At 36.6% G+C, this 72089-nt stretch overlaps 1 long non-coding RNA gene across 1 annotated transcript; it reads left to right on the top strand.

Moving 5' to 3' along the window:
- The first annotated feature begins 43316 nt into the window (after positions 1-43316).
- LOC139179989 (uncharacterized) lies at positions 43317-71813 on the top strand. The gene is made up of 2 exons (XR_011564300.1): positions 43317-43807; positions 70807-71813. It is a non-coding gene; the product is annotated as an uncharacterized lncRNA (long non-coding RNA).
- Positions 71814-72089: the final 276 nt, after the last annotated feature.

The following is a 72089-nucleotide window of genomic DNA, read 5'->3' as shown; positions in this document are numbered from 1 at the left end:
GGACAAAGGCTATGACAGGCAATTAATGACCCTGAAAGAAGACTGGGCTTAAAGTCGGCTAATCTAGTTCCACTTTCTAATTCTGTTGGCACTAGTTTAATATAACTTTGAAATTAACTTCTTTGGGTCTCCGTTTATTCATCCTTAGAATGGTGATTGTAATCAACTTCTCTCCCTACCCTTACAGAATACCTGTGAATTTAAAATTAGAAAATGCATGAAATCATTTAGAATAATACATTCTTGGGAAGCCCAAGAATACTGGAGTGGGTAGCCTATCCCCTTCCCAGCGAATCTTCCTGACCCAGGAATCAAATCCAGGTCTCCTGCATTGCACCCGGATTCTTTACAACTGAGTTATCAGGGAAGCCGACGAAGTAAAATAGCCTTTATTAAATCCATAAAGACAACTGGGTGTTTCAGTTGATATTGCTGTATTCTGGATTTAGTAAATTGTATAGATTGCCAGGAGAAATATCAATAACCTCAGATATGCAGATGACACCACCCTTATGGCAGAAAGTGAAGAGGAACTCAAAAGCCTCTTGATGAAAGTGAAAGTGGAGAGTGAAAAAGTTGGCTTAAAGCTCAACATTCAGAAAATGAAGATCATGGCATCCAGTCCCATCACTTTATGGGAAATAGATGGGGAAACAGTGGAAACAGTGTCAGACTTTATTTTGGGGGGCTCCAAAATCACTGCAGATGGTGACTGCAGCCATGACATTAAAAGATGCTTACTCCTTGGAAGGAAAGTTATGACAAACCTAGATTGCATATTCAAAAGCAGAGACATTACTTTGCCAACAAAGGTTCATCTAGTCAAGGCTATGGTTTTTCCTGTGGTCATGTATGGATGTGAGAGTTGGACTCTGAAGAAGGCTGAGCGCCGAAGAATTGATGCTTTTGAACTGTGGTGTTGGAGAAGACTCTTGAGAGTCCCTTGGACTGCAAGGAGATCCAACCAGTCCATTCTGAAGGAGATCAGCCCTGGGATTTCTTTGGAAGATATGATGCTGAAGCTGAAACTCCAGTACTTTAGCCACCTCATGCAAAGAGTTGACTCATTGGAAAAGACTCTGATGCTGGGAGGGATTGGGAGCAGGAGGAGAAGGGGACGACAGAGGATGAGATGGCTGGATGGCATCAAGTGAACTCTGGGAGTTGGTGATGGACAGGGAGGCCTGGCGTGCTGCGATTCATGGTGTCGCAAAGAGTCGGACGTGACTGAGCGACTGATCTGATCTGATCTGATAGATTCTGATCTCAGAATTAACATCGAATATTAATTTGTTTATAAACTCTAGTTAGTAGATTATTATGAAATTCACTGCTGAATTTCTATCACAACACCAAAATATGGACAATGGCTATGACAGGCAATTAATGACCCTGAAAGAAGACTGGGCTTAAAGTCGGCTAATCTAGTTCCACTTTCTAATTCTGTTGGCACAAGTTTAATATAACTTTGAAATTAATATATATATTTAATATAACTTTGGGTCTCCATTTATTCATCCTTAGAATGGGATTGTAATCAACCTCTCTCCCTACCCTTACAGAATACCTGTGAATTTAAAATTAGAAAATGCATGAAATCATTTAGAATAATACGTTCTTGGGAAGCCCAAGAATACTAGAGTGGGTAGCCTATCCCTTCTCCAGCAGAGCTTCCTCACCCAGAAATCGAACTGGGGTCTCCTGAATTGCAGTCAGATTCTTTTTCAACTGAGCTATCAAGGAAGTCAGAATAATACATAATAGATAACAAAAATTAATTTTGAATCATGAATATTCCTCTTTATTTTAGCATATATTAAACAGTAGAAGTGTGTATTCTTGTTATGCCACAACTGAAGACTGATCATTGCCAAAACCCTCATTTATATTTCTGAGTTCTAGACCTATATATTCAACTACATACATCTTTACCTCACTGCCTTCTAGGCATTTCAAACTTAATATATCTGAACTGAATTATCTTGTATTATTCTACTTCTGCTGGCCCTTAATGACATCCCCAAATCTGATCCTCCATTTGCAATCTGTCCCTTTATAAATGGTACCGTCTATTCTATTCATTTACTTGACCCAAATAACCATTCCTGATTCATCCCTTTTAATTACCTCCTACATCTGTATTTTATTTCTAATTTTTAAATTTACCTTAATAATTTCAATGCTTTTTATATTAACTATCTTGCCTCTAATATATACACTTTACATTTTCTAAACATTGCGGCCAGAGTGAAAGTGAAAGTCGATTAGTCCCGTCCCACTCTTTGCAACCCCATGGACTGTAGTCCTTGGACTTCTCCAGGCCAGAATATTGGAGTGGATAGCCTTTCCTTTCTCCAGGCGACCTTCCCAACCCACGGATGGAACCCAGGTCTTTCGCATTGCAGGCGGATCCTTTACCAGATGAGCCACAAGAGAAGTCCAAGAATACTGGAGTGGGTAACCTTTCCCTTCTCCAGCGGATCTTCCCTGCCGAGGAATGGAACCAGGGTCTCCTGCATTGCAGGCACATTCTTTACCAATTGAGCTATCAAGGAAGCTGCAGTCAGAGAAACCTTTCTTAACATTACATATGATCATATATCTCCCTGATCAGCATCTTTATGATTCCTCATTGTCTTCAGAATAGAATATAAAAGGCTACTAAGTTGCTTCAGTCATGTCCGACTCTGTGCAACCCCATAGACAGAAGCCCACCAAGCTCCCCTGTCCCTGGGATTCTCCAGGCAAGAATACTGGAGTGGGTTGCCATTTCCTTCTCCAATGCATGAAAGTGAAAAGTGAAAGTGAAGTCACTCGGTTGTATCCGACCCTCAGCGACCCCATGGACTTAAGCCTTCCAGGCTCCTCCATCCATGGGATTTTTCCAGGCAAGAGTACTGGAGTGGGGTGCCATTGCCTTCTCCATATAAAAAGCTAGGCACAATATAAAAGAATCATTAATGATATTGAGACTTTCCCATCATCACAGCTTTATTATATTCTAGTCACACAAATATTGTAAGTGCCTAGAATTATTTTAACTCTCTAAGTCTGTTGTACATGTTTTGCTCTAAATGTAAGTCTTTATTTTTCCCATCTTTATTAATACTTAGCTCAGGTATCCTCTTTGGAAAACCTATGATTGATTAATCTCTCCACTTCCCCTTTTCCTTTACTAACTCTTGATTAGTATCGTTTCTATATGTTCCCAAAGCACTTCTGTTATTTATCTTAACTCATAAGCCTCTGTATTGCAACTGTTGATCTCTAGCATTAATCTATGAGGTCTTTGCATAGAGCCATATCTTATTTATATTTGCATGTATTGTTGAATAAATAAATACATGAATAAATGTATGAAAGGGCAATGCCATAAAAATCCAAATTTCTGTTAGATCTATAAACTAACTCAAAGGGTGAACAATCAGAGTACGTTGCTAATTTCAACACAAAAATATGTTATAATCACATTTTTTGAGTCAATTGATTTGTATTTTTACATGGAAACAGAGAAGTTTTTGACTATTTGCAGACAATTAAGAAAAATGTACATAAATGGAGGAATCAATCCCACAAATAATCCAACCCTGATCTGACTTTGAACACATTCCACTTGTGTGTTAGTAGGCAGCATAAATTTAGCATGAACACCAAAATTCTAGACCTCCTCCCAAAATAAATATGCCCACATTGTAATCTCGCTCAACTTAGAAAATGGCACCATGATTCATTTCATTGCTCAAGTAAAAAGACTGGTAGTTTTATGGGTACTGTTTCATAGCCATGTGTGTGCTTGGTCACTTAGTTGTGTCTCACTCTTTGCGACCCCATGGACTGTAGCTCTCAGGCTCCTCTGTCCAGGGGATTCCCTAGGTAAGAATACAGGAGTAGGTTGCCATTCACTTCTCCAGAGGACCTTCCCAAACCAGATACTGAATTTGGGGCTCCTGTGTCACAGGCAGATTCTTTATGATCTGAGCCACCAGAGAAGCCCTTCAATCCCCGTATGCAATACCAATAAACAATTATGAATCATAAAAGATATGATTTATCATGCTGTGGCAGGAGACAGACACAACCATAAAATAACAATACAAACTTCAAGTTTCTGGGTGTAGGTAGTATCAGTTCAGTTCAGTCGCTCAGTCATTCAGTCGTGTCCAACTCTTTGTGACCCCATGAATCACAGCATGCCAGGCCTCCCTGCCCATCACGAACTCCCAGAGTTTACCCAAACTCATGTCCATCAAGTCGGTGATGCCATCAGCAATCTCATCCTCTGTTGTCCCCTTCTCCTCCTGCCCCCAATCCCTCCCAGCATCAAGGTATTTTCCAATGAGTCAATTCTTTGCATGGGGTGGCCAAAGTTTTGGAGTTTCAGCCTCAGCATCAATCCTTCCAATGAACACCCAGGACTGATCTCCTTTAGAATGGACTGGTTGGATCTCCTTGCAGTCCAAGGGACTCTCAAGAGTCTTCTCCAACACCACAGTTCAAAAGCATCAATTCTTTGGCACTCAGCAACTCTCACATCCATACATGATCACTGGAAAACCATAGCCTTGACTAGACGGAACTTTGTAGGCAAAGTAATGTCTCTGCTTTTGAATATGCTATCTAGGTTGGTCATAACTTTCCTTCTAAGGAGTAAGCGTCTTTTAATTTCATGGCTTCAATCACCATCTGCAGTGATTTTGGAGCCCCCCAAAATAAAGTCTGACACAGTTTCCACTGTTTCCCCATCTATTTCCCATGAAGTGATGGGACCAGATGCCCTGATCTTTGTTTTCTGAATGTTGAGCTTTAAGCCAACTTTTTCACTCTCCTCATTCACTTTCATCAAGAGGCCTTTTAGTTCTTCTTCACTTTCTGCCATAAGGGTGGTGTCATCTGCATATCTGAGGTTATTGATATTTCTCCTGGCAATCTTGATTCCAGCTTGTGCTTCTTCCAGCCCAGCGTTTCTCCTGATGTACTCTGCATGTAAGTTAAATAAGCAGGGTGACAATATACAGCCTTGATGTACTCCTTTTCCTATTTGGAACCAGTCTGTTGTTCCATGTCCAGTTCTAATTGTTGCTTCCTGACCTGCGTATAGGTTTCTCAGGAGGCAGGTTAGGTGGTCTGGTATTCCCATTTCTTTCAGAATTTTCCACAGTTTATTGTGATACACACAGTCAAAGGTTTTGGCATAGTCAATAAAGCAGAAATAGATGCTTTATTGAAATTGTCCAACTCTTTGTGACCCCACGGACACCATGCCCCTCTGTCCATGAGATTTACTAGGCAACAGTTCTAGAGTGGGTTGCAATTTCCTTCTCCAGTGAATCTTCCTGACCCATGGATAGAACCCAGGTCTCCCACATTGTAGACAGATGCTTTACTGTCTGAGCCACCAATGGGACCTGTAGGTAGTATAATAAGGACTAAACCAGAGAAAGGTGCCAATTGCTTCTGAAGTGCAAAGGAAATCAAAGAATTGACATGATTATATCCATATGTAAATTGTTTTAGAAGGAATACATGCTACAGAATGTAAAATTAGTGAGGAACTAATCATAATTGTCTAAGCATGAGAGTAAAATAATCAAACTAAGAACGGAGGTCCTTTTCCTCTCTTGACTTGAGTCATAGGTTGACTTGAGTCAAACTGAGACGTTTGTCAATGCTAAGAAGACACATAATAATGAAACAGAATATCTGTGTCCTTGAAGGTATGGGTCAGGAAGATGAAATATGAAACTTGGCAACTCAAGTATTCTGATAACTAGAGCAAACTAGAATAAACTGAATGCTGTGAGTCTAAGTCTTTTGCGGGAACCTAAGAATCACCACTGAATTCTCAGCTCTCCATGTCTAAGCACTTAAAGACGCTTGTAGAAGGTGACATACCAAAAAGAAAAAAAAAAAAGGATAAGAATGGTTACTAGTGATGACTTAAGCCCCCAAATTTTAATAGTATTAGTTTAACTAAATTTATAGCTTCAATAAGTAGGAAAAAGAGAGGTTATAGATAAATATACATATATGGGATTCTTGAATTTGCAGTGGATATACTGAAGATTTAAGAGGATAGATATTCAAGCCATTGCTAATATTTGTGGTGGGCTGTGCCATTTGAGGATGGATTTCTATATTATGGAGAAAATAAGATTCCAATTTCAGAGAATATGAGCACAGGGAAAATATTTAACTGTTCAACTTTACAAAACAAAAATTTGATTTTTAATATCAATTTTAACAGAATGCATTACAACTTCTTCGAGTGCAATGAGTTCTTCATTTTAGACTATTTTATGATGCATCACAGCAATATGTTCTTGCCAATTAACTGAGATTTCTAGCTGACAGAATGTTGGCTGATACACAGTTTTTGAATATGTATCTGATAACATGGGAGAAGTGGTTTCTAAAAAATGGAGTTATTTAGGTCTATGAACTTTTCCATCGGCAGTTTTCAGAAATTATATCATTGAGGATGGAACATATTTTGTTGATTCCATCTGTTATTATTCAGAGACTTTAATTTTACAAATGAAAAACTAGTTGAAAAAGCATATGACTACTGATAGATATTTCTCCTCTAAACATTATGATTTAGTTGTTTTCTCAACAATATGTTCTTGATTATCTCAGCTATAGAATAAGATGCAATGCATTTTACTGCCGTTTCCTTACTGAGCCTAATTTACCTTTTGCCATCACTTAGCAAAAGGATATAACCAGCAAATCAAACTAATCTCTCACTAAGGAAATTTGCATCATGGCAACAGAAAGAAATGTCTTTCATTCCAATGATACAATAAGAAAGATAATTGTCATAAAACATACATAATGCAAGGAAAATGTACTCAAAATATTATTGGAAAAGATCCAGATTATATCTCTGAGTTGCTGCCAAGTTGATTTTTGCTATTTAATATATTCTTCTGCATAGTAACTCCTTTTATCATTATCAATGTGATCAGCTCTTCAGTTGATTTGATTCAATCACTAAGCCACACAAAGCAACAGATTGATGGTTTATTTTGCAGTCAGTGTATTATATTATCTCAAAAGTGCTCTGATTTTTCAAACTTCTGCTTAGGATGCTGAGGCAGAATTAATACCTAGAGATAAGATGGTAGATTTTTAGTGATTGGTTTAAGAATCATTGGATATTTTACCTATTTGTATTGTGAGATGTAAAACATCAATGTCAATATAACTTGGATTTGGGGTTAAGGTTGTTCTGCATACAAATCTTGATTCTATATAGTTAGAAGCCTTTTTGAGCTGGTGTCTTCACCTATAAAATGAAGATAATAATTCCCATTTTCAGAAATATTTTAGGATAAAGTGAGATTATTTGTGAAGAATGTTTTTACTAAAAGAATTTCCCCAGCATCACATTCCCTATAATCACACAAACTCCACTCAAGTTGATTGTATGCTTTCCAAAATTAACTGATCCTATTAAACCTATGTTTCTTATATATAAAATGGAAATTATTCCTTCAATATCTACTGAGCACGCATAGGGCTCTCAGTTCAGTTCAGTTCAGTGGCTCAGTCATGTCTGACTCTTTGCGACCCCATGAATCGCAGCACGCCAGGCCTCCCTATCCATCACCAACTCCCGGAGTTCACTCAGACTCACGTCCATCAAGTCAGTGATGCCATCCAGCCATCTCATCCTCTGTGGTGCCCTTCTCCTCCTGCCCCCAATCCCTCCCAGCATCAGAGTCTTTTCCAATGAGTCAACTCTTCGCATGAGGCGGCCAAAGTACTGGAGTTTCAGCTTCAGCATCATTCCCTCCAAAGAAATCCCAGGTCTGATCTCCTTCAGAATGGACTGGCTGGATCTCCTTGCAGTCCAAGGGACTCTAAAGTGTTCTCCAACACCACAATTCAAAAGCATCAATTCTTCAGCACTCAGCTTTCTTCACAGTCCAACTCTCACATCCATACATGACCACTGGAAAAACCATAGCCTTGACTAGACGGACCTTTGTAGGCAAAGTAATGTCTCTGCTTTTGAATATGCTATCTAGGTTGGTCATAACTTTCCTTCCAAGGAGTAAGCATCTTTTAATTTCATGGCTGCAGTCACCATCTGCAGTGATTTTGGAGCCCCCCAAAATAAAGTCTGACACTGTTTCCACTGTTTCCCCATCTATTTCCCATGAAGTGATGGGACCAGATGCCATGATCTTCATTTTCTGAATGTTGAGCTTTAAGCCAACTTTTTCACTCTCCACTTTCACTTTCATCAAGAGGCTTTTGAGTTCCTCTTCACTTTCTGCCATAAGAGTGGTGTAATCTGCATATCTGAGGTTATTGATTTTTCTCCCTGAATCAATTTCTTGATTCTAGCTTGTGCTTCTTCCAGCCCAGGGTTTCTCATGATGTACTCTGCATATAGGGCTCTCAGGGAGTTTACAATCTAGTTCAGAACAACATTTAGGGTTATTTTGAGTATTATAAGAAGCAACGCATATACAACACTTATTGTGCTGTTTTGTGCTTAGTCGCCCAGTCGTGTCCGACTCTTTACGACCCCATGGACAGTAGCCTACCAAGCTCCTCTATCCACGGGAATTTTCCAGGCAGGAATACTGGAGTGAGTTGCCTTACACTCCAGTGTATCTTCCCAACCCAGGGATTTAACTCAGGTCTCCTACATTGCAGGTGGATTCTTTATGGTCTGAGGCACCAGGGTAGCCCAAGAATACGGGAGTGGGTAGTCTATGCCTTCTTCAGAGGATTTTCTCAACCAGGGATCAAACTTAGATCTCTTGCATTGTAGGTGGAATCTTTATTGTGTGAGTCACCAGGGAAGCCTAAGAATAATGGAGTGGGTAGTCTATCCCCTCTCTAGGTGAATCCTTCTAACCCAGGAATTGAACTGAGGTCTCCTGCATTGCATGCAGATTCTTTACCAACTGAGCTACCGGGGAAGTCCACAACACTTAATAGCCACAAGTAATTATTTTGTACAATTGTTGGCTATTGTTGTCATTATTGCATGAGAGAAACCTTAAAAGTATCAGAATCTAAAGAGAAAAGTAGTGGAGTGGGACTTAGGGAATGAAGTTGCCTTAGAGAGAGAGGGTAATTGACAAAGGAGACAGGAGTGGGTAGGTGGTGGGAAATGTAATGGGTTACATCTCTAACCTGTTTACCTAGAGCAGAGGGTCTGTGTCAAAAGTGGTAGAGGAAGAAAAAGCATATATATTTTTTATTGCATTTTATGCAAGACATTGAGGAATTTATGTTTTATACTGTGGGCAAGAGGGATTCATAGTGCCTTTGAAGTGATACTATTATTATGTGAGTAATAGGGTTAGTTGGCTTTCCTGGTGGCTCAGACAGTAAAGAATCCACCTGCAATGCAGGAGACCCAGGTTTGATCCCTGGGTCAGGAAGATCCCCTAAAAAGGGAATGGCAACCCACTGCAGTATTCTTGCCTGGAGAATAACATGAACAGAGGAACCTGGCGGCTATAGTCCATGGGATCTCAAGGAGTCGTACATCACTGAGTGACTAAGCATACACACACACACATTATAAAGTGAGTGGCCAATTAGAGTGACTAAGCACACACACACACACACACACACACACACACATTATAGAGTGAGTGGCCAATTAGATTTCATTTCCCTCTCTTTTTAGGATGTAGAATTCTGTAGATCTCATCAAGGTCAAATGATTTTAGGGTATACGTATGTTAAAACATACTGAATTAGTACTGTGCCATGTTATATATTATAGATCTGTGGTCTGCTATTTCCCTCTAAGAGGAAAATAGCCTTGAGCAAAGTTAGACCCTTTCTGCATAGTAAACTGCTGTTTACTTCTCCTTGTCTCTATTTTATCTTGTCTGAAAATACATGGCTGCAACTTCAAAGTCATTAGGAATAGAGAGTCTGTCCTACACTTGAATATCCTTCATATGAAGTGCACTCCAGAGGAAGAATTTAATGATTATAGTAACAGACTGATGCTCTCAACACCCCTGAAATTCTGGAATGAAGGTCATTCTACAAGGAGTTACAAGAAGCAGAGGCACACAGCTCGCTCACAACTCAGAGTAAGCTCTTCAATAGGTTGCTTCCAGAGGTGAATTGGATCCTTAGTCTTGTTTCCTTGTCAGGCAAACATTGCTCCTCTTATTCTGAATTCAGGACTGTTGCAAACATCAAAAAGAGGGAAGTTTGAACAGCCTCTGCTTCCAAGGGGAAAGATATCAAGGTTGCTGTGGTGAGCCAAAAACTAGATTTCTAATTTCAGCCTAGCAACTAATTTGCAAAGTTGAATCCTCTAACTTCAATAAGTCACGTCCTTCCTCTCCAGAGTAAGTGCAAAAGAAGTACACTAACTGCTTAGAGGCCTGGGATTACTTCCAGTGTCATAAACAAAATGTGCTTTTCTGAGCGCCACTGAAGATGTAGCTATTAGAGTCCTATAATTTTATTCTTTCTCCTCATTTTCCTACGAAGCAATTAGTTGTCCTGTGGTTTATTTTTAAATTTTTCTGATAATAATGTGTTTAACTCATCATCCAACTCAGTTAAATAGAAGGAGTGTTCCCTTAGTAATAAAAGATAAAAAAGAAATATGGGCATACTGGGAGAAAAAGAATACCAGACAAAATTAATCAGGAGAGACTAAATTTTACTAGTAAGATTAGAACACTATTCCAGGGCGGGCTGTGAATGACCTGAGGACATAAAAGCAAAAACAGCAAGGAAAATAAATCTTCTTAAATTCTGCCAAAGTCAGCCACACTAAATTAATAACTCCAAGTAAATGTGCAGTTTTACTAATTCTGACTTGAAATGTTTGAATGTGTAAAGTACATCACACTCAAGCCCATAATAAAGCAATTGTTAGATACATAGTCTCCTGAAAAATAAGATCTTTCCCAGTTTGCTCTGCAATGAACAATTATACTGTAGTCCTACTTTTGTATTTAATTACTAGCCTAAGTCAATACCATAAGCTTCCCTAAAGTGGGTGTATACAGCTGATTGAGATTTTTAATTGAGAACTTTGAATTTTGATCCCAAGAATGCTATGTACATTTGCAGTTCTTTTATATTCAGTTCTACTTGTTTACTTTATTATCACTAAGCAATACCAACTCAGTTATCACTGAACATTACTAACATGAAATGTTGTCGTTGTTGAGTCTTTAAATTGTGTTTGACTTTGCAACCCTATGGACTATAGTCTTCCAGGCTCCTCTGTACATGGATTTTCCCAGGCAAGAATACTGGAATGGGTTGCCATTTCCTTCTCCAGGGAAATTTCCCAGATCAGGGATTGAATCTGTGTCTCCCGCATTGGCAGGTGGATTCTTTATCACTGAGCCACCAAATATGTAGTAAATAATGTAGCATTTTTCCATCATGTATTTATTACAATCCTCTTCCTAGTTACTCTGTCTTTAAAATAAAAGTATGTAATCCCAGAATTTCCTGCAAGACATTGCCAATAGAAGTAAAAAGGAGCTTAATTCGTTTTCAGACCCATTTCCTGCTAGCCTTTAAGCCCATAATTATTTATTTTAGCCTACAAGCAGTGTCTGTTAACATTCAGAATGTTTGCTGACTCATCTAAACATGTGTTCTTCTCAAGTCTGAGGTCTCTTTATTAATGAGTTAAGCAACTAGATTTAGATGGATAACTTCAGTGTGATGTCTATAAAATGATTTTTAACCTGCTAGAAAATCAGTTTCCTCATCTATAAGACAGAGAAGTTGATTCTGATCTCTTAGGGAATACGTGGGTATGTGAATCAGCTAAAAAGTATCAAAAGAGCCATCATATTTTCCACTAAATAATATTGCCTAACAAATATATGTTCAGGAAATACATTTTTGTGTTCTCTATATCATTATAGGGATTAAAATTACCAACTTCCTTTATCAGTAGTGCATTTCGAAGACGTCTATTCCTAGGAGACTATGTCTATCAAAATACCCATAGATCAAGGTTTATTTTTTGTTATCTTTTTTAAAACATTCTATCTCTAGAGGCTTGTGTAAAAGCAAATTACACTTACATAAGAAATATAAATTCATGTTACTCAATATAGGCTTCCCTGGTGGCTCAACTGGTAAAGAACCGACCTGAAATTAGGGACATCTAGGTTCAGTCCCTGGGTTGGGAAAAATCTCCTGGAGAAGGAAAAGGCTACCTACTCCAGTATTCTGGCCTGAAATTCTATGGACTGTATAGTCCATGGGGTCACAAAGGGTCAGACACGACTGAGCGACTTTCACTTCCTCAATATACTGTTAATAGAAGAGAAAAAAAGTTTCTATAACCAAAAATACAGTGTTTAATTACTTTTTATTAATTAATTTGGTTTCATTAGGTCTTTGCTGTGGCATGTGGGCTCAGTAGTTGTGTAAACAGACTCAGTAGCCCTGCAACATGTAGGATCTTAGTTCCCAAACCAATGAACCCAGGTCCCCTGTATTGCAAGGCAGATTCTTAACCACTGGACCACTAGGCAAGTCTCTAAATGACTTCTTAAAATTAATTTACAGTATAATTCTAAGCTCACAATTTGAACAGAGCATCATCCAAAGAAACCAACAGAGGTTTTTAAATCATATATGATTATATGATAGGCTCTAAGTAAAAAAATCATTAAAATATTCCTCATTTACTTTAATAATCTATCTTGGGGAGCAGCTGGGATAGAGACTAAGAACATAACTTCTAGATCTAGACTTCCTGCTTTGGATATCGGCATGGTCAATAATTAGTTTGACGTTCTTCAGTAGGTACTTAAGTTCAACTTCAATTGTCTGAGTAAGATAAGGATATTAATACAACTTATATAATAGAATTATTTGAATATGAAATAAGTTAAAGTATCCAAAAGTGGAATGCAAACCTTTTTGAGATGATTCCAGCCCCTGTCATGCAATTTTTTTTTTTTTCTGATCACTACCATTCCCCCCATTAAGAAAAAATTTATACCTCAAACTATTTATTTTTAAAATATAATCAAATAGCAATAGCTCTTTATCAAAAGCTATCCAAGAGCATATCTTAAAATTTTCTTTGAAACATTGATAAAGGGTTTTTGATTCAATGAATACAAGTCAAAGCTTTGGAATTTTGTTCATTAAAACTCACTGGCCAGAAATTTAAGATTAAATGGCACTAGGCTTCTTTTTTTCTGTTTATTTTATTTAAAACTTTAGTTTTATATTGGACTGTAGTGGATTAACAATATTGTATTTGTTTTAGATGTACAGCAAAGTGATTCAGTTATACATATACATGTATTTATTATTTTCAAATTCCCTTCCCATTTAGGTTTTTACAAAATGTTGAGCAGAGTTCCCTGTGCTATGCAGTAGGTCCTTGTTGGTTATTGATTTTAAATATAGCAGTGTGTATATGTCAATTTGAAATTCCCTAATTATCCATTCCCTTCTGGTAACCATATGTTTATTCTCCAAGTCTGTGAGTCTGTTTCTCTCTTTCACTGTTTATCACTCCCTTCATATTTTCTCTTCTTTGTCTACAAATATTAGATCCTATGTTGCAATACTCCCTTACATACCTTTGACACTTGCTCATTCATTATATCAAGTTGACAAAGCCTTAACTTTAAACTCAGTAAACTGTTTTCAAAAAGCTGTAATTACCTGAAAACCTCTCAAAGTTAATTGCTCTCTTTAAACTAGTGAAAATCAGCCTCATACTGGTATTCATTCAGCACTAATAAATTATACCACTAAATTTCCTGAATAAACTTGGTCTCACATTTTCTATACCCAAACCACTTTTCAATACAGTCTCACTTCTGTCTTCTAACGATAATATCATCTTTGATGACATGAATCTAGACGCAATGGAGGATTATTCCCTTAGTCTTTTGGCACTTCAGTGGAGAGCTTTCTTTTCTGGGTAGCAAAGAATGTATTAGGCTGGTGGAAGCATTCCTGGCTTTTACCAGAGCCCTCAGTATGTAGAACTCAGATATGAGTTCTATGAACTCCAATATTCTTTAGGTTCCCTTGAAATATTCTTGTTACTTAGAGAAAATACAAGTTCTATAGCCCAGCTTAGGCTAACCTGTAAGTATATAACTCAGTTTAGAACAGGTTTGTTCATCGCCCCGGAGTTCTCTCTGGTAAAGCTCTTTCTGCAGCTCCCCAGGATCCTCTCTGCTGTAAACCGTGGTCTCTCTGGGTATGGAACTCCCTTGTCCACCCCGTGCTGTAGAATAACGAGAGTTCTGAGGGTTGAGTCAATTCTAAAATTCTTCTGCTTAAAAGATTTCCCCCAATAAACCTTGGGTGGTATCTGTTCTTTACATCTGTGTGTTCATGATGGTCTTTTGTGACAACCATTTTTTTATTGATAAAAGTACAAACAATCTTTTGGAAATTCACTTACTATTTTTCAACTAAGTCTGCCAAAAGACGCTGTTTAGCCTAGTGCCTCTTTGACAGCATGTTTTCTGGAATCCAAATGGTAGGCTTTGAATCCCAACTCCCAGTCATCAACTGTGTGACCTTGAAAAATCACTTTTTTTTTCTGTGCCTTCGTTTCCTTATCTGTAAATAGTACAAGAAAAATAAAACTTTGCAGTTGGAGAAGGAAATGGCAACCCACTCCAGTTTTCTTGCCTGGAGAATCCAAGGGATGGGGGAGCCTGGTGGGCTGCCATTTGTGGGGTCGCACAGAAATGGACACGACTGAAGCGACTTAGCAGCAGCAGCAGCAGCAGGGCTATAGTGGCTCAGATGGTAAAGCCTCTGCCAGCAATAGGGGAGACCCAGGTTAGATTCCTGGGTCGGGAAGATCCCCTGGAGAAGGGAATGGCGATCCACTCCAATACTCTTGCCTGGAGAAGCCCATGGACAGAGGAGCCTGATAGGCTACAGTCCATGGGGTTGCAAAGAGTCAGACACGACTGAGCGACTTCACTTTAGTGAGGATTCAGTTAACATACGTAGGCTACTTAAAGTCTTACATATAATAAACCAATATTAGTGTTTATTAAATGAGTAATGCCCATCTATAACTATAACTAGAGTCTCTGTATTTTCTATCATTATAATGAAAGATGGAAGAAGTGGCCCTCTCAAAGGCCAACTCCATCTGTTGGTTCTAAATCAGATCCTGTTTAGTTTGTAAGACCTTCATTCTTGCATGCAGACCCTCTTTCTGCTATCATTGGTTTTTCTAACTGAATCATTCTGATTAGCATAAAAACTCTTATTGTCTTTCAAATTAATAAAAATGTTTTCTTACCCCTTACACTCCACCAACTCATTATTTTCTCTCCTTGACAATAAATTCATAAAAAGAGTTTAGTTGTGGCAGATTGTATTTTACAAAATTATCCCTAACTATATTTCTTGTTCCACTCCGGAACGTTACTGGTCTCATCAAGAGATGAATTTATTTTCTCCCTCCTTGAACTCAGTGGAATTTTGTTATTGCCTCTGTAAATAGAATATTGGAAGTGATATTGTATAACTTCTGAAATTAGGTAATAAAAGATGATGTGGTTTCACCTGAATCTCTCTCTCGGGATATTTGCCTGTTGCCCAGCCATCCTGCAGTGTAGAAGGCAGGCCAAATGGAGATGCAAAGTTTAGGGACTCGGTTCAACAGACCCAACTAATGTAAGGCACCAGTAAGCGTCATCCTTCAAGTGTGTGATGAGCACGCAAAGCTTCAAATAATCCTAACCAGAAGTCTTTGAGTCATATAGTTTGAGGTCTCATATATTATGAAGCAAAGACAAACTATCCCTGTTGTGATTTGTTCAAATTCCTGACCTACAAAATTCATGAGTATAATAAATCATCATTTTATGTCACTGAATTACGAGGTAATTTGTTATGCAGCCATAATAACTGGAGCATTTGTTTATAATAATTAGAGTGACTATACATTCAGGGCACAACAATTTTCATTAAGAAACACCAAACTATTGGAGATATGGACAGTATTGAATGAAGAAATCATCCAGAGTTTCTGAAATCCATTTAATAGAATTTCTAGGAAAAGATTATGAAAGAAGCAATGAAGAAATAAAGAAAGAAAGTCTCCCCTAAAGGTGAAGCAAGACTCTTAATTTTATTTGAGATGTACAGCTTACTCCATTATTATTTGCCAAATTATCTAACCTACATAATTAGAAAATATGTTAATGGTAATTTAATTCTTGGTATTTTCTGTATTAAAAATTTATATTAACTTTCTCATAATCAGGATGAATTAAGCATACAATATAAATTAAAAATTCAAAAAAGCATAATAATGTTTAAAAGGGTTGATAGTAGGGTTCTACATAAAATTTATTTTTCTTGAAACACTGGCATTTTTGATTGTTATCTGATTGATGTGAATCTTAAAAAAATGAAAAGATGTAAGCATCCTTCCCTGTGAGATTCATGACATTTGATATATTTATTATTGGCGTTGACAAGAAAATTAGTTTTGCTTTCAAAAAGTAGGACATTGTCTATCCATAATTCATAAACACACTGTAATTTAAGTTTTTAAAAACTGTCATTCTTAAAGCAACTGATGATGGATCTATATAATTTTCTACTTTATTTGAATAATGTCTTTATAGCAAAATTTCACTAATGTTTTGGATTTAATGCTAGAAATTACGTACTTTTTGCTAGTGACAGTTTTGTGATTAGTCATTATTTTTACCTACACAATTTGATTCATGTCCAAAATTCTAAATTAAATAATTTTACAATTAAGAGAAAATGTAAACATCTTCCTATCCTGATATATGGGGCATTTTAAGATTTTTGCATCACCTTAATACTTACTATTATTTATAATAATGCTATGTGCAAATTGGTGATTTTTGCTATCCCTGTTTGTATACAACTACTTATTTTTTCCAGTTCCCTTTTGTTCCTTTTGTTAGTGACTAATAACAATGCTTTGACCTTCTTAGGACCTTCAGTCCATTGACTTTAGTCACATTTTCTTTTTTCCTCTCATACCTTCATTGTATTCTTTCTCATATAATTATACCTCATGTTCCTTGAAATCTTTCAGTTATCACTTTCATGCATACTTTCATTTCTCTGGCCTCTTTATTCTTCCATTAAATACAAGGCAAGTATCTCATGCTGGTTAATTTGAACTCTATGCTAACTTCATGTCTACACATGAAGAGCAAGCAGGTCAATATGGCTGGGAAAAAACAAACACCCAAATACAATGGCTGATCTCATTTTAGGCTTTAACCACATCGCTGGTTCATCTCTACTCAAAATCAAGACTTCCAATCATGAAAAAAGATGAAATAGTTCATCTCCTGCACTGGCAGGCAAATTCTTGACCTCTGAGCCATCAGTTGAGTTCAATCACTCAGTCGTGTCCGACTCTTTGCGACCCCATAAACCGCAGCACGCCAGGCCTCCCTGTCCATCACCAGCTCCCCGAGTCCACCCAAACCCATGTCTATTTAGTCGGTGATGCCATCCCACCATCTCATCCTGTGTCATCCCCTTCTCCTGCCCTCAGTCTTTCCCAGCATCAGGGGCTTTTCAAACAAGGCAGCTCTTCACATCAGGTGGCCAAGTATTGGAGTTTCAGCTTCAACATCAGTCTTTCCAATGAACACCCAGGACTGATCTCCTTTAGGATGGACTGGTTGGATCTCCTTGCAGTCCAAGGGACTCTCAAGAGTCTTGTCCAACACCACAGTTCAAAAGCATCAATTCTTTGGCACTTAGCTTTCTTTATAGTTCAATTCTCACATCCATACATGAGCCACCAGGGAAGCCCATAAAGCAATAGTGAGGGAATTATCTCTATTTCATATCTTGAAAAAAGTAAGTGTACAACTGCCAATATAAGCTATGCATCGGTGAAAATCATGCAGAAGCAAGGTAACTTTTGGGGCAAGTTACTAAAATTTCTGACTTTTGAATCAAAATTAAAGAAGTTTTGATTGCTGGAAATGCATCTACTAAAACTCTATGCCTAAACATTTATAAGAAAACAATATGAGATTGCTTAGTGTATAAAAATACAGATGTCACAATTGATATATTTGTAGTTAAAAAACACATTTTTCTCACAAAAGAATTAAGCATTGATGTTTTCTTAAATCTATATGAAATGAAAAAAAGTGAGTGGAAGAATACATCAAAATTTGAAGATCTGTTATTAACAGGGAGTAACAACATGTGGGTTGAAGTAGAGATTAGTTTTTAAGAATAAACTTTTATTTTAGAGTAGATTTATTTTTACAGAAAAGTTGCGATGATAATACAAATATTTCTTGTAAAATCCATATTTAGTTTTCCCTATATTAATATATTACATTAGTATGGTAATTAATCACAACTAGTGAATTATTAATATGGCTTCCCTGGTGACTCAGCAGTAAAAAAGTATCTTATGCCAATGCAAGAGACCTGGATTTGATCCCTGGGTTGGGAATATCCCCTGGAGAAGGAAAAAGGGAACGAACTCCAGTATTCTTGCCTGGAGAATCTCTTAGAGAAGCTTGGCGGGCCACAGTCCATGGGGTTGGAAAGAGTCAGACATGACTTAGTGACTAAACAACAACAGCAATTAATATTTATACGTTAGTATTAACTAAATTTCATACATTACTCAGATATCCTTAGTTTTTACCTAATGTTTTTTTTTTTCTATGCCAGGATTCCATCCAAAATAGAAATAAATACTTCTTTATGTATCCATTTGTGTATGTATTAAGCTAAGCATGAGTTCATATATCTCCAACTCTAGTCCATTAACATGTTGATCATTCTAGTTCTCTCACCCTACTTGTCTGAAACTACCCACTCCAACAGTGAGAACTCTAACTCCTAATACCTCCCACTGTTTATTTAATTATTGAATTTTAGAACATATTCATGTACAATGATCTCAGATGTAAGTCATATCCCTATAGTAAAACAACTTTACCAAATACAATAAAATGCTTATGTACAGTTTCATTCATTTTCAGTCTTAACCAACTTTACTCATTTACAGAATTATTAGCCATTAAAGTTTGGTTATTTCACACATTTATAATCCATTTAGATCATTTTGTGGTAGTCTGCATTTCATCTTGGAAATTCCTGACCCCTTCATTTTTTTATTTGCTTACATTAAGTTTCACTCTTGTACTATAAAAACAATGCATTTGACATGCATAGTATCATTAATTTATCATTATAGTATTATACAGAATAATTTTCCTGCCCTAAAAAATCCTCTGTGCTTCATCTATTTAAACTACACCTGCAAATCTGGGCAACAATGATCTTTATTGCCTGGATAATTTTGTGTTTTCTAGAATGTCATATAAATCAAATCATATAGTGTGTAGCTTTTTCATACCAGCTTCTTTCCACTTAGCAATATACATTATTTGTGCCTTGAAAGCTCATTTCTTTTTATTGCTTAATAATATTCCATTCTATGGATGCACAACAGTTTTCAATTTGTATATCCATCCTCTTTGAAGCACATCTTGTTTGCTTCCAGTCGGGTCCAGTAATGAATAAAGCTGATACAGACATTCACAGGCAGGTTTTTGAGTGAACATATGTTTTCAAATCTGTTGGGTAAACACAGGAACAAGATTGCTGGACTGCATGTTAAGATTATGTTTAAGATTTGTAAGAAACTTCCCGTCTGTCTTCCAAAGCAGTTGTACAATTTTGCATTCCAACTATCAGTGTGTGAGAATTCTGGCTGCTCATCATCCTCACCAGGAGTTGAAACTGTCAAGTGTTTTTTTTTTTTTTTCCCGACCATTTTTTAGGTGTATGGTAGTACTTCTTCGTTGTTTTAGGGTGCATTTCTTTAGTGATAAGTGATATTGAGTACATTTTGTGTGCCTATTTTCAATCTGTGTATCTTCTTTGATAAATTGTCTGTTCAGATGTTTTGTCCATTATTTAATTGGATTTTTTTCATTGTTGAGTTTTAAGCATTCTTCGTATACATTATATAATTTTCATTATATAGGTTATTTTTATTACTAAAAATAAAACAGTAAAATAAATATTTAGAAGTAGTTTCCCAAATACTTTAATACTAAATTATATCTGTACATAACTTTGTATATGTTTACATTATATTTTAGAAACTAATGCTTACAAAGTGACCAAATGTTCACTCAGATGCTGTTTGCTTTATAAATTCTCGTATGTTTCTTGTCACTGGAGGAGGAAATGGCAACCCACTCCAGTATTCTTGCCTGGAGATTCCCCATGGATAGAGGAGCCTGGCAGGCTACAGTCCACGGGGTCACGAAGAGTTGGACATGACTGAGTGACTTCATGTTCATGTTCTTGTCACAAATGCAAGCTCCATACTCAACTGCCTTCAAATTTTTATATTTTCAATGTACATACACACCATTCAAAACAGAGATTATAGTTGTTAATTTTAAAAGGAATAAAAATCTACCAATTATTTTTCTAATTAATTTTCTAATTTGTAACAAAATTTTAGAAATACTGAAATATTTCTGAACAGCATATTTTGTATTAAAAGCATCACAAATTTCTGCTAGAAGTACTTATGATATTTTATTGCTAACTTCACAATGTAAAAATAATCTGATGAATTCAGTTACAGACAATGTACAATATTTCTAAATTATTTATAGAAAGTTTTCTGAACTCAGTTAAAATATGCTTAACTGACTAGAGCCTTCAAACAGATTTTTTTGAGCTATAGCAATCTATGAAGAAAATCCCTTTATTAGGTTCCATGATAGTTTTACAAAACTAAAACGTACAAAATTATGACTATCTTATTTTTAAAATCTCAGGTATCTCTTTGTGCCCTAAAAGCAGCATTTAAACACAGTCATTTTTTCCAAGCCTGAACACTTTACAGATTTCCAGTGTGTGTATAATCATACATGATTAAGGAGCATGAGTATGAGAGGTTAGAGACTTCTACTAAACATAATTGCTGTGCTTGACAAACCTTGAAGAGTTTGAAAATGTCACAGTGTGGTAACCTCGGGTTGTATTTCTGACATCACAAATGTTTCCTATGAGAGAGTGAGAGTGAATGAAGGCTGGTAAACAGAAATTATAGGAAGCAATTGAAAGCTAGACTGAACTCTTCACTGAAGTGATAAAAAGGCTTTACCAGTGATTTTTGTTATCCTGAAATTACTTACATTTCAATTACCCTCTAATACCAGCTCTCCTCTTAATCCTGTTAAACTCACATTCAATAGCTGTCCTTTTCTTATTAACCATGCATTGGAAAAAGTAAAATATTTTCTCAAGGGCTGGTATAGCTAAGAAGACTGATGGGTGGACTGAAGTGATACTTACCTTCATCAGAGCATTGCAAATCACCCACAGAATCATACAAATAATGGCTAGCTGTTATTGTTTATGTGAAAATAACTTTGAAAAATTTCTCAAGTAGTTGAATCAGTTAAGAATAAACAATGTTTATCCAAAGTTCATTGCCCTGCAAAGCAAGTTAAAATAAACCTAGAGAAGATGGTCTGAAGACACAAACAAACCAAGCTCACTTGGTTAAATGACAACTTACTTCAAGTTTTTTAGTATATAAAATTTTATTGTTTTTATTATTCCAATTACAAGGTTGTACCTAATTTGCCTACTTGGGAAATGTGACTGTATGTATCATATCTTTAGACAAACATTCTCTACCCATTTTTTCCCAAGAACAGTCTTGGAGCAACTTGCATCTGCAATATCTGGGGAAGTTTTAACATAAAGATACCTGTATCTTATCTCCACTGTATCAGAAGCAGGTAATGAAATTTTTGGAGTTTGTATTTTTACCACTGTTTGCAATGTGTGTTTGAATAAAATAGCATTTGAGAACCATTCTCCTAAACAACTTTGCACTGAGAGCATATTGCTTCCAACCTTAATTAGTAAAGAAATACAAATGTTACTTCACCTAGTTCATTTTATTATATCTTAAAGGTAACTGAAGTAGGCCATAAATTAAAAAGTAAAATGGTTCTTTCAGTTACCTTTTATTATATGAAATTCTCTGCATCTGCTGAATATAAAACCTGGATAACTCTTATATGACTTTCTCCATACTATCCTTAATTCATAAGCAGAGGCAATAAGCAAACAAAGAGAGCATCTTGAAGCAGTTGTGTAATTTTTAGAAATGACTGAACTGGTGGCTCAGAGGTTAAAGCATCTGCCGCCAATGCAGGAGACCGCGGTTTGATCCCTGGGTCGGGAAGATCCCCTGGAGAAGGAAATGGCAACCCACTCCAGTATTCTTGCCTGGAGAATCCCATGGAGGAAGGAGCCTGGTAGGCTACAGTCCACAGGGTTGCAAAGAGTCGGACACAACTGAGTTACTTCACTTAAGCTCAATTAAATTTCCTTCTGATTTTCATTTTTAATAAATATGCTGTTTTTGATAAAACCAAGATTGTCCAATTCTACTGTTATGATACTATCTTTGAAAAACATGCAATTTTCTTTCAATATTAAATAAGAACGAACAATGATATTAATAACAAAACAAACTACTTGATACATTTTTGTGTTTACTGCAAAAGTCAGAATAAATTTGGACAAATTTAGCAATTCCCAAATTATAAATATTCATACAGGAGCACAAGTAAATTTTGTATTACTGAATAGTGTTGTGCAGAATATTTAAATTTATAATCTAGTAAGAAATTTTTAAAACTTGAAAGAAATCAAATAACATATAAAAGAAAGTAATCATTCTAAATGTTTTAACTTAATGGAAAATATTTTCTTGACTTTAAATTGTATGCTTAGCTATTAAACAGATGTAAAATTGTTGAGGGCTTCCCAGGTGGCACAGTGGCAAAGAACCCACCTGTCAATACAGGAGATGCAAGAGATGTGGGTTCTATCCCTGGATAGGGAACATACCCTGGAGTCGGACAGGACTTAGCAACTGAAACAACAACTGCTTTATGCTCAAGAAAGTATAATTCTCCTATAACAGTGGATTCTTTACTTGAGAGACATTTGACTGAGGGATCATCACCTCCCTGAGACAGTTGATACCATCGTTATCTTGAAATGAGTTTTTATTTGGTGGTCAAAATATGTGGTGGTATATTATAACATCATCAGCTGAAGGGAAAATCAAGGTGAACTATTTCACTCAATTAAATTTAATTATTTATGTGATAACATATAGGAAAAACAAGTATCAATGAAATTACATAAATTTGTTATGAGGAATGAAAGAGGATCATAGTCAAAGGCGTGGCTGCACCTGACTCATGAGTGGTAAGGGACAATGAAATTTATAAACATGTGTACAGTTTGGATTATCTAAATGTATCTAAATTTTGGCCACCTGATGTGAAGAGTCGACTCATTGGGAAAAAACCCTGATGCTGGGAAAGACTGAGGGCAGATGGAGAAGGGGGCAGCAAAGGGTGAGATGGTTGGATAGCATCACTGATTTAACGGACATGAGTTTGGGCAAGCTCTGGGAGATCATGAAGAACAGGGAAGCCTGGAGTGGTGCAGTCCATGGGGTCACAAAGAGTAAGACATGACTTAGCGACTGAACAACAACAAAATGGAATTGTGAAATTATAATATATAATGGTATAGCAAATTGTACTTAATTTTTCCTTTGATAGGTAAAAAGTAGAATGTAAATATTTCAAGAAAAAAGAGAAGGAAATTTTGAGATTATTTAATTATCAATTAACTGTGACTTGTATAAATTCTTCATCTACTTATTACCCATTAAAGAATTTTTACCATATTCATGCTTTCTCATTGAACAAAATCTAAATTTCTTCAGTTCTGTTCAGTCACTCAGTCGTGTCCGACTCTTTGCGACCCCATGAATGGCAGTACGCCAGGCCTCCCTATCCATCACCAACTCTCAGAGTTCACTCAGACTCATGTCCATCCAGTCAGTGGTGCCATCCAGCCATCTCATCCTCTGTCGTCCCCTTTTCCTCCTGCCCCCAATCCCTCCCAGCATCAGAGGCTTTTCCAATGAGTCAACTCTTCACATGAGGTGGCCAAAGTACTGGAGTTTCAGCTTTAGCATCCAAAGAAATCCCAGGGCTGATCTCCTTCAGAATGGACTGGTTGGATCTCTTTGCAGTCCAAGGGACTCTCAAGAGTCTTCTCCAACACCACTAGATTTCTTAGCTATTTTTTTTTAACTTCATTAGCATTTTTTTCTGAAAATCTTTATCTGCCTGGATCCTGACCTTCCAGATATGAAGAGAGAAAAATATACTCACAAATAGAAAATTGTACAGAATTACAGATGTCACTTTTAAGTGAATTTTCAGTCTATGAAAATGAACAAATCATCCCCGTGGACACAAAAGATCCAAAAGACACAACATTTGACATTTTGCCAGAATTGACTTCATTTTATTTATTTTTGCCATTGCAATAGACACAGACCCTGAATACATATGATTTATAGACCAAATTTCCTAGGTTTTTTTTTTTTTTTTTTTTTTTCTCTAGTCAGTGATTAACTGGGACTGTCTGGTACTACAGATTTATAGTCTGATAATTTATCCAGTGTTCTTGATCCCTTTGTATGCTAGTCACCAGAGCTTGCCTACCTTATGTTTGAACACACAAACACTGAAAAAGCAAAAGGGATGGAAAGCAAGTAAATATCTTGAATCCAAGCTGAATGACTACCACATCCATTTCATGAATGATAGAAAAAATTTAGGGCGGCGACCAGGAGGAGCAACCCCACGCCCGAGGCCAGGGGCGGTGGCCGGGAGGACCAACCCCACGTCCAAGGAACCGTGGCTGCGTGGGCGCAGGAGGGCCTAGAGGAGCTATCCCACATTGAAGGTCAGGAAGGGCGGCGGTGAGGAGATACCCCTCATCCAAGGTAAGGAGCAATGGCTATGCTTTGCTGGAGCAGCCGTGAAGAGATACCCCAAGCCCAAGGTAAGAGAAACCCAAGTAAGACGGTAGGTGTTGTAAGAGGGCATCAGAGGGCAAACACACTGAAACCATACTCACAGAAAACTAGTCAATCTACTCACACTAGGACCACAGCCTTGTCTAACTCAATGAAACTAAGCCATGCCCATGGGGCAACCCAAGACGGGCGGGTCACGGTGGAGAGATTTGACAGAATGTGGTCCACTGGAGAAGGGAATGGCAAACCACTTCAGTATTCTTGCCTTGAGAACCCCATAAACAGTATGAAAAGGCAAAATGATAGGATACTGAAAGAGAAACTCCCCAGGACAGTAGGTGCCCAGTATGCTACTGGAGATCAGTGGAGAAATAACTCCAGAAAGAATGAAGGGATGGAGCCAAAGCAAAAACAATACCCAGCTGTGGATGTGACTGGTGATAGAAACAAGGACCGATACTGTAAAGAGCAATATTGCATAGGAACCTGGAATGTCAGGTCCATGAATCAAGGCAAATTGGAAGTGGTCAAACAGGAGATGGCAAGAGTGAATGTCGACATTGTAGGAATCAGCAAACTGAAATGGACTGGAATGGGTGAATTTAACTCAGATGACCTCAGGAATCCCTCAGAAGAAATGGAGTGGCCATCATGATCAACAAAAGAGTCCGAAATGCAGTACTTGGATGCAATCTCAAAAACGACAGAATGATCTCTGTTCGTTTCCAAGGCAAACCATTCAATATTACAGTAATCCAAGTCTATGCCCCAACCAGTAATGCTGAAGAAGCTGAAGTTGAACACTTCTATGAAGACCTACAAGACCTTTTAGAACTAACACCCAAAAGAGATGTCCTTTTCCTTATAGGGGACTGGAATGCAAAAGTAGGAAGTCAATAAACGCCTGGAATAACAGGCAAATTTGGCCTTGGAATACAGAATGAAGCAGGGCAAAGACTAACAGAGTTTTGCCAAGAAAATGCACTGGTCATAGCAAACACCCTCTTCCAACAACACAAGAGAAACTCTATACATGGACATCACCAGATGGTCAACACCGAAATCAGATTGATTATGTTCTTTGCAGCCAAAGATGGAGAAGCTCTATACAGTCAACAAAAACAAGACCAGGAGCTGACTGTGGCTCAGATCATGAACTCCTTATTGCCAAATTCAGACTGAAATTGAAGAAAGTAGGGAAAACCACTAGACCATTCAGGTATGACCTAAATCAAATCCCTTATGATTATACAGTGGAAGTGAGAAATAGATTTAAGGGCCTAGATCTGATAGATAGAGTGCCTGATGAACTATGGAATGAGGTTCGTGACATTGTACAGGAGACAGGGATCAAGACCATTCCCATAGAAAGGAAATGCAAAAAAGCAAAATGGCTGTCTGGGGAGGCCTTGCAGATAGCTGCGAAAAGAAGAGAAGTGAAAAGCAAAGGAGAAAAGGAAACATACAAACATCTGAATGCCGAGTTCCAAAGAATAGCAAGAAGAGATAAGAAAGCCTTCTTCAGCAATCAATGCAAAGAAATAGAGGAAAACAACTGAATGGGAAAGACTAGGGATCTCTTCAAGAAAATCAGAGATACCAAAGGAATATTTCATACAAAGATGAGCTTGATAAAGGACAGAAATGGTATGGACCTAACAGAAGCAGAAGATATTAAGAAGAGATGGCAAGAATACACAGAAGAACTGTACAAAAAAGATCTTCACGACCCAGATAACCACGATGGTGTGATCACTGACCTAGAGCCAGACATCCTGGAATGTGAAGTCAAGTGGGGCTTAGAAAGCATCACTACGAGCAAAGCTAGTGGAGGTGATGGAATTCCAGTTGAGCTATTCCAAATCCTGAAAGACGACTCTGTGAAAGTGCTGCCCTCAATATGACAGCAAATTTGGAAAACTCAGCAGTGGCCACAGGACTGGAAAACGTCAGTTTTCATACCAATCCCAAAGAAAGGCAATGCCAAAGAATGCTCAAACTACCGCACAATTGCACTCATCTCACCGCTAGTAAAGTAATGCTCAAAATTCTCCAAGCCAGCCTTTAGCAATATGTGAACCGTGAACTTCCTGATGTTCAAGATGGTTGTTGAAAAGGCAGAGGAACCAGAGATCAAATTGCCAACATCCCGCTGGATCATGGAAAAAGCAAGAGAGTTCCAGAAAAACATCTATTTCTGCTTTATTGACTATGCCAAAGCCTTTGATTGTGTGGATCACAATAAACTGTGGAAAATTCTGAAAGAGATGGGAATACCAGACTACCTGATCTGCCTCTTGAGAAATCTGTATACAGGGTCAGGAAGCAACAGTTAGAAGTGGATATGGAACAACAGACTGGTTCCAAACAGGAAAAGGAGTTCATCAAGGCTGTATATTGTCACCCTGTTTATTTAATTTATATGCAGAGTACATCATGAGAAACGCTGGACTGGAAGAAACACAAGCTGGAATCAAGATTGCCGGGAGAAATATCAATAACCTCAGATATGCAGATGACACCACCCTTATGGCAGAAAGTGAAGAGGAACTCAAAAGCCTCTTGATGAAAGTGAAAGTGGAGAGTGAAAAAGTTGGCTTAAAGCTCAACATTCAGAAAACTAAGGTCATGGCATCCGGTCCCACCACTTCATGGGAAATAGATGGGGAAACAGTGGAAACCGTGTCAGACTTTATTTTTCTGGGCTCCAAAATCACTACAGATGGTGACTGCAGCAATGAAATTAAAATACGCTTACTCCTTGGAAGGAAAGTTATGACCAACCTAGATAGCATATTCAAAAGCAGAGATATCACTTTGCCAACAAAGGTCTGGCTAGTCAAGGCTATGGTTTTTCCTGTGGTCATGTATGGATGTGAGAGTTGGACTGTGAAGAAGGCTGAGCGCCAAAGAATTGATGCTTTTGAACTGTGGTGTTGGAGAACTCTTGAGAGTCCCTTGGACTGCAAGGAGATCCAACCAGTCCATTCTGAAGGAGATCAGCCCTGGGATTTCTTTGGAAGGAATGATGCTAAAGCTGAAACTCCAATACTTTGGCCACCTCATGCAAAGAGTTGACTCATTGGAAAAGCCTCTGATGCTGGGAGGGATTGGGGGCAGGAGGAGAAGGGGACGACAGAGGATGAGATGGCTGGATGGCATCACTGACTGGATGGACATGAGTCTGAGTGAACTCTGAGAGTTGGTGATGGATAGGGAGGCCTGGCGTGCTGCGATTCATGGGGTCACAAAGAGTCGGACATGACCGAGCGACTGATCTGATCTGACCTGGTGTTGAAAGTAGAATTTATTTTACTAGGCTCTTAGGGGGCTTTTTTGGATGTTAACATGTTCTCTATCTTGATTATGGTAATGGATGACCAAGGCATACATCTGTCAGAACTAATCAGTGCATTTTTATATGTAAATTTTCATCAATAAAGTTAATTTTAAAAATTACAAACATAGTACAGTCATGCCATAAAGTAATAATTATCCTTATTTGCTAATTATCATTGCTTATTATCTTGATAAGCGATGACCTCTTAGTTATATGCCATATAATTGATAAAACAATATTCTTGCTTATACAGGTGCTGCTGAAATTCTTTAAAATGACTGTCTTAACTGTGAGTTGAAGTATAATTTAAAAAGAGGCTAAAGCTTATGATATATGGGATCATCATTCATCTATTTTCCTTATATCTATTAATCTTTGGTTTTTAAGATCAAAAGATATTGAACATCACTTCCCTGTGCTCTACAGTAAGATCTTGTTTATCCATTCTACACTTAACAGTTTGCATCCGTTTATCCCAACTCCCAATCCATCCTTCCTTCACTCCCCTCCCTCTTAGCAACCAAAAATCTGTGAATCCATTTCTGTTTCATAGATGAAACTGTGGTGATGGAGAAGACTCTTGAGAGTCCCTTGGACTGCAAGGATAATTTTTAATTTATTTATTTTTAACTGGGGGATAATTGCTTTACAGTGTCATGTTGGTTTCTTCCATACATCAGTGGGAATCAGCCATAAGTATATATATGTTCTCCATCTCTTGAACCTCCCTCCCACATGCCACCCCATTTCACCTCTCTAGGTAGTCACAGAGCACCAGGTTGAGCTCCCAGCATCATATAGCAAATACCCACTGACTATATTTTATATATGGTTATGTAAGTGTTTCATTGCTACCCTCTCAGTTCGTGTACCTTCTCCTTCCCCCACTGTGTTCACAAGTCTGGTCTCCATGTCTGCATCTCTATTGCTGTCCTTCAAATAGGTTCATCATAACCATTTTTCTAGATTCCATTTGTATGCATTTATATGATAATTGTTTTCCTCTTTCTGACTTATTTCACTCTGTATAACAGGCTAGAGCTAGGTTCATCCACCTCATTAGAAATGACTCAAATTTATTCCTTTATGTGGCTGAGTAATATTCCATTGTGTATATGTACCATAACTTCTTTAGCCATTCATTTATTAATGGATCTCTAAGTTATTTTAATATCCTGGTTACTGTAAATATTGTTGCAAAGAACACTGGGGTACATGTATCTTTTAGAATTGTGGTTTTATCAGGGTATACACCCTGTAGTGGGATTGCATGGTCATATGGTAGTTTTATTTCTAGTTTTTTAAAGAAATCTCCATACTGTTCTCCATAGTGGCTGCATCAATTTATATTCCCACCAACAGTGCAAGAGGGTTTCCTTTTCTCCACACCCCCTCCAGGATTTATTGTTTGTAGATATTTTTGATGATGAACATTGTGACTGGTGTGAGGTGATACCTTACTGTAGTCGTGATGTGCATATCTCTACTATTACAGTAAGTGATGTTGAGCATTTTTCATGGGTTTATTAGCCATCTGTTTTTAAGCTATTGAACTGCCTGAGTGTGTGTTAGTTGCTCAGTCATGACTGACTCTGCGACCCATGAACTGTAGCCCACCAGGTTCTTCTGTCCATGGAATTCTCCAGGCAAGAATACTGGAGTCGGTAGCCATTCCCTTTTCCAGGGAATCTTCCCAACCCAGAGATAGAAGCTGGGTCTCCTGCACTGGAGGCAGATTCTTTACCAGCTGAGGCATGAGGGAGATTAATCCATTGTCAGTTGCTTCATTTGAAATAACTTTCTCCCATTCTGATGGTTGTCTTCTCATCTTGTTTATGATTTCTTTTGGTGTGTGGAAGCTTTTAAGTTTAATTTGATCCCATTTATTTTTATTTCCATTACTCTAGGAGGTGAGTCATACAGGATCTTATTGTGGTTTATGTCAAAAGTGTTCTGCCTATGTTTCCTTGTAAGAGTTTTATAGTTTCTGGTATTACACTTAGGTCTTTAACACATTTTGAGTTTATTTTTGTGTATGGTGTTAGGAAATGTTCTAATTTAATTATTTTACATGTGGTTGTCCATTTTTCCCAGTACCACTTATTGAAAGACTAGGTTCTCTCCATTCTATATTCTTGCCTCCTTTGTCAAAGATAAGTTACCAAGGAGTGCTTGAGTTTATCTCTGGACTTTCTGTCTTGTTCCATTGATCTATATTTCTGTTTTTGTGCCAAGTACCATACAGTCTCGATGACTGTAGCTTTATAGCATTTGCATAATTTTTTAGATTAAACAAATGAGGGATATCATATGGTATTTTTATTTCTCTCTCTCACTTACATCACTTAATATGATAATCTGTAGGTTCATCTATGTTGCTGCAAATGGTATTATTCATTCTTTTTTATGGCTGAGTAGTATTCCATTGTATGTATGTACCACATCTTCTTTTGTATATGTTTGTTGTAAATTAGGGCTTCCCTGGTGGCTCGGTTATAAAATATCCTGCTAATTCAAGAGATGCAGGTTTGAATCCTAGGTCAGGAAGATCCCCTGGTGAAGGAAATGACAACCCACTCTAGTATTCTTGCCTGGGAAATCCCATGGACAGAGGAGCCTGGTGTGCTACAGTCCATTGAGTTGCAAGAGTTGGAACATGACTTAGTGACTAAACAACAATAAATTGTTAATTAACCTCCCCTCTAGTTTCCAGGAATTGCCGTCAATGTAGTTAATGAAATTCCATTGTTCTAATATTCTTTTTTTTTCAAAATATGTTCTTTTTTTAGATAATCAGATACAATGATGGTGACACAAAGAATTGTTTTTGCTGACTTAGAAAGCCAAACATAAGGATGATGTATTCCACTGCCATGTGTAAGTTTAGAAAATAATTATTTCAATTATTTACAGTAGAATTCTCTACTGTAGAATTTCTAGCCTTTAATATACTTATGTATTTCATTATTTATTAAAAGGAAAACATCCTATGTAATGTTTATCATCTTTGAAAACAAAAAAGCTTTTTGTATAATATTTCTTTGGCTTTCTGTTTTGTGAAATAAGTTTTGGGAAAAACTGATATGAATATTTTTATTTACCCAAAGCATAGCCATATAGTTTCCATGTATTTCATACATAGTTTCTTTGTATTTTTCATTATTGAAGAGGAATGCAGTGAAATTCCCCAATGGCGATTCCACTCCCACTTTACAACACAATCTTTGGTAAAGAGAACAGAATGTAGTAAGTGGTTTACCAATCTTAGAGTGCACCCACTATGGTTTTATAAATGATAGCTTATATAAGTTAAACTAGCTTGAATGCAAAGACCCACCTCAGCTAGCTATTTTCAAAAAAGTAATTGTTATATATAACAATAATGTTATATATAACAAATATATATAATATATATTATATATATAACAAAATATATCTAACAAAATTATATATATATATATTAAAAATGCTATATATAACAATAAAATTTCCCTATAAGTGACTTTATATATATTTTATATACATATAACAAAATATATATAACAAAATTATATATACATAAATATATAAGTAAATGTTATATACAACAATAAAATTTCCCTATAAGTGACTTCAGCCTTTTGAAAGGAGCAAGCAATAGACCTAATGATCCTCATTTTTCTATATGCATGGTTGTCTCTTTGTTTCCTCTGTACCAAGACACAGAAACAATTTGTTGTTTTAGTTTAGCATGGTCAATAATTCTATATGCTCTTCTGGATATCTGTGTTGTATATAACTTTTCTATATAATTAAAAATACTTTCAAGAGCATTACCATTGGTAACAATTACTCATTGCATTATTATTTGTTTCTCTATTATTAACACTCTACCTCAACATCTAACTAAATGCTAAATACATATTAGTATTCCAAAAAATGCTTCTATGGTTAGAAGCAGTATTTTGAATCATCTTTTTTTCAATGAGGGAATTGGATTGGATTAATAAGATCTTTCTCCTGGTATTTAATGCTCTTAGGGGACATTTTCTTCTTTGTTGATCATTCAGTTATGTATTTCATTTTGGAAAATGCCTGCTTGAAATACAGATATGCAGATTAACACCTTTCATAATCTTATTTGTGAAAATGTGGATAATTTATTGTATTCATTATCCACATGTATTTATATTATATACAATGTTACACATAATATTCATATGCATTCATTATATATGCATATACAATGAAATGAGGAAAATACACATATTATGTATTGCAGTTATGGGAGTAGGCCATAAGCAAGAAGTAATTGATTTTGATGGTGGGAGTCAAATGGCTCTATTGTCTTCCTACATTAAAAAAAAAAAAAAGAAAAGAAATTCATCATCTTATATGGTCAGTTATCCATTACTCTCTAGATTCTTAAATATAATGATATTGAAAAAAGAAAGAAAAAAGCCTAATAATTGATCAGAATATAAGTATCTCAGTTTATCATATTTTCAGTAATAAGTTAAACAATGCAAAGTTGAATATTTGTTGGGTGTTTGAGCCTAGCTTGATGGTGCTTCTGGATACCTGGTAACAATATGTCTTACATTTTTAGAAAAAGAAAAGGTTAAAATATCTCATTGCTATTTTGGGAACATTTGGATAGTATGCAGTAAGCCAGGTATTACTTGCTTATATTAATATTTGTATTTTTATATAATGAACTATGTAGAAATAAATGATACATGCCTTTTATCTGTCTCCAAAAATTAATGTAAATTGGTCCTTTAATACCATAACACACTTGAGAATAAAATAATTTATACCATGTTAATGTATTTTTTCAATAAGAAGCTCTTTATACGTATTGTGCAGAAATATTCTCAAATTAATTTGTCTAGTTAAATGTGTTTCCATGTGTCTAAGTAAAAATGTCTAAATCTTTATTCATGAGAAAAAATGGATCTCCTTAACAGGGTTAACTGATTATGATGTGACTGCAATTCTAAAATTCACAGTGTCATATTTATACAGATGTGTTTATATGTCATGGCACCGAAATATCTCATCCATGAATAAAATAAATTTTAAAACAATACTAACATAAAACAATAAAATTATACTGTTAATTATGATTTCACTACTTATTTTAAATAAAAGTTTTTTCAAGTAAGGATGCAATGGGCTATAGAATCATCTTGCAGTAAATTAAGCAAATAAAATTAATTCTATAAGCAATGCATTGTAGTATTATTTAAGACTATAGATTTTCCAAAGGAGATCAGCCCTGGGATTTCTTTGGAAGGAATGATGCTAAAGCTGAAACTCCAGTACTTTGGCCACCTCATGCGAAGAGTTGACTCATTGGAAAAGACTGATGCTGGGAGGGATTGGGGGCAGGAGGAGAAGGGGACGACAGAGGATGAGACGGCGGGATGGCATCACTGACTTGATGGATGTGAGTCTCAGTGAACTCTGGGAGTTGGTGATGGACAGGGAGGCCTGGCGTGCTGCGATTCATGGGGTTGCAAAGAGTCGGACACGAATGAGGGACTGATCTGATCTGATGTACCTATTGATAGACATATATTTGTTCTCATTTATGTAACAATCCATCAAGATAAGTATTGCTAACATTGCTTTACAGAAGCAGTGAAACTAATTTCTAAAAATCATAAGTAAGTTGTCCAAGGTCATAAAAGTTTTGTTAGTGCAAGGAAGCAAAATATGAGGTATAACTGTACTTTGATTTAAAAAAAAATGTGAGTGTGCTTCATTCCTAAGTGTATACAGGTTCTACCTCATTGTGTACTTTTTCATATTTTTCATCTGTGGAATGTAGAGTGTTTACAACATGATATAATATTAATAAGTGATATCATTCTGTATCAGACACTGTTCTAAATTTTCTTACATGTATTTGCTGATATAATGTCAGTAACAACACTATGGTGTAGAAACTACTATTACTTTCAATTGATGGATGAGGAAACTGATGGCTAGAAGAACTAACCTGAGTAAACTGCCAAAGTTCTCACAACACTTAATCAACAGAATGAGGATTTTCCCTTGCATCCTATACTAGATAATATCACAACTCTGCTTCAGAGTGATCTAGAGTGGTGTAAGGACATCAGATCCCCTTTTGAACCTGCATCGTAGTACCAAGTATGAGAGAATTTACACTTTGTGAAATTTTGTTTAAACTTGCGTTGCTAAGATAGAACAGTTATCCTGTGTCCCTTACCCAGTTTCTCCCATTGTTAACATATTGTTGATGTACGGTCACTCAGCCATGTCTGACTCTTTGCGAACCCATGGACTGCAGCATGCCAGGCTTCCCTGTCCTTCACCATCTCCTGGAGCTTGCTCAAACTCATGTCCATTGAGTTGCTGTTGCCATCCAACCATCTCATCCTCTTCATCCCCTTCTCCCGCCTTCAGTCTTGCCCATAATCAGGGTCTTTTCCAATGAGTCAGCTCTTTGTATCAGGTGGCCAAAGTATTGGAGCTTTAGCTACAGTATCAGTCCTTCCAATGAATATTCAGGATTAATTTCCTTTAAGACTGACTGGTGTGATCTCGTTGCAGTCCAAGGGACTCGCAAGAGTCTTCTCCAACACCACAGTTCAAAAGCATCAATGAATGCTTTGATGCTTAGCCTTATTTATGGTCCAACTATGATATCAACACATGACTACTGGAAAAATCATAGCTTTGACTAGATGGATTTTTGTCAGCGAAATACAGTTTCTGCTTTTTAATATGCTGTCTAGGTTGGTCATAGCTTTTCATCCAAGGAGCAAGCGTCTTTTAATTTCATGGCTGCAGTCACCATCTGTAGTGATTTTGGAGCTCCCCAAAATAGTACGTCACTGTTTCCATTGTTTCCCTATCTATTTGCCATGAAGTGGTATAACATTGACCTAAAAGATCTGTCAAAATTGAAAAACTGAAAATGGTAAATGTGTCAGCTAGGTGTCAATTGCAAGGCTTTGGCAATGCCCTCCATCTGTATATGCTCTAAATATGTATCCTATATACAGTAACCTTTCCCCCATAGTCAGGGTTTTGTGGGCAAGTAATCAAGAGGTACTCTGCATATGTTATATAAGCAGGGTGATAATATACACCCTTGACGTACTCCTTTTCCTATTTGGAACCAGTGTGTTGTTTCACGTCCAGTTCTAACTGTTGCTTCCTGCCTGCATACAGGTTTCTCAAGAGGCAGGTCAGGTGGTGTGGTATTCCCATCTCTTTCAGAATTTTCCACAGTTTATTGTGATCCACAATAGTGATCCACACAGTCAAAGGCTTTGGCATAGTCAATAAAGCAGACATAGATGTTTTTCTGGAACTCTCTTGCTTTTTCCATGATCCAGTGGATGTTGGCAGTTTGATCTCTGGTTCCTCTGCCTTTTCTAAAACCAGCTTGAACATCAGGAAGTTCACTGTTAATGTATTGCTGAAGTCGGGCTTGGAGAATTTTGAGCATTACTTTATTAGTGTGTGAGATGAGTGCAATTGTGCAGTAGTTTTAGCATTCTTTGGCATTGCCTTTCTTTGGGATTGGAATGAAAACTGACCTTTTCCAGTCCTGTGACCACTGCTAAGTTTTTCAAATTTGCTGGCATATTGAGTGCAGCACTTTCACAGCATCATCTTTCAGGATTTGAAATAGCTCACCGGAATTCCATCACCTCCACTAGCTTTGTTCATAGTGATGCTTTCTAAGGCGCACTTGACTTCACATTCCAGGATGTCTGGCTCTAGGTAAGTGATCACACCATTGTCATTATCTGGGTCGTGAAGATCTTTTTTGTACAGTTCTTCTGTGTATTCTTGCCACCTCTTCTTAATATCTTCTGCTTCTGTTAGGTCCATACCATTTCTGTCCTTTATCAAGCCCATCTTTGCATGAAATGTTCCCTTGGTATCTCTAATTTTCTTGAAGAGATCTCTCTGTTCTTTTCCAAGGCAAACCATTTAATATCACAGTAATCCAAGTCTATGCCCCAACCAGTAACGCTGAAGAAGCTGAAGTTAAATGGTTCTATGAAGACCTACAAGACCTTTTAGAACTAACACCCAAAAAAGATGTCCTTTTCATTATAGGTGATTGGAATGCAAAAGTAGGAAGTCAAGAAACACCTGGAGTAACAGGCAAATTTGGCCTTGGAATACGGAATGAAGCAGGGCAAAGACTAACAGAGTTTTGCCAAGAAAATGCACTGGTCATAGCAAACACACTCTTCCAACAACACAAGAGAAGACTCTATACATGGACATCACCAGATGGTCAACACTGAAATCAGATTGATTATATTCTTTGCAGCCAAAGATGGAGAAGCTCTATACAGTCAACAAAAACAAGACCAGGAGCTGACTGTGGCTCAGATCATGAACTCCTTATTACCAAATTCAGACTTAAATTGAAGAAAGTGGGGAAAACCACTAGACCATTCAGGTATGACCTAAATCAAATCCCTTATGATTTGATTTATACAGTGGAAGTGAGAAATAGATTTAAGGGCCTAGGGCTGATAGAGTGCCTGATGAACTGTGGACAGAGGTTCCTGACATTGTACAGGAGACAGGGATCAAGACCATCAGATGGAAAAGAAATGCAAAAAGCAAAATGTGTCTGGGGAGGCCTTACAAATAGCTGTGAAAAGAAGAGAAGCGAAAAGCAAAGGAGAAAAGGAAAGATATAAATATCTGAATGCAGAGTTCCAAAGAATAGCAAGAAGAGATAAGAAAGCCTTCCTCAGCGATCAATGCAAAGAAATAGAGGAAAACAACAGAATGGGAAAGACTAGAGATCTCTTCAAGGCCATTCAGGTATGACCTAAATCAAATCCCTTACGATTATACAGTGGAAGTGAGAAATAGATTTAAGGGACTAGATATGATGGACGGAGGGCCTGATGAACTATGGACAGAGGTTTGTGAATTTGTACAGGAGGCAGTGATCAAGATCATCCCTAATAATATCACATCAGAAACGAATTGCCAGTCCAGGTTCAATACGGGATGCTTGGGGCTGGTTCACTGGGATGACCCAGAGGGATGGTATGGGGAGGGAGCTGGGTGGGGGGTTCAGGATGGGGAACATGTGAATGCCTGTGGTGGATTCATGTTCATGTGTGGCAGAACCAATACAATATTGTATAGTAAAAAAATAAATTAATTAATTTTGAAAAAAGTAAAAAAAAAAAAAAGATCATCCCTATGAAAAAGAAATGCAAAAAGGCAAAATCGCTGTCTGAGGAGGCCTTAAAATAGCTGTGAAGAGAAGAGAAGTGAAAAGCAAAGGAGAAAAGGAAAGATATAAGCATCTGGATGCAGAATTCCAAACAATAACAAGGAAAGAAGCCTTCCTCAGCAATCAATGCAAAGAAATAGAGGAAAACAATTGAATGGGAAAGACTAGAGATCTCTTCAAGAAAATCAGAGATACCAAGTGAACTTTTCATGCAAAGATGGGCACAATAAAGGACAGAAATCATATGGAACTAACAGAAACAGAAGATATTAAGAAGAAGTGGAAAGAACACAGTAGAACTGTACTAAAAAGATCTTCACAACCCAGATAATCATGATGGTGTGACCCCTCACCTAGAGCCAGGCATCCTGGAACGTGAAGTCAAGTGGGCCTTAGGAAGCAGCACTACGAACAAAGCTATTGGAGGTGATGGAATTCCAGTTGAGCTATTTCAAATCCTGAAAGATGATGCTGTGAAAGTGCTGCACTAAATAAGCTCAGCAGTGGCCACAGGATTGGAAAAGGTGTGTTCATTCCAATCCCAAAGAAAGGCAATGCCAAAGAATGCTCAAACTACCACACAATTGCACTCATCTCACATGCTAGTAAAGTAATGCTCAAAATTCTCCAAGCCAGGCTTCAGCAATATGTGAATCGTGAACTTCCTGATGTTCAAGCTGGTTTTAGAAAAAGCAGGGGAACCAGAGATCTAATTGCCAACATCCACTGGATCATCAAAAAAGCAAGAGAGTTCCAGAAAAACATCTATTTCTGCTTTATTGACTATGCCAAAGCCTTTGACTGTGTGGGTCACAACATACTGTGGAAAATTCTGAAAGAAATGGGAGTACCAGACCACCTGACCTGCCTCTTGAGAAACCTTTATGTAGGCAGGAAGCAACAGTTAGAACTGGACATGGAAGAACACACTGGTTCCAAATAGGAAAAGGAGTACACCAAGGCTGTATATTGTCACCCTGATTATTTAACTTGCATGCAGAGCACATTATGAGAAATTCTGGGCTGGAAGAAGCACAAGCTGGAGTCAAGATTGCAGGGAGAAATATCAGTAACGTCAGATATGCAGATGGCACCATCATTATGGCAGAAAGTGAAGAAGAATTAAGAGCCTCTTGATGAAAGTGAAAGTGAGAAAGTTGGCTTAAAGCTCAACATTCAGAAAACTAAGATCATGGCATCCGGTACCATCACTTCATGACAAATAGATGGGGAAACACTGAAAACTGTGGCTGACTTTATTTTTTTGCCTTCCAAAATCACTGTAGATAGTGATTGCAGCCATGAAATTAAAAGACACTTACTCCTTGGAAGGAAAGTTATGACCAACCTAGGCAGCATATTAAAAAGCAGAGATATTACTTTGCCAACAAAGTTCTGTCTAGTCAAGGCTATGGTTTTTCCTTAGTCATGTATGGATGTGTGAGTTGGACTATAAAGAAAGCCGAGAGCCGAAGAATTGATACTTTGGAACTGAGGTATTGGAGAAGACTCTTGAGAGTCTCTTGGACTACAAGGAGATCCAACCAGTCCATCCTAAAGGAGATCAGTCCTGGTTGTTCAGCATAAGGACTGATGTTGAACCTGAAACTCCAATAATTTGGCCATCTGATGTGAAGAGCTGACTCATTTGAAAGGACCTGATGCTGGGAAAGATTGAGGGCAGAAGGAGAAGGGGACAACAGAGGATGAGATGGTAGGATGGCATTATTGATTCAGTGGACATGAGTTTGGGCGAACTCTGGGCATTGGTGATGGACAGGGAGGACTGGCTTCCTGCTGTTCTTGGTTTGCGAAGAGTCGGACACCACTGAGTGATTGAACTGAACTGATGATAGGTACATCATGTTAAGTGGACTTATGACTTTGTCATTGTCTTCTTTTGAGGAGTAGTGCATTTAAGGATATGTGTATGAATGCCAAGTTGACAAGGAGGGAATGATGATGGTTACTTTAATGTGTCTTCTTAACCAACATATTTGTTGTTGCTGTTGTTTAGTTGCTCGGTTATGTCTAACTCTTTGAAACCCCATGGACTGCAACACGCCAGGCTTCCTTGTCTTTCACCATCTCCCAAAGTTTGCTCAAACTCATTAAGTAACGTGACTATCATATAGTATTCAGTTATTCTTTTAGACATTAATCTAGGTATTGTTGTGAAAGTATTTTGTGGATGTGGATACCATCTATAGACAACTGACTTTAAGTAATTATCTTCAATAATGGTGGACCTCATCCACTCAGATGAAAATACTCATAGAAAAACTGAGATTTCCCTTAGGATAAAGTATAACCGATTTTCCCTATTCAGAAAATTACAAGATAAGAGTATCCTCAGCTATTAAAATTGCTGATATCTTGATTAGTTCCGTGGCCTATTCCTCATCATTTGGATCCACAGGAAAATAAATACTTGAGGGGAAATGGAAAGGAGTGTGAATAGAAACCACAATGAGGAATCTGTAAGCCTATTCTACCCTGTTCATAATTTAGGAACATACCTAATGAGCCCTGGGTTGTTTTAGTATACCTTTGGAAGGCAATGGCATACATTTGGATTAAACTCAGATTTTTAAATAAACCTTAATTTTTAGTAAAGAATTTCTTTGTCCTCAGGACAGAATATCAGCTTTTGGCCAAGAGTTTCCAGCTGCTCCATGGTTTTGGACGTGCCAGTCCCCAACCCTCAACCCCTACAATCATGTAAGTATATGTATATTCCCTCCTGGCTCTGCTTCCGTGACTCAATTACTCCCAGGTTGGAGATGAACACAACTAATTACGTCTCTTAGAAGAATCATATCTTTCTTTTAACAAGTACTCAGCAAACAATAGAATGGTAAGTCGCACCTTCAAGTTAGCCAAAAATTGTCAATTATAAACTATAATTATCAGTTTTAGTCTCTTAAAGGTTGTAATAATATGTTTCAAATCAGTTGCTACTAATAGTAGTAATATTGTTTGTAAAGTGCTTTAAAAGTCCATTCCTTATGTGAGACATTATGGAGTAATCTATATTAGTTACTATCATAAAATAAACTTACATGAAGAAGTATAACAATAGTATTATACAAAATAATATTTAATAGAATAATGCTGATGAAGTGTGATACATTTGAGCTGTATTCAACAGTGATTAAAAGCAAATAGTCACAATAACAATACCAAAATGTTTTATAAATAGAGCCTCACATTAGTTATAAGTTAATTATTTAAAGCTATGCAAGTGGATTAATTAGGAAAGAGTTTCAGGACATAAGTTGTTGTCATAGACAGTGACTGGAGACATGTGCATTGAGTTGCCAAAAGACAACTGTTTAAAACTCAGAGGACTAATTAAAATTTCAGTCTCAAATAAAAATGGCACCACAGCAGAACATTAGTCAACCATAGCAAGACCCTCCACAAACAAACATAGAAATAGACAAGAAAATAGAGTACCCTTGCCTTCACTGTTCTTCATTTAACAAAGAACAAATTATCCCTGAGAGAAATGTATTGACTAAACATGCCCCAACCTTTTCATAACTCAATCCTCTTAGAGTGTTAATCTACCAGAACAAGACAAAATAAATACATGTATGTGTTTGCAAATGAATATTAATGCTAACGAATATAATGAATATAGTGAAAACTGTAATTCCATGTGCTTTGCCTAAGCTTTCCTCTCAAAGGAATTGTACTTGTGGAAATAATTATTCACCAATCTGATCTGAAATTGAAAGATGGCAGATGGTCAACTCTTGGTTAACATGATACTGACAGGCTATCACAATATTCAGCCCCTTAGTAAATTGTTAGCAAACCGTACCATAACCAAGTTCTTTATGCAAAATTTTCCTTAAAAATTTTGTGGATTGCTTATTGTTAGGCATTGTACTCATCATTTGAATGATGTGCACTATGAAAGCTATATAAAATGCAAAGACATGGCCATTATTTATGGCCATTTTTATGTGACTCTGTGAAATAAATTCTCTCATACACCTCTCAGAAATAACCAACACAGCTGACACTTTGATTTCGGACTTCTGTCCTTCAGAACTATTAGACAATAAATTGTTTAGCCACCCAGTTTTTGGTATTTTGTTATGGCTTCCCCAAAAATGAACAGACGAAGAAAATTTAGAAGTACTTTAGCAAAATATCATTTTAGTGCTAGTGCTAGAAAGATAACAATTACAAATTGTTTTATTACTCCAGTTAGGCAAGTAACTTATTCAGAATCCCAGCATCTCCAGCATTTTTATGCATTGCTTGCTATTGACTGCTACTCTCCTCTTGCAGTATGATTATGCATCTAAAAAGTTATGAATAAAAGATCTGATAAATTAATACTAATAATAAATAATACTAATAATAAAAAGTGAAAATTTAAAATCATGTTTCTTTAAATTGACTACTATTTATCTTTACCGTCTGAGCCACCAGGGAAGTCTATCATAATGAAAGTTTCCATTAATGCCTTATGCTACATACTGTAACAGTTCTATGTATTTTAATGTGTCTCTGTGTATGCACAGTGTGAGTATGTGTGTCTGTGTGTGTTTCTGCGTTGAGGTAGGTGGGGATGAAGGTGGTGATTTTTAGGTTTCCTTCTACTGTACCCTTTTGTTTCGGTTTGCTTTGGTTTTGGTTTCCCTTGCAGAGCCTACAATTCAGATCTTCATTAGTTAGCATTATTTTTTAAATTACAAATTGACTAAATTAGGCAGAGTTGGGTGATTTGTGCATCTTAAAAGAACAGTTGTGCCTTAAACATAACTTTTGTCTGTTTATACATAAAGAGTATAACAGAGGAAAGACTTCTCTGCTGTCCTCCTCCATTCTGTAGGGGAAGAAAAATAATTTTCCTCCTATCTTTCTGAGTTTTTTGCCTGAAATCCCTGTAATATATACAGGTTAACAAGACAAAAATAAAGAGAAGTTTGTTAACACGTAGTGTGCTGCGGTTCATGGGGTCGCAGAGTCGGACATGACTGAGCGACTGAACTGAACTGAAATCTCTTGTATACATGGGAGATATCCAAAGCTGCTTAGAATTTCAGCTTATACAGCATTTTCAGTAAAGAATAAGCTTATGGAGTAATGATAGGACAGAGCAAAGCAGTTTCAGATCTCCAAAGGTTGAAATAAAGACTAATTAAGGTTTGTTATGTAGATTTCTCTGGTGTCTTCTCCAGGGTTATAGTATCTGACAGGGTGATTAACTTTTGTCCTTTCTTTTTTTTTTTTTTTTTTAATTTTTTTTATTTTTAATTTTATTTTTAAACTTTACATAATTGTATTAGTTTCTGATAGAAGGGGGAAGAGGGACAGCTTTGAAAATGTATGTCCTGCTTTTAAGCAAATAGGGGAAGGCAAGGAGTTTGTATCTTTTCAATTGCTTTCAGCTCAAAATAATTCTTATATTAAAAATCACGTTACTTCTGGTGGCATTTTCTGCTACCATCAACTCAATAGCTGAGTCTATGAAATAAGCAAAAATTAACAGAGTAGATAGGCAAATTTATATATATATATTAAAAAAAAAACAAAACAAAAAACCCTGCATGTACAGAGTTTCACAAGAAAGCATAAAATAAGCGAATACCTCAGTAAGTGGCTGAGGTTTGAGAGCTTACACACTATCTTAATAGGGGAAGGGAAGGGTGATGCAGGAGAAGAGTAAAAGGTTTTTTGTAAAGATAACTTGGTCCTTTCTAAGGACTGTTTTTCTCCAAGTTGTTTTGCAGCAAAAGCTACATTGTTTCCATCTGGGCCGTGGCTTGGCGGAGGGCTCCAAGGTGTTTAAAAGGCAACCTCGGGGCTGCAGGGAGAGGCTGCAGGCTCAGAAGCTCAGAAGCCCAGAATCCCTGACGCCAGGGAAACGCAGAAATAGACAACCCGCAAAGGCCGCTGGGCTCCAGAGAGGCACCTGGTCGCTTAAAGACGAGCCTTTATAATAGGTGCTCGTCCTGCCCAGCCTGGGGCTAACAGCCTACAGAAGTTACTCAGTTGGCCGCCCATCTTCTAGATGAGTTTCACTTGCTCACCTAGAAAGTCGCTCTCCCGGAAGTCACTGAGATGGAGGTCAGTGCGGGCAAGACGCAAGGTGCACAGATCCAAAAGGGCCTGTTCGGCTTTTATCCAGGGCCTTGGCGGCTTCCCTGGCGGTTTTAACAACCCCACTCATCTTGGGACGGCTTCTGTACTTTCTGGAAGGTGGCGTGGCTACTTCACTGGTTTTCAAGAAATCCTGGCACCCTCAGGCTTCTGCTCAGCCAGTTCGCCAAGTGGCGGTGGAACCAGAAGCCCAGCGAAGGTAAGCATAGGAGCCCCACACGTGCGGGCAGACTCAGGGGCGGGGGGGTTGATGGTCGCCTGCTTTCACGGGGAATCATTCTGAGGAGTCTGGGGACTCATGGTTGGTTGGCAACTAGGAGCTAAGCATAAAAATGGTGTTTGTGGTGCCTGCGACAGAGAAGAGCCAAGAAGACTGCCCTTGAGGTTGTGAGTGGAAAGGAGGCAGGCTTGAAGGAAAGGTGTCTGCGGCCATTCCCTCTGAGCAGAGTTGAAGCAAGAGGAGTCCCAAATTCGCAGGACCCTCCATGTTGCCTTTCCTTTTCCTGCCCCCTCCCCCTCACAGAACGAAGAATTTTTTTATTAAGCTGTGTGGGTGGACTGGAGCCTGTTGGAAGTGGGGGGAGCAGATGGGAGTGTGATGTTGGAGAGCCCTGAGGGGTGGGGGAAGGGTGCAGAGGACCTGCTCTGTGGGCCAGGCCAGGCCAGGTGGAGGCTCACTTTTGAGAAGAGACAGGGGCCAGGTTACCCATTTTGCAAACCTCTTACCCACCCCCACGGTATTAAATACACAAAAAGCAACACTGTGCTACACTAAATAGACAAAGGGGTCCTTCCTCCAAGCGCCGGGCTGTGCAGAGTGGGAGGAGCAGCTTTTAACACACCCCACGCCTCTTCCCAGCACTTGCCTGCGGGAAAGACAGCTTTGACATGTAAACAAAATGCCAAGATCCTCTGAAATGTACGTGAAACTCCTGGCTCAAAAATTTCCTGTTCTGCTCAGACACAAGAGCTTTCTCAGGAACAATTGGTCTGAGTTTCTAGAATAGATGGAAGTTTGAGAGTTCAGTTCATGTGAGGTTTGTCTGGGTATGGTGTACACTGCTAGTCTCCTCTCCTAAAATAAGCAAGAGTCAGTTTTCCCAGGTGGCTGAAACTCCTGGGAAGGGGATTTATGACAATTGAGTTTCCTCTGGAGGATCTGTGTTTAGGCAGATCAAGAAAGATCAGAGAAAGCCTCTCCTAACATTTACTGCCTTTCAAATGACTTCAGCTCAGTATAATCAATATATCAAAGTGGCCTATTTTGGGATGGCAAGTCTTGACCTGCTTCAAGATGCTATAGTTCTAGAGAAAATATGAACAATACACTAAGTAAAAATGGGGCTTCCCTGGTGGCTCAGACAGTAAGGAATCAGCCTGCAATATGGGAGACCTGGGTTTGATCCCTGGCTTGGGGAAGATCCCCTGGAGGAGGGCATGGCAACCCACTGCAGTATTCCTGCCTGGAGAATCCCCATGGACACGGGTCACAAAGAGTCAGACATGACAGAGCAACCAAGCACAGCACAGCAGGCACTGCTTCCAGAATAGCTGTGTGAGAAGCACTGTCACCCTCATCTCAGCAGAATAGCCGTAAAAGATGAAAAATACAAAAGACATGGCCATTTAAAGTTTCTGCAAATTCTCCTAAAAGAATAGAGAGAATGATTTTTTCCCCCAAAAAATCTAGGTCTCATGGCACTTCAGGTGCAGTTCTTCCTGCAGCTCCCTTTAAAGGGCTGTTATATCTCTCTGGGAGGATCAGGCTACCAGCATTTTTCATACTTCACCACAGCTATCTGGAGAGTGGTGGATTTGCAGAGGTTAAACTTCAGTCAGGTGCACCTGATAAACTGAGGGTCCTTTCTTTCAGCTTCAATTTGTAGGGTGAAGGTTCTTACCCAGATGAGGCAGGGTGAGAATAGCGCCAGTTTTCCTCTTCCCAGCTCCCTTTTGTTGCAGAGATTCTTGAAGGAGGAAGGTGGAGAATTCAGAGGTAACTAACTGCCTGTATTGCACACCCTGCTTAAAATGGAGTAGTCATTACAAGGAATGTGAGCCACTCCCAGCTCCAGAGCAGAAATGCAATTTTTATTTTTTTTTACTCGGAGAGAGAAGCTCTAAGAAGAGAGAACACCAAAGCTCTTAGGGGAACTGTCTTTATTTGGGACATAGTTTGGGAAAGCTCTAATGCTGCTGCTGTTGTTGTATAGTTGCTTAGTTGTGCCTGATTCTTTTGGGACCCCATGGATTGTAGCCTGCTGGAGTCCTCTGTCCATGGATTTCCCAGGCAAGAATACTGGAGTGGGTTTCCATTTCCTTCTTCAGGGGATCTTCCTGACCTGGGGATCAAACCCACATCTCCTGCATTGGCAGGCAGATTCTTTACTGCTGATCCTCCAGGGAAGCCCAATATTAAAAAACAAAAAAAACATGGTGGGGATTTTGATGATAATCTGTTAAGATAAAGTTGGTAGTTCCATGAAAGGAGCAAAATAAATGACAAGCCAGCTAATTTACTTAATAGAACTAGGGAAAGGGTCAGCTAAGAAGAAACTTCCTGTGGTCAGAACAAAAATTAAGTCAAGAATATTCCTGCAAAAGAACATAAATTTAACTCATGGCCAACAATTGTGTCAAAAGGATTAGAGCTCTTGGTGGCAATTATTGGAGCCTAATGGCTGGATATGATACCAACAAAAGCAGGGAGCATAATAGAAGGATGAGGAAGAGAGAGAGCTCTGCTAAAACCACTATCATTCCATGAGTACTGTGTGCATGCACAAAACTGGGCTCACTGAAGTTGGGCATCATCAGAGGTCTTATACTGTGAAGGGAATAGATCTCACTAACATAGTCCCTTGAAGTCAAGAAACTACAAACAACCCCAAGGAAATGAGTATCAGTGTCCAGAGTCAGATGCCACCTCTGCAGCTGCTCCTATGAGACCTTTGACTTACTCTTGCCACTGGACTGTCACTGCTAATGCCAGTCCCTCAATAACGATAACACACTAAAATACCATTACTTCCATTATAAAGTTTTTGAACCCAGTTTTCACCTACCTATAATCTGAAGGTATTGGAGTTGGTCAAACATGCTTTAAATAATTATTTATAATATTTTAAAATATTTATTTTTCCATGTGATCAATTACCTAAGATAAATATATCAATTTGTAGGTGAAGCTATAGCCAAACATCATATATAAGCATTATTGATGATGGAGCAAACCCCTTTTCATTAAATACACACACACACATACACATATTTACACTTCCACTATAAAAATGTTGCTAGCTACCACAAAATAAAGCAGAAGGATGGCAAGGTCCATAAAAACTAATTATGGAAAAAAATTTAAAAGACACAACCGGAAATTCTGTTTTTGTATTCTGTCTCTCAATACTTAAGGGTATTTTTGACAGTAGATCCAGGGATTGAATATTGGAACTGTAATTTGTAGCCTTGAGAGAATTGGGAGTATTTAAAAATACCAAATCTTTGGAAGAATCTTTTTATCATTTTTTTAAAAAGTTCTTTCTCCAGGCACCAATACCAAAGGATAAAGAAACAGTTCAAATGACAGCTACTTCACAAGACTTTGTAAAACTTGTGAAAAATACATTTCAAAAGAAAGAAAAACTCAAGTTTTCCCATAAGTATAATCCAGTGGGTTCTGTTGTTATTTTTGTTGTTTCCCCAAGTGATAAGTTTAGGAAGGGAGCCTGAATTGAAATGGGTTACTAGTTTTAGTTATAATTCATGCATTTTATAATCAAAATTAAATGGAATTAGAATTTTAAGTATAGCCTATAAGGATCTAAAGCAAATGTCTATATTATTAAAATAGAAATTATTAAAAAATGATTTCTAGTAACTGCATATGTCATTACAAACTCAGATTTTTTTCCCTTATATCTTTCCATCTTTCTAAATTGGAATAAATAAAACCTTTTTAAGTTTTTTGTCATAAATATTTCATGTGCAACTTTATTATTTGATAATTTTCTAATTTTTAAAATGTCATCAAAAGTGTCACATAGAAATACTTAAACTTTGATTAAATATATTTTCTTCTAGAAGTTAATGAAAGCCTCAAGACTCTTATTCCCAGGATTGAAGTAAAATTTGGTCTTACAATATTTAAAAAGGGGCATTAACTTGATTAATTCATTTTATCAAACTGAAATATTCACCTAAATTAAATATTATCTTTTCTGAGTTGAATTTTTATTTCAGTTTCCACTGTGGATTTTAATATATTAAATAGCCTTAGCTCTCAGACTTTTTGTTTTTAATCAACATTTTACAATCTTACAAGTATGTATTAGTAAATTATAGTTTGGAAGTCTAAAATGAGTATACAAGGAAATAAGCATTCTATTTTCAACTGTAATTTATGTATTTATAGCAAAAATGGTTAGTAGATTACCATTTAAACTAATCCTAACTGTTGATGGAAGTTCCATTCCTTGTAATGTTGGCTTTGTTTGGTGTCAAAAGTACTGAGAAAGCAAATTCTCAAGCTTTAAAATACTAGCAAGAGAGAATTGCCTTGAAATAGTTGTCAGAAGCCAGAGAGAACACCAGCATAACTTTGCCCTATCTACTTGGCTTACATACCAAACACTGAGTAAAAGATTTGATTTCTGTGTTTCATTCCTCCTATAATAACAGCCCTTGCCACTATTAATATATAGAAGACTTCCAAGTGAATCTATTTAAATTATATAGTCTGAAAACAGAAATAAATTGTAAAATGTTAGATTCTCTTTCTCATGGTTATTTCATAGGATCAGATTATATCCGTTTGTGTTTTAAGTAAGAAGGCTTAAAGTACTTTATATTTTGGAAAATGACAGTGTATAAAAGGTACCCATCATGTGTAACAAGGTGATCAAAATGAATTAAGATGATAAAGCATTAGTAAAAAATGATAGTATTTCACTTCTCATTTTTTCTGGTTTTATTGAGATATAATTGGCACAATATCATACAACTTTAAGGTATACAACAGAAGGATTTGATATATGTATGTATTACTAAATGATAACCACAATTAGTTGGATAAACATCCGTCACCTCACATAGTTAATTTTTTTTTTCTTGTGATGAGAACGTTAAGGTTTAATTTAACAGGTCTCTAATATACAATACAGTATTGTTAACTCGAATTTATCACTGGAAGTGTGTACCTTTTGAAAACTTTCACCTTCTATCTCTGGTAACCACAAATCTCATCTCTGTTTCTGTTTCTTGAGTTTTTGAGATTCCATATAAATGTGATATAATATTTGTCTTTCTCTCTATGACTTGTTTTACTTAGCATAATGCCCTCTAAGTCCTATTGTAAATAATACTGCTGTGAATGTAGGGGATGCACATACGTCTTTGAATAGGGATTTTGTTTTCTTTGGATATATGTATCTAGACATGAAATTACTGGATAATGTGGTAGTTCCATTTTTGGAAGAGATGGATTTAAATAAATATTGATAAAATGTCATAAGTGTATAGAAAATACGATATTTTCTTTATCAGGAGAGGAACTAAAGAGCCTCTTGGTGAGGGTGAAGGAGGAGAGTGAAAGGAGAGGGAAAGAGCCAGCTTAAAACTAAAGATTAAAAAAACTAAAATCATGGCATCTGACCCTATTACTTCATGACAAATAGAAGGGGAAAAGGTGGAAGTAGTGACCGATTTCCTCTTCTTGGGTTCTAAAGTCACTGTGGATGTTGACTGCAGCTGTGTAATCAGAAGACGATTGCTTCTGGGCAGGAAAGCTCTGACAAACCTAGACAGTGTGTTGAAAAGCAGAGACATTACTCTGCTGACAGAGGTCCATATATTCAAGGCTCTGGTCTTCCAGTGGTCACATGCGGTTGTGAGAACTGGACAGTAAAGAAGGTGTGGGGCACCAAAGAATTGATGCCTTTGAACTGTGGTGCTGGAGAAGACTCCTGAGAATCCCTTGGACAGCAAGGAGATCAAACTAGTCAATCTTAAAGGAGATCAACCCTGAATATTCATTGGAAGGACTGATGATGAAGCTGAGACTCCAGTATTCTGATCACCTGATACGAACATCTGACTCATTGGAAAAGTCCTTGATGCTGGGAAAGGTTGAGCACAGAAGGAGACGAATGCATCATAGAATGAGATGGCTGGATGGCATCACTGATACAACGGACATGAACTTGGGCAAACTCTGGGAGATGGTGAGGGACAGGGAGGCTTGGTGTGCTGCAGTCTAGGGGTTGCAAAGAATCAGACATGATGGGGTGACTGAACAACAGTGAGCAATATAGAAAATAATGGGAACCATGTGGAACTGGAGAATGCAGGTACAAAATAAATTATGAGTAGTTTCAGCTCTAACCAATTGTTTAATTCATGGTAACGTGGGCCCACTGTTGACGGATTTTTCCTTTATTTTTCCCTCAAGAGAAACTGAATTTGTGAAAATTTTTGTTGATCTACCAATTATTAAGTCCTCAAATGATGGATCACTTTTTAACAATTTCGTAATGGTGTGAAACGCAAAATCATATGAGGGCCAAGTTGCTACCATGGATTACCAATTCTTAACCTCTCCATTACATACATCAGGTAAAGCTGCTGTTTTGATTATTTTGTATTGAAGTATAGCTGATCTACAATATTGTGCCAGTTTCAGATATATAGCATAGTGATTCAGTTATATATTATTATATATGTACATAATACATGTTATTTTTCTGTTCATTTGCATTATAGGTGGTTACAAGATATTGAACATAGTTCTTTGTGCTGTGCAGCAAATACTCGTTTATCCATTTTATGATTTTTATATATGGTAATGTGTATCTGTCCATCCCATATCCTAATTTAGTATTCTCCTACTCCTCCTCTGCTTTGATAACCATGCATTTGTTTTTCCTTGCCTATGTGAGTTTGTATGTTTTGTAAGTTCATTTTAAAAAACTTTATTTTATAGTGGAGTATGTAGCTGATTAATAATGTTGTGATAATTTCAGTTGGACAGCAAAGAGACTCAGCCATACATATACATGTATCCGTTCTCCCCCAGACTCCCCTCCTATCCAAGGCTGCCATATAACATTGAGCAGAGTTCCCTGTGCCATGCAGTAGAACCATGTTGGTTATCCATTTTAAGTATAGAAGTGTGTGTATGTTGATCCAGATCACCCAACTATCCCTTACTCCCATTCTTCCTTGCTGGCAACCAGTTAAATTCATTTTTGTAGTGTTTTAAATTCAACATATATAAGTGATAACATATATTTGTTTTTCTGACATTTCAATTAGTATTATCTCTAGGTCCATTTATGTTGCTGCAAACGACATTCTTTCATCCTTTCTTAAAGCTGAGCAATATTCCAGTGTGTGTATATGCATATCGCATCTTCTTTATCCAGTCATATGTTAATGGACATTTAGGTTGCTTCCATGTATTGACCATTGTAAATAGTGCTGCAGTGAATGTTGCGGTGCTTGTTTTATATTTTTCTGAAGTGTGGTTTTTTCCCAGATGTATGCCCAGGAATGGGACTGCTGGATCATATGGTAGATATGCTTTTAGTTTTTTAAGGAACCTCCATACTGTTCTCCTAGTGGCTGCACCAATTTATATTCCCACCAAGAGTCTGGGAGGGTTCTCTTTTCTCCATACTCACTCCATTATTTAATATTTGTGGACTTTTCTTGATGATGGAAAAACTACTGTTTTTAAACAAGACTTTGAGACAAATTGTCAAGATTGTATGGTTTAATAGAGTACAGAATGTACTGAAATGGAAAAAAAAAAAAAAAGCTCAAGGAACATAAACACTAGAATAGAGCCTAATGGAAACTATGTGTCAGTGTAGGTTTATCAGTTGCAACAAATGTGCTGCTCCAGTGCCAGATGCTGCTAGTGGGAGATGCCCTGTGTGTGGGCAGGGTACTGGGTGGGGGAAAGGGTACAAGGGGGAGTGTATGGAAACTTTACTTTCTGGCCCAATTTTGCTGTAAGCCTAAAATTGCTGTTAAAAAAAAAGTCTGTTAAAAATCACAAATAAATAAATGTTAAGTAATAATATAGAAAAATAATAGTAAACCAGTGTAACAGTATCTGTCATCTTTTTTTAAATTTTAAATCTATTTATTTTAATTGGAGGCTAATTACTTTACAATATTGTATTGGTTTTGCCATACATTAACATGAATCCACCACAGGTGTACACGTGTTCCCAATCCTGAACCCCCTCTCACCTCCCTCCCTGTACCATCCCTCTGGGTCATCCCAGTGCACCAGCCCCAAGCATCCTGTATCCTGAATGAACCTGGACTGGCGATTCATTTCTTATATGACACTATGCATGTTTCAATGCCATTCTCCCAAATCATCACACCCTCTCCCTCTCCCACAGAGTCCAAAGACTGTTCTACATACATCTGTGTCTCTTTTGCTGTCTCACATACAGGGTTATCGTTAACATCTTTCTAAATTCCGTATATATGTGGATTAGTATACTGTATTGGTGTTTTTCTTTCTGGCTTCACTCTCTGTGCTGCTGCTGCTAAGTTGCTTCAGTCGTGTCCGACTTTGTGCGACCCCATAGACAGCAGCCCACCAGGCTCCCCCATCCCTGGGATTCTCCAGGCAAGAACACTGGAGTGGGTTGCCATTTCCTTCTCCAATGCATGAAAGTGAAACGTGAAAGTGAAGTTGCTCAGTCGTGTCCGACTTCTAGCGACCCCATGGACTGCAGCCTACCAGGCTCCTCCATCCATGGGATTTTCTAGGCAAGAGTACTGGAGTGGGGTGCCATTGCCTTCTCTGTCACTCTGTATAATAGGCTCCAGTTTCATCCACCTCATTAGAATTGATTCAAGTGTATTCTTTTTAATGGCTGAGTAATATTCCATTGTGTATATGTACCACAGCTTTCTTATCCATTCATCTGCTGATGGACATCTAGGTTGCTTCCATGTCCTGGCTATTACAAACAGTGCTGCGATGAACATTGGGGTACATATGTCTCTTTCAATTCTTGTTTCCTTGGTGTGTATGCCCAGCAGTGGGATTGCTGGGTCATAAGGCAGTTCTATTTCCAGTGTTTTAAGGAATCTCCACACTGTTCTCCATAGTGACTGTACTAGTTTGCATTCCTACCAACAGTGTAAGAGGGTTCCCTTTTCTCCACACCCTCTCAAGCATTTATTGCTTGCAGACTTTTGGATCGCAGCCATTCTGACTGGCGTGAAATGGTACCTCATTGTGGTTTGGATTTGCATTTCTCTGATAATGAGTGATGTTGAGCATCTTTTCATGTGTTTGTTAGCCATCTGTATGTCTTCTTTGGAGAAATGTCTGTTTAGTTCTTTGGCCCATTTTTTGATTGGGTCATTTATTTTTCTGGAATTGAGCTGCAGGAGTTGCTTGTATATTTTTGAGATTAGTTGTTTGTCAGTTGCTTCATTTGCTATTATTTTCTCCCATTCTGAAGGCGTCTTTTCCCCTTGCTTAGAGTTTCCTTTGTTGTGCAGAGCTTTTAATTTTAATTAGATCCCATTTGTTTATTTTTGCTTTTATTTCCAATATTCTGGGAGGTGGCTCATAGAAGATCCTGCTGTGATTTATGTCTGAGAGTGTTTTGCCTATGTTCTCCTCTAAGAGTTTTATAGTTTCTTGTCTTATGTTTAGATCTTTAATCCATTTTGAGTTTATTTTTGTGTATGGTGTTAGAAAGTGTTCTAGTTTCATTCTTTTATAAGTGGTTGACCAGTTTTCCCAGCACCACGTGTTAAAGAGATTGTCTTTTCTCCATTGTATGTTCTTGCCTCCTTTGTGAACAGAAAAGGTGTCCATAGGTGCGTGGATTTATCTCTGGGCTTTCTATTTTGTTCCATTGATCTATATTTCTGTCTTTGTGCCAGTACCATACTGTCTTGATGACTGTGGCTTTGTAGTAGAGCCTGAAGTCAGGTAGGTTGATTCCTCCAGTTCCATTCTTCTTTCTCAAGATCGCTTTGGCTATTCGAGGTTTTTTGTATTTTCATACAAATTGTGAAATTATTTGATCTAGTTCTGCGAAAAATACTGTTGGTAGCTTGATAGGGATTGCATTGAATCTATAGATTGCTTTGGGTAGTATACTCATTTTCACTATATGCTTTGGGTAGTATACTCATTTTCACCATATTGATTCTTCTGATCCATGAACATGGTATATTTCTCCATCCATTAGGTGTACTCTTTGATTTCTTTCACCAGTTTTTTTTATAGTTTTCTGTATATAGGTCTTTAGTTTCTTTAGGTAGATATATTCCTAAGTATTTTATTCTTTTCGTTGCAATGGTGAATGGAATTGTTTCCTTAATTTCTCTATTTTCTCATTATTAGTGTGTAGGAATGCAAGGGATTTGTGTGTGTTGATTTTATATCCTGCAAGTTTACTGTATTCATTGATTAGCTCTAGTAATTTTCTGGTGGAGTCTTTAGGGTTTTCTATGTAGAGGATCATGTCATCTGCAAACAGAGTTTTACTTCTTCTTTTCCAATTTGGATTCCTTTTATTTCTTTTTCTGCTGATTGCTGTGGCCAAAACTTCCAAAACTATGTTGAATAGTAGTGGTGAAAGTGGGCACCCTTGTCTTGTTCCTGACTGTAGGGGAAATGCTTTCAATATTCACCACTGAGGATAATGTTTACTGTGCGTTTATCATATATAGCTTTTGTTATGTTGAGGTATGTTCCTTCTATTCCTGCTTTCTGGAGAGTTTTTATCATAAATGGATGTTGAATTTTGTCAAAGGCTTTCTCTGCATCTATTAAGATAATCATATGGCTTTTATTTTTCAATTTGTTAATGTGGTGTATTACATTGATTGATTGGCAGATATTGAAGAATCCATGCATCCCTGGGATAAAGCCCACTTGGTCATGGTGTATGATCTTTTTAATGTGTTGTTGGATTCTGATTGCTAGAATTTTGTTAAGGATTTTTGCATCTATGTTCATCAGTGATATTGGCCTGTAGTTTTCTTTTTTTGTGGGATCTTTGTCAGGTTTTGGTATTAGGGTGATGGTGGCCTCATAGAATGAGTTTGGGAGTTTACCTTCCTCTGCAATTTTCTGGAATAGTTTGAGCAGGATAGGTGTTAGCTCGTCTCTAAATTTTTGGTAGAATTCAGCTGTGAGGCTGTCTGGACCTGGGCTCTTGTTTGCTGGAAGATTTCTGATTACAGTTTCAATTTCCGTGCTTGTGATGGGTCTGTTAAGATTTTCTATTTCTTCCTGGTCGAGTTTTGGAAAGTTGTACTTTTCTAAGAATTTGTCCATTTCTTCCAAGTTGTCCATTTTATTGGCATATCATTGCTGATAGTAGTCTCTTTTGATCCTTTGTATTTATGTGTTGTCTGTTGTGATCTCTCCACTTTCATTTCTAATTTTATTTATTTGATTTTTCTCCCTTTGTTTCTTGATGAGTCTGGCTTTATTTATCCTTTAGTTATCCTTTCAACAGCTTTTGGCTTTGTTGATTTTTGCTATGGTCTCTTTTGTTTCTTTTGCATTAATTTCCTAATTTTTAAGATTTCTTTCCTTCTACTAACCCTGGGGTTCTTCATTTCTTCCTTTTCTAGTTGCTTTAGGTGTATAGTTAGGTTATTTATTTGACTCTTTCTTTTTTCTTGAGGTATGCCTTTATTTCTATGAACTTTCCCCTTAGCACTGCTTTTACAGTGTCCTACAGGTTTTGGGTTGTTGTGTTTTCATTTTCATTGGTTTCTATGCATATTTTGATTTCTTTTTTTATTTCTTCCATGATTTGTTGGTTATTCAGCAGTGTGCTGTTCAGCCTCCATATGTTGGAATTTTTAATAGTTTTTCTCCTATAATTGAGATGTAATCTTACTGCATTGTAGTCACAAAAGATGCTTGGAATGATTTGAATTTTTTTGGATTTACCAAGTATCTATCATCTTAAAACTATTTCCATAATTCTGTAAATTTAATAGTCAAGTAATGAGGAACACAAAGGCACTGATAACAATAAATAAGGTAGAGTCAGTTCCAGGAACAATTAATAATTTAGTCAAGTGTTTGTTCTTCCTGTCCTTTTCTTGACACCATTTGCCATTTCTCTCCATAGCTGTTTAAGACTTTTCTAGAACTGCTTTATACAGTGGGTGACATATAATTAGGCCTTTTTTATAAGATCCCCATAAATACATACCTGTCTGACATCTAATTCCACAGATCCGGTGTCTCTAAAGTGAAGCTCATCAATCTGCAAAAAAATTTAATCTGGAAAAATGTGTTGAGTATTAATGGCTTAAGTTTTTTCTTCCAAAGTAATATAGTTTCTTTTAAAATATATTTCTTCTGTGCATATGTAGCCTTAATTATAAAGAATGATTATAGCAGTAGAAATATCATATGGTTAAATAAATGGACTTTTTTCTTGGTAAACTGAGGGTTTTAGGACTTGCTCCAGTGCCATATAATTGATGTTTGGAATGTAACATGGTGGCTTTTTAATTATATCCTAAACGTTGAGTCAGTGTTCAACAACTGGCCTTTATCAGGTAAATATTCTGGGTTTTGGACCCTTACTTGCATTCATGAAAGACTCAGTTATCTTTAACAATTTAATGAATGGTTCTGTTTCTGAACAACGTATGGAAAACAGAGGAAGACTTGAGATTTATTGCATATATATAAACATTGTATTTTATTTTTCCCAGATCTTAAACATATCTCTGTATGATACATTAATATCATAGGTAGTGAGTTTATGTTTTCTAATTTATTCTTAAAACACTTTGAAACTTACTATTATATTTTTCTACTTCTTCACTTTCTGTTAAATCTTTCCAGAGTTTTTCTAAATTTTCAAAATTAAAGTGGTTGCTTTTTTTTTTTTTTTGGCTAGGTCCTTTTGATCCACTTCAATCACAGTCTCCTATTTTGAAATCAAAAAATAAAATATAGTTAGTCTTAATGTGTGTATAATTTTCTCTAACTTTGCTCTACAATGCAAAGAGAGCTTCCATGTGCTTCAGATGTGGTCGTCAGAACATCTGCCACTGTGCCTATTCACTGAGACAACACACGTGTGGTGCCCCCTCTGTCACGGAGCTCTACCGTGCTTTGATCAGCTGCCACTGTGGGTTACCTCACAATCTTCCCAGGAATTTCCCTGATAGTGAAACAACTTACATCTTGTAGCTTCTGAATTATCTCTTACTTTAAGATGGATCTTTCTATGCAAGAAAAATGAATAAAATGTTGCTTCTAGTGTTATACTAGTAAAAAAACATCTTCCCTGGAAGAGACATCTCAAGAATGTATGCTATAACATTTTCATGTGCAAACTGATACAGTTTTATCTCATCTTTTATAGATATAAAAAGGCATTTAAAATGTAGTTTTTGTTGTTGAATCATGCAGTGCTATCCTTGTTTTTTACAGGTATAGAAGGCATTTTAAATGCAATTGTTGTTGAGTTGCCAAGTTCATGTCTGACTCCTTTGAAACCCCGTGGGTGCTCACCAGGTTCTGTCCATGGGATTTCCCAGGCAAGAAGACTGGTTCAGTTCAGTTCAGTCACTCAGTTGTGTCCAACTCTTTGTGACCCCATGGACTGAAACACGGCAGGCCTCACTGTCCATCATCAACTTTTGGAGTTTGCTCAAACTCATGTCCTTTGAGTCGGTGATGCCATCCAACCATCTCATCCGCTGTCATCCCCTTCTCCCATTTCGATCTTTTCTCAGCATTAGGGTCTTTTCCAAAGAGTCTGTTCTTCACATCAGGGGGCCAAAGTATTGGAGTTTCAGTTTCAGCATCAGTCCTTTCAATGAATGTTCAGAACTGATTTCCTTTAGGGTGGACTGGTTGGATCTCTTTGCAGTCCAAGTGACTCTCAAGAGTCTTCTCCAACACCACAGTTCAGAAGCATCAATCCTTTGGTGCTCAGCTTTCTTTACAGTTCAACTCTCACATCCATAGCATGACTACTGGAAAAACCATAGCGTTGACTAGACGGACCTTTGTTGGCAAAGTAATGTCTTTGCTGTTCGCTTGGTATCTCTTACTTTCTTGAAGAGATCTCTTAGTCTCTCCCATTCTATTGTTTATTTTTTTGCACTGATCACTGAGGAAGGCTTTCTTATCTCTTTTTGCTATTCTTTAGAACTCTGCATTCAAATGGGTGTATCTTTCTTTTTTCCTTTGCCTTTCACATCTTTTCTTTTCTCAGCTATTTGTAAGGCCTCCTTGGACAACCGTTTTGCCTTTTTGCATTTCTTTTTCTTGGGATGGTCTTGATCACTGCTGCCTGTACAGTGTCATGAATATCCGTCCATAGTTCTTCAGACACTATCAGATCTAATCTCTTGAATCTATTTCTCACTTCCACTGTATAATTGTAAGGTATTTGATTTAGTTCATACCTGAATTGTCTAGTGGTTTTCCCTACTTTCTTCAATTTAAGTCTGAATTTAAGAAGACTAGAGTGGGTTTCTCGGAGAAGGCAATGGCACCCCACTCCAGTACTCTTGCCTGAAAAATCCCATGGATGGAGGAGCCTGGTAGGCTGCAGTCCATGGGGTCACTAACAGTCAGACACGACTGAGCGACTTCACTTTCACTTTTCACTTTCATATATTGGAGAAGGAAATGGCAACCGACTCCAGTGTTCTTGCCTGGAGAATCCCTGGGATGGCGGAGCCTGGTGGGCTGCCGTCTATGGGGTCGTACAGAGTCAGACACGACTGAAGTGACTTAGGAGCAGCAGCAGAGTGGGTTATTCTAGTCTTTCTAGTCTTCTTTTTCCTTCTCCAAGGATCTTTACAACCCAGGGATTGAACTGCTTTCTTTACTACTGAGTCACCAGGGACACCCCTTTAAATGCAATAATTATCACTTAATTTCAAATGCAGTTCATCCAGTTAATGCTAAAGCAATTAAATGAAAACACTTCCCTGGTGGCTCAGTGATAAAGAATCTGCCTGGCAAGTAGGAGAGGAAAATTTGATCCCTGGGTCGAGAAGATCTCTGAAACAGTTTTCTAGGTAGCCAGATGTGAACGGCACATCTGTAACTGCCTCAATAGCCACCTGTTCTCTCCTTATATATACATTTTGAGATATTTTTTCTTATTGACAAATTTAGAAGAGAGTAAGTGGTGAATTGTTAAGAGATCATTGAGAACAATTACACATATGAAAAATAGTACAAATTGAAATGCTCATGCTGCAGAGCAGTAAATTACAAAGCAATCAGCAATGCAAGCACCACTTCAGTTCAGTCCAGTTCAGTCGCTCAGTCGTGTCAGACTCTTTGCGACCTCATGAATAATCGCAGCATGCCAGGCTTCCCTGTCCATCACCAACTCCCGGAGTTCACTCAAACTCACGTCCATCGAGTCAGTGATGCCATCCAGCCATCTCATCCTCTGTCATCCCCTTCTCCTCCTGCCCCCAATCCCTCACAGCATCAGAGTTTTTTCCAATGAGTCAACTCTTCGCATGAGGTGGCCAAAGTACTAGAGTTTCAGCTTTAGCATCATTCCGCTTGGGTTAAAATAAATAAATAAAAATAACATTGCCAGCATCCATGAAGATGCTCTCATGCCGCTTCCTAACTATTCTCTTTACACCTCAGATGTAACAATGAAGAATTTTATAGTAGTCACTTTCTTACATTTCTTTATTTTTTTGCCACTGATAAAAGAGTTCTTAAATACAATAGCAATAATCATTATATAAGTGGAACCTTAAAGTATACATTCTTAATATCTTGCTTTATTTACTAAATAATAGTTTTGTGGAATTCATTCATGTTTCTTTGTATAACAGATACTTGTTCATTTATTTCTAATTTTTTTGTTGTGGTAAAACATAAGATTTACTGTTGTTACCATTTTTAAGTGTACATATTAAATATGTTCATACTGTTGTGCTACCAGCTCCATCCATTTCAATAATATTTTTGTCTTATAAATCTGAATCTTGATACCATTAAACAGTAATTCCTCATTTCTCTTCCTTTCATCCCCTGGCAACTATCATTCTATCTTCTTTCGCTGTGATTTTGACTAGTTTAAGTGTCTCATTTAGTGAAATAACACAGGATTTGTGTGTGTGTTTGTGTGTGTGTGTGCGTGTGTGTGTGTAACTGGTTTATTTCACTTAGCATTATGACCTCAGAATTCACCCATGTTGTAGCATATCACAGAATTTCCTTCCATGTGGATGATAAATAATATTCTATTGCAAAATATATCTATTCATCCATCAGTGGGTTGTTGAGTTGCTCTACCTTTTAGCTATAATAAGCTGTGTGTTGATAATTTTTGTATCAGTATTCACCAGAGTTATTAGACATTAGTTTTCTCATAGTGTGTTCTTCCGGCTTAGAAATCAATAGTGCTGGCTTCACAGAATGGGTTTAGAAAAGTTCTCTTATATTGAATTTTCTGGAAGAGTTTGAGCATGATTGGTGTTTGTACTTAAATATTTGGAATAATTGACTATGAAGTCATTTGGTCCTAGGCTTTTCTTTGTTTGGAAGTTTTTGGTTACTGATTAAATACTCGTAACTAAGTTTTTTCACATTTAAAAAAAAATAGCACCATAATTCACTCTTAGATTGTGTGATTCTGTTAATTGATCCATTTCATCTGGTCTTCTGATGTGTTGGTGTAGAGTTGTTCACAGTATTCTTTATAATCCTTCTTAATTGCTCTAAAATCAGTTGTAATATTACCTCTTTAATTTTTAATTTTTTATTAGTTGAGTCTTCTGTTTACTTACTTGATCTAGGTAAAGACTGTCAATTTTGTTGAACTTTTCAAAGAGAAAAGCCTTGGTTTTGTTGTTTTTCTTTATTGTTTTCTGTTTTCTATTTCATTTGTCTCTGCTATGTTCTTTATTTCATTTATCTCTGCTCTCATCTTTTATTATTTCCTTACTTTTACTAGCTTTTTGGGTTTAGTTTGTTTTTATTCTTGTAGTTAATTGAGGTATACAGTTAGGTCATTGATTTGAGGCTTTTTTGTATAAACATTTAAAGCTATGAATTTTGCTTTTTAGCACTGCTTTTGCCACATCCTATAATATTGATAGTTCATCTTTTTTATTTTCATTTGTCTCAAGATATTTTGTATTCCTTCCAGTCTCTTCTTTGATCTTTTGGTTGTTTAAGTGAACAGTTTTTAATTTCCACTTATTTTTGGATTTTCTAATTTTCCTTTAGTTATTCATTTCTAGTTTTATTCTGTTATGATTTGAAAATATACTTTGTATGATTTCAGTCTTTCCAAACTAAGACCTGTTTCATGGCCTAAAAATGGTCTATCCTGGAAAATAATCCATATGTACTTTAGAAATACGTGTTTTATGCTGCTTTTGGATAGAGTGTTCTATAGTTCTGTTCAAATTGTCTAGTTCTTTGTTGATCTAAGGTATATTTTTTTCTGTTATTGAAAGTGAGGTATTTACAGTTCCTATAATTATTGTAAAGTTATTTATTTCATCCTTCAATTCTGTCAGTGTTTGCTTCATTTATTTAGAAAGTCTAATGTTTAGTTCATATATATTGGTAATTGTGATTTATTCGTGTTGAACTGTCCTTTTTATGGTAAATATACTGTTTTACTTTGTCTCTTTTAACAGTTTTTGACTTAAATTTTATCTTTACTTACGTTAGCACAGCCATTCCTACTCTGGTTGCTATTTGCAGGAAGTATCTTTTTCTGCCCTGTAACTCTTAACCTACGCATGTTCTAAGATCTAAAATGAGGCTTGTAGACAGCATGTAGTTGGATCAGGCTTTTTATCCATTTGGCCAACCTTTATTTTTTTCTAGAGTTTAATTTATTTACATTTAAAATAATTACTAATAAGGGAGAACTTACTATTGAATTTTACTCATTGTTTTCTTCATGTCATAGCTTTTTTTTAAACCTCCTTTCTTGTCAGATTCTTTTTTCTAGGTCATTTTTTTGTATTTTTGATTCCTTTCTCAACATCCTTTAATGTTCATTCTATAGATATTTTCTTTACAGTTTCCATGAGAATTACATAAAACATCTTAAAATTATAACAATCTATTTTAAACTGATAATAATTTAATTTCATACAAAACTACTCCTTTACAACTGACTCCCTGTATGTTATTAATGCCATTTTCATGTATTGTGTACCTAACACTGATTTATTCCCATTTTTAATGCTTTTGACTTTTAAGTTTTATAAAATAATTGAAAATGGAGTTGCAAACCAAACTAAAATAATAAAGGATTTTACTTTTCTCAGTATACTTACATTAACCTGAGAACTTTATATTCTCATGTGATTTAAGTTACTGTGTAACATTGGTTTCAACTTGAAGCACTTTAACGTTTCTCATAGAGTAAATCTAGTGGTAATAGACTCCTTCAGCTTTTGTTTATCAAAGAATGTTTTAAGTTTTCCTTCATTTTTAAATGACTGTTTTTCTGGATACATTATTTTTATTTGACAGAATTTTTCCCCTACACTACACACACACACACAGACACACACACACACATACACATCCCTGTATATATTTATACATAATCCTACTGCATTTCTGCTGAGAAAGTGCTTATAATCTTATATAAAATTACTTTTGTGTGATGATTCACTTTTCTGTTGTTACTTCCAATATTCTTTGTTTGACTTTGACAGTTTTGATTATAGTATTTCTTGATGTTGAACTCTGATTTATCCTTCTTGTAGGTAAATGTCTTTTGTGTTCATGTATTGATTTCCTCAAATTCAGGACTCTTGGCCATTATTTCTTCAAATAGACTCTGTACTTCTTTCTCTCTCTTCTTCCTTTTTTGGGATTCCTATGTTATGTGTATTGTTCCGTCTGACACTGTCCCATAGTCCCTTAGGCTCTTTTTCACTTTTCTTGATTATTATTTTTCTATTTGCTCCTCTGACTTGATAATTTCAAACAGTCTAGCTCCAAATCCACAATTTTTTTCTTTTGTCCAATCAAATCCCCTCCTAAGACATTTTTATTTCTTGTACATTACAGCTTCAAAATTTCTTTTTTATTTATTATTTTCAGCTCTTTTGATATTCTCATTTTGTTTATAAATCATTTTAATTTTGTTTACTTGTCTGTGTGCATTTTTGTTTTGGTCATTGACAATTTAAGACAATATTTTCAAGTCTTTGTTAGTTAGAAGCCTGAATTTATTTAGGGTTATTTTCTGGAGATATATTTTGTTATTTTGACTGAGCTATATTTCATTTTTATGTTACCTTACAGTATTCTTCGTGATTTAGGAATTTCAAGAAGCATCCATTTCTCCCAGTTTTTGTGGAATGGCCTTGTCAGAGAAAGACCTTTACTAATCACCAGCCTCTGCCCATAATGTCATACTCCAAGGTTTCAGGGGGACTGCAGACTCCCTGAAGCTCCAAAAATACTTTGTGTTGCTTTCAGCAACCTCTGGGTCTGATATCCAAACTATGCCACCACTGTCATCAGTGTTCTTAGTTAGGAAAATGAGAAAGAAATCCATTAACCACCCCCTTAGACAGTTCAGAAAGTTACAAAAAATGAGGTTCCAACATCCTTTTCCTTCTGTTCCAAGGCATATGTTGAGATTTGAGATGTTTCATTCCATCCACACAGAAGAAGGTGCATGGAGGAGGTTGGGAAAGGGTTGCAAATTTCCTGCCAGTTTGGGTTCTGCTGCTTCTTTGTTGGGAATTCACGTGTTTGGTGCAGCTGATTAACTATTTTCTAGAGTTCTCAGAAAGCTGTTTTTGTCTACAAATTTATTCAGTGGCATCTTGGTGATCTTGAGATTTGTAATGTTTTTGTTTAAACATATTGAGAATATGTTTTTACATTTGTTTTTATGTATTGGAGATTTTGTCTTAAGTGGAAATTTTAAAAGATTCAGCTTGTTTGTTGCTATCATTTAGAAATGTAAAGTTTCATTTTTTCCTATTATCTTGCTAAACTTCTTAATTGTAAAAATTTATCAACAGATTTTTGAGAGAGTGTTTCTGTTTGCAAACTCATAACATCTATAGGCATTAAGATATTTTTCTCTTCCTTATAAATGACTGTGATCACTTAAAATTTTGAAGAGAGTTAATTATATGATGCTTCCTTGAGTGATTTATCATCTCAAATGTAAAACTTTTGCCCTAGGCTTTTTGTTGGTGATCAGGTGCTAAACTATGTCTGACTGTTTCGAGACCCCATGTACCGTAAGCTTGCTGGGCTTCTGTGTCCATGGGATTTCCCCAGTAAGAATACTAGTATTGTTAGCCATTTCCTTCTCCAGGGGAACTTTCTGACCCAGGGATTTAATATGCATCTTTTGCATGGGAAGGTAGATTCCTGACCACTATGCCACCTAGGAAACCATAGACTTTTTGTATTTAACACTAATTATATGACTTCCCAATAGCTCAGTGGGGAAAGAATCTGTCTGCAGGAGACCCGGGTATGATCCCTGGGTTGGGAAGATCCCCTGGAGGAGGAAATGGCAAACTACTCCAGTATTCTTGCCTGGAAAATCCTATTGGGCAGAGTAGCCTGGCAGACTGCAGCCCATGGGGTTTTAAATTTTATCAGTCAGTTCAGTCTGTTAGTCATGTCCAACTCTTTGCAACCCCATGGACTGCAGCATGCCAGGCCTCCCTGTCACCAACTCCCGTAGCCTACTCAAACTCGTGCCCATTGTGTCAGTGATGCCATCCAACAATCTCATCCTCTGTCATCCCCTTTTCCTCCTGCCTTTAATCTTTCCCAGCATCAGGGTCATTTCCAATGAGTCAGTTCTTCTCATCAGGGGGCCAAAGTATTGGAGTTTCAGCTTCAATATCAGTCTTCCAATGAATATTCAGGACTGATTTCCCTTAGGATTGATTGGTAGGATCTCCTTGCAGTCCAAGGGACTCTCAAGAGTCTTCTCCAACACCACAGCTCAAAAGCATCAATTCTTCGGCCCTCAGCTTTTTTTATAGTCCAACTCTCATATCCATACGTGACTACTGGAAAAACCATAGCTTTGACTAGACAGACCTTTGTTGGCAAAGTAATGTCTCTGCTTTTTAAAATGCTGTCTAGGTTTGTCATAGCTTTGCTTCCAAGGAGCAAGCATCTTTTTAATTTCATGGCTGCAGTCACCATCTGCAGTGGTTTTGGAGCCCAAAAAAGTAAAGTCTGCCACTGTTCCCATTGTTTCCCCAACTGTTTGCCATGAAGTGATGGGACCGGATGCCATGATCTTAGTTTTCAGAATGTTGAGCTTTAAACCAACTTTTTCACTCTCCTCTTTTACTTTCATTAAGATGCTCTTTAGTTCTTCTTTGCTTTCTGCCATAATAATGTTTCATCTGCATATCTGAGATTATTGATATTTCTCCTGGCAATCTTTATTCCAGCTTGTGCTTCAGCCAGCATGGCATTTTACATGATGTATTCTGCATAAAAGTTAAGGAATGTGTTTCTTTATTACTTTAGTAAATTGCCTTTCATTTCTTGAATACATCTAACTTGATTTGTATTTATTATACCTTTAATACATTTATATTTATTTTTTGCAGGTTTTTTTACACTTAGACCTAGTTTTTTACTTTCTTTTTGTGCAGTGTTAGGATCTTGTGTCAAGATGATGTTTCACTGTTTAAAAGAAGTATATTTTCACTCATTTTCTATTTTTTGTGTGGTTTTAGTAATTTTGTATAAGATAGTAGTATTTCATCAACAAAAGTTCAGTGGTACTTATTGCTAAATTCATTGTAGAAAAGAATATTTGGGGGATTTTTAACTGTCAATTTAATTCCTTCAGTAGCTAAATACATATTCTACTTCCAATAATATTGAAGTAAAGTTTCCCTTATTCTTCATTTTTTTTTTTTTTAGTATTTGTTTTTCATTTTCCTCTTATTTTTTTTGTGTCACTATTTCTATTTTATTTTTTTTAAGGAAGGCTTTGTATTTTTATTTATTTATTTATTTTTGCTAATTACTTTACAATATTGTATTGGTTTTGCCATACATCAACATGAATCTGCCATGGGTGTATACGTGTTCCCAGTCCTGAACCCACCTCCCACCTCCCTCCCCATACCATCCCTCTTAATTTTTTAAAGTTTTTATTTGAGATCATTGTTGATTGGCCTACATTTGCAAGAAATATACCCAGAGATCCTGCATATCCTCCACCCAGGTTACCCTTAGTTAATGGTAACATCTTATAATTGGAATGCTATTTTAAATATATATCATTGTGTTTTTATCATCTATATTTTGTATACACATTTCTGCCATTAATTCAAGGTCTCTATGTACTTTAGATTGGGAAGGAAGAAATGGACAGATGTAAAGAAGTTGATAGTGTTGTTAAGCTAGGAATGAAGTAAGTTGTTATTGATTTGACACTAACATTATAAATAGAACTTTGATGCAAGACATACTTTTGAGAGTTTTTACCTATAAAGATGTATTTACAGTTCACCCATGAACAACATGGGTTTGAACTGATTCCTTATATGTAGGTATTTTTCAGTAGTAAATACTGCTTTATTACAAGGTCTTGTTTGGATACATGGATACAAAGGACTGACCATAAATTATATGTGGATTAACTCTCACATTTTTCAAGGGTCAACTGTACTAAATTTACTAATTGATATCTTAGAATTTAGTTTAATGATGTAATATAAACATTTACATAAGAAAATTTCTCAAAAACAGGAAGTGGGAGGGAGCAGTTGTGCCCTTTCTGGTCCAAGAACTTGTGGGGGAAACGGAGACCAAGTTAAGAAAGACATTGTAAAGTGTATGCTTTCCACTCCCTTGATTTTGGTTGAAGAATAGTTTTAGATGAATTGAAGGGGACACAGAGAACAGGAGATTTTTGCATCATCCTATAACCTGGATCTACAAAGAAGTAGCATTTTATTCTTAATAGTAGCATCTTCATAGTTATGTCAGAGTAAACTTGACAGTAGATAATTGTGTATATGAAGACAGCTATTCATTTTCTGAAGTCACCATCAATTTCTCCCTTTGCATAAATTAGACTGTTAATTTCCTAGATACTCCAATTAATGTTACAGAGATTAGTGGAAATGAAAACCACCTGAAGTGCCATGACGTCTGCTAAAATGAGGATTGAATTAGATTGAAAAAAGTGACTTCCTAGAATGTGGGTTAGAAGAGGTTAGTACATAGAACTCCATGGACTGTAGCCCGCCAGGCTTCTCTGTCCATGGAATTCTCCAGGCAAGAATACTGGAGTGGGTAGCCATTCACTTCTCCAGGAGATCTTCCTGACCCAGGGATCAAACCTTGGTCTTTCTGCATTGCAGGCAGATTCTTTACTGTCTGAGCCACCAGGAAAACTGTAATACATAGAACAGATTAAAGCTAAGGTGAGACCAAATTATTCATGCATTACATTAGACTTGGTTAGAGATACACAACCAGATTTCACACTATAGCAGTAAACCCTGCAGAGGGCTTGTTACTGAAATCACTTACAACTTAGTGTTTACCAGTTCACAGAACTTATCACTCCAGTGACTCCACAACAGAGACCAGGCAACCTGAGGAGTCTGAGGCTATGATGTCCTCTTTTTCTTAATGCTGCTAATAGGACATAAAAATCAATATTTCATACCACTTTGGGGAGTAGCAGAGAGACAGAGATACAATTTTGAGAGAATAAACAGTGGAAAGGTTAACCTTTAAAAGATAAATGTATTTAATGGATTAGAGAAAAATTAAGTATCTTTACTGCTCCCTGAGTAAGTCTTAAAGATAAGATCAGTTACACATTATATAAAGGAACTTTTTCTTTGCAGGTGTGGTGTATAATAAATACATGTTTAATCCAGTTATGTACTTATTGCCTTGTATTTTCTCTTTTTGCTCCACAGCTCATATGTCCCAAATAGTTTATTCACTCACTCCCTCATTTACTCATTAATTGTTTTTTTTAACTTTTATTTACACAGTGTTTCTTCTTTGATCTTTACTAATGCAAATCATCATATATTCTGCAAAATCAAGTGCCTCTCCCACAAAGACGTCACTACTGATTTCAACCCATAAAATTTTTCCACTTCTCTGAAATATTGTTCATGGTTATTGTCACTTGGTTTAACATGTACTTACAAAAAAGCTTCATATATTTCAGAGTTGGTTTTTCTGTTCCATCTGTCTCATATAAAGTACACATAATAGTGCCTGGAACCTGGCGAGAATTCAATAAATATTAGCATTTTCCTATAAAAAGTAGTGTTCACTGTCATGTCTTAGAGATTTTCTGCATAGTGTCTAGTAGTCTGACTCTATCTAATTATAATTAAGTAGTATTGTGTCTCATATTTTCATAAATTAATTTTTTTACCTGGTTTCACAGAATTTTGACGAATTGTGAAATGTATAAAATGTGTAAAGTCTTTAAAACTAGGAATTGCTACACAAAACATAATACATTGTTAGATTTATTTACTGCTTTAACATTATTATCATCATTAAATTCAGTTCAGTTGCTCAGTCATCTCTGATTCTTTGCCACCCCATGGACTGTAGCACGCCAGGCCTCCCTGTCCATCACCAACTCCCGGAGTTTACTCAAACTCATGTCCTTTGAGTCGGTGATGCCATCCAACCGTCTCATCCTCTGTCATCCCCTTCTCCTCCCGCCTTCAATCTTTCATTAGTAACACTGAAACGATTTCTGCTGTTTGATGACAGAACCATATTATAAAATTATTTATTTTCAAAATATTATGAAATAAGCACAGGAAAACATTATTAACTGATCATTGAAAAATACAACAAATTAATAGTGTTATTTCGTCAACTTGATAACAAAGTAGTTTAAACAGGTTTTTCCTTTATTGTCTGACTGATGTATTGTCAGGATATTAAGTACTGTCTGATTTCTTCTCCATGTAACTGAGAAACCTACAACTGGTTAATTCATTTTTAAGTCTTTTTTTTCTGCACAATTAATCATAATGGCATAGAAGATATGGGTGATTGAGAAGAGACAGAAAATGAGGATAATGGAATTTATGATCCTTTAAATAATCCATATTTCCCATATCATTCTTTCCCCTATTTGCCTTGTATTTACACGGAAGAGAGAAAACATATACCAGCTTGATTACATATACTACCTTTAATATGTAAAACCACAGTCATACTAGTTGAAATCATTTTGTAATTTTTTTTACATATTTCTTATTCTTTTTACATATTTCTTATTCTTTTTACTCCCATCTTCTAAGTCAGAGAATGTTTTTAAAGTGAAAAAAAAGTGGAGTATATGTCTTTTAAATTTAACCTGTTAATCAGCTCATGTGGTAATTGTGCAGTAAAAATGTTGATTGACATGCTTTGAGATGAGTCCTATTCATTTTAGTTTTATCTCTAAATAATCACACAGTTTTCTTTCATTTTTCACATATATGTTCATAAGAGTGAATAATGTGTACTTTCTAGGAAATACAGTAAGTTTGAATCACCTCATGCTGAAGAGTTTATTATTTAGTATCAGTTTAATAAAAGTCAGAATGTTGATTTAGGTCACAAAGTAGGGATTTTAAATTAGATGGTGTTACAAAATGCAAGATAATTTCCCTCACAGTCAATATTTCTCAATATTTTTTTAATATTTTCTTTAGTTTCATAAGTGATAGTTATTAATTATATATATATATATTAATGAAAATTATCTGCAAATAAAATACATGTATTTATATCTGTGTATATCCAAGCTATCTTTCTATCTATATGTATGGGCATATCATAGTTAGAAATTATTCCTGCAAATTGACACCCAACTACTAATTAAGAGAAAAGATAAGATGTTAAAAATATTACTTAAGGTCAAAATGTATTTCAGTTCAGTTCAGTCGCTCAGTCGTGTCCGACTCTTTGCGACCCCATGAATGGCAGCACGCCAGGCCTCCCTGTCCATCACCAACTCCTGGAGTTCACTCAGACTCATGTCCATCAAGTTGGTGATGCCATCCAGCCATCTCATCCTCTGTCGTCCCGTTCTCTTCCTGCCCCCAATCCCTCCCAGCCATCAGAGTCTTTTCCAATGAGTCAACTCTTTTTCATAATATTTGTTAAATTCAATATTTTCCTTGCCATTTTAATAGGAAAATAGATTGATAATTTAAATAAAATCATTTTATGAGTTCTTTGTTTTTTTCCTCTCTGACAGTGAGACCAAAGTACTTAAAATGTATTTTATTAAAGAAGAATTATACACATTATTTTAAATGAAATCTCAGTATTTTAAATACTTCCAAGACTGTTGTAGTTAGAGATTATTTCATCATAGTTGTGCCTGTTCATTTTCCAACACAATAATTTTTTAAGAAATTTGATTAGAATTTACCCAGCATAAATTATTTGTACTCGTCTCATTACTTGCTACTTTTGGTGGCTGACATGTCTCAATAAATCAACAGTTATGTAGCTCTAAAATTTCTAATGTTCTGATTGCATGTAAATGATTAATGTAGTCTGATTTATCTATAATATTTAGATTAAATATAAAATATCTTGATTAGATATGTTTTATTAAAATAAGATCAGAAATATTAAGAGGAATGCTTAAATAAATGCATTTGGAAAGCATACTCACTGACATTTAAAAAGAATGTTTCTTAATATAAATGCAAATAGAGACTTTTAAATGCCTTTTTAAAATGCAGTATTAATGAGATTTAATTTTTTACTTTTCACCTCTTGGGTTCATGCTTTTCATTGAGAATACAGATTTGATTTGAGAAATCAAGAGTTAATGCTGTTGTGAAGAGTGTCGAGCTGTTCTATTGTTTTTAAGTAAAATATATATATTTTTATTTTTTACTCTTTTTTTGTAAAAATCAAACATCTTGGAAAACCAGGAGAGGACCAGAGTCCCCACATAGTATTTTGCTGGTAAATATAATAAGACTTATGTGGTGGGGAATTTTAATTTGAATATGAGATAACAACTACTTGGATTCAGTGTTTGGAAAAAAAATGATAGGACTAGCTTGTCAGAAACTAATTAATGAAGAATTTCATAGAAGAGTACTTATCATAAAGAATAGATGAACTGAGGTACAAATAAAAACATTGGCCTTGGTGGGGAGAAATGACTCTAACTTTTGTGATTGAAGGTATACACTGGACCAGAGATTGGGATGTAGAATTTCTCATCAGCACATGATGAAGCACAACTGCACATGATGAAGCACAACTGCAAAGTACCCACTTCCCGAATTTTTATGGAGAAGATGTCAGATAAGGTAAGTTTCAAAAAAAAAGCAAAACCCCAAACCAAAAAACACATGGGTTTTACTTGTAATATATAAAGATTTCATGAATATACATATTATATATTTTATACATTTCAGTTTATTTCCAATTATTTGCCTGCTTGGTCCAAAATATACTGTGGATATATATAAATAAGTATAATATTTGATCATAGCATTAGTCACAAAATAATACATATAGCATTATTAACAAAAGACTAGAGGAGGTCTGCTAGAACAGTTTTATGAAGAATATTGAAGATTATGGGAGATATTTTCTATTTTTTCTGACTCATTCTTTTTATGATACACACAAAAAAAGACTGAATATATGAAGTGTGCTGAGGAGAAAATCCTGAAAATGGTTTTAAAAAATGTTTTCCACAAATACACTACTCCTATTGCCTAACCCTCACTTTGCCAGCTAAACATTTGTGGGTTGGTTTGTTTGTTTTTTATTAGGGAAACTATCCAGAGGGATTCCAGATGTTGGACTTAGAAGAAAATCAGAGCACCTATTATAAATATGTTTTTAAAATATGAGTGGTATTGTACCAAAGTATTATAAATATGTTCAAAGAAACCATGTTTAATATTAAAGGAAGTTTGATGCAATGAGACAATATAGTGATATCAAAAAGATGAAAAATTATATTAAAAATTGAAAATTCTAAAATTAAAACATTCAATAACGTAAAGATTCCTTATAGGTGCTTTCCAGCACATTAGAGCTGGCAGAAAGAACAATTAGTTATACTTGAAGACAGGTTAAAAGGGATCATCCAATCTGAAGAGTAGTAAAAATTTAAGATAGTTTCTCAGAGAACTATTGTGTACCAGTAAACATGGCAAAGCACCCATAATGGATAGCCAGAGGAGAAGAGAGAAAGAGAGGTACAGAAAAGTACTTCAAGGCATACATACTTAAGAAAGTCAACAAACACCACAGAGAATAAATTTAAGGGATTCACAACTAGATATCACAACCTGTTGAAAGCCAGAGACAAAGAAAAAAATGTTGAGAGCAAGGAGAGCACAACAGTTCATTATGTGTAGCAACTACAATAAGATTAGATGCCTACTCTTTAACAACATATTGTGGAATTCCTTTAAGGCCTCATATTTGTAAATAGTAGAGCAAGTAT

Source organism: Bos indicus, chromosome 3 (assembly GCF_029378745.1).
Source record: "Bos indicus isolate NIAB-ARS_2022 breed Sahiwal x Tharparkar chromosome 3, NIAB-ARS_B.indTharparkar_mat_pri_1.0, whole genome shotgun sequence".
Taxonomy (NCBI): Eukaryota; Metazoa; Chordata; class Mammalia; order Artiodactyla; family Bovidae; genus Bos; species Bos indicus.
This window is presented reverse-complemented; position numbering and strand designations above follow the sequence as displayed.